This window comes from Mustela nigripes, chromosome 7 (genome assembly GCF_022355385.1).
Source record: "Mustela nigripes isolate SB6536 chromosome 7, MUSNIG.SB6536, whole genome shotgun sequence".
NCBI lineage: Eukaryota > Metazoa > Chordata > Mammalia > Carnivora > Mustelidae > Mustela > Mustela nigripes.
The window spans coordinates 119,065,096-119,135,893 of record NC_081563.1 but is presented as its reverse complement, the minus strand read 5'-3'; the positions used below and the strand labels follow the sequence as shown (position 1 = coordinate 119,135,893).

Below are 70,798 nucleotides of genomic sequence, written 5' to 3'. Positions count from 1 at the left end.
GTACCAGGTGGCAGCAGGGGGCCTTGGACCACACGTGCAGAGCACTGGCCATCCTCTTGACTGGGAGAAGCCGGGTAAGGCTTGCTGGGAGAGGCAGCATTTGAGAAGGACTTCAAGAATGAGAAGGAGTTCCAGAAGCAGAGATGACTGGGAACAATGCTCCTGGGCCAAGGGAGCCGTGCACTCGAAGACCTGGAGATAGGAAAGCCCTGGGTATCCACTCAATTGCACTTTCGTTGGTTCCTTCCACTAAGCTTAGCTGAGCATCTGCTAGACACCGACCACTGTGGTGAGAAAGACAAGACAAAAGCGAAGGGGCTAAACCTTCCAAGGGAGGAGTTATAGTGATGGGGACATGGAGGGACTGGGGCAGAACCGCACATCCTACTGCTCAAAGAGCAGACCAGGAAAAGGAGGCTCAGAGAGGGACAGGGGTAGCCTAAGATCACACAGCAGGATCTCAACTTCTGAAAAGACCTCCACCCTCTCCCTCACCCCGCAGGCCTGGAGAAGAAAATGCCCGCAGGGGGTCCTCCTGATGTGCACCCCTCAGAAGGTGGACAGATACCATCTAAACTGGAGGGCCCACGAAAGGAGAGACAGTTGGTTCTCGGATGACAACAACGGCCAGTTGATGAGCAGAGAGACTCCTGTGTGTCAGACATCATACTAAGAACGGCATTTCGAGCATGAAGCCTGATGAGCCCACAGCAGCCCTGTGTGGCCAGACCTGTTTGGCAGATGAGAAAACTGAAGTATATGGAGGTCATGGTGCTTGCCGAAGGTCACAGAGCCCATAAGACACAGCAGCCACAAGTGGACTTGAACCGTCTGAGTTCTGTGACCTCATGTCTCAAGGACCCACCTCCAAGGGAGCCAACAACAGGACCAGTATCAGTGGTCACAACCCCTCTCAGAAGCACCCAAGCTGGGAGCTCTTCAGCCACTCCAGGAATGTCTCCTGATAACAGCGACCCAAGCAGGGGTGGGGAAGAATGGGCGGTGGAGGTTGTATCAGGAATGTGTTGGGGTGGAGGGGGAGGAGGTGGTGGGGAAGTGAACAGCCCATCGGCAGCCATCAGTCCTGTCTCTAGAGAGAGGGACTGGAAAGACACTATCAGGCACCTACCCGAGCCAGGCGGGCTACCACATAGGGTAAAGGGGGCCCTCCACCACAGCCCACAGGCAGACCCTGGATAAATTAACCAAAGCCTCCTTTGGTACCACGGAGATGCCCATGGTCATCCCCAGGCAGCTGCAAAGGCAAATGAGCTAACCGACGCAGAGCCCGGAGCGCACAGGCCACGCTTCATAAAAGGGGATGTCACTGTTGAGAACGTGATCACTTCCATTATTGCTTAGTTCCCTGGGTCTCATCAGGACCCAGCTACGCAGGGGCAATCAGCCCTGTCTTGCAGGGGAGGGGACAGATGGAGGCTCAGAGAAGCCAAGTCAGGTGCCCCGGCCACCATCCGAGATAGAAGTGGGTCCTCGGGATCCTGGGTCTCCGGGCCCTAGGCCGCCATCAGCCCTTCTGTCCAAGGCCACTGGTCCCAGCTGGCCTCCGGCAGGGAGTCCATGCACTGGGGACTAAGCAGGGCTCCACGGCCAGTCCACTGTCCATACAGGGAAATGGGAGGCCAGGACAGGGGGAGTGGCTGATGTATGGAGTGGCCACATATGGAATGAACACGGGACCCTTCTGAACCTCTGAGGCCGGGTCCCCACCTGACCCCCCACCCCGTCCCTCCTCACAACAGCCCTGCGGGGAAGGTGCCACCAGCACCGCCCTGTCCACAGAGGAGGCCGGAGGGACGTGGCGAGGGTGTCAGTCCAACGCTCGCATTTCACGAATGGGGGCTGCCTCCCGTTCCAGGCTCCCCTCCGTCCTCCCACACCTGAACGGAAGCTCCCCGCGGGCAGGGGTCTTCACCTGAGTCCTTCTTTCCTTTCATACTCGCGAAAGAATCACCTATCAAACACGGGTGTGTTCCCACAGGTGGTTTGGAATATGGAAAGGGTTCTGGCTGCAGACTAGGGGGATACGAACAATGACAGTAGGAAAAGCTAGTACTTATTTAGGATCTACTGGGTACCGTTCTCATTATCCCATTTATAAATGAGAAAACGGACACACACCAATTAAACAATGGGACGAAAATCTCTTAGCAGCTCACTGACAAGTCCCTCCATCTCGGAGCTTCTGCCTACAGGGAAGGCCCTGAGGAAGGAGCCTTGACTGGGCTCTTCTTGGTAGGATCTAGGGCCCCCTTGGCTCCCTCAGCAGAACTCAGTGCCATCAACTGATCCAGTGCAGGCTGGAGGGGTGGAATGGGGCATGCTGATGGCCACGTTCCCCTCCCCCATCCTCCCACCCAAGGTTCACACTATCCCTTCAAATGTTCCCAAAAGCCCTGAACTGAGCCACGACCACACTCATGTTACACGTGAGGATGTCAAGTCTCCAGGAAGCTGCCAAGCCAGGAAGTGGAAACCCAGATGCCAACACAGATCCAGGCGATACCAAAGACCATCCTGCCTCCACAGAACCTATAAGGAAGCATGGGAAGGGCAGTCTAGGCGGGTTGGCACAACATGTGCCAAGATCCTGAGGCAGGAAGGCCAGATGTACAGGGGGTCATTGCGTGAGAGGTCTGGACTGCGTGGGTCCCGGCTTAACTGGGTCACTGCTGGTGTCTGGGCCGGGCCTGAAGAGGTCTGAAGCAGGCCCTGAGAGAGATAAGTCTGGCAATTTAGATCAGAAAGGTCTGAAAAACTGAGAGGGGAGACCATCAAAGTTTTCTCAGGCCCCTGAGGGTATGTGATGGGGCAGGTAAGGTTAGTGAGTTTTCATCACACAGTGATCCTATCAGACCACAGTAACCTCCAGTTCCAGCAGGCTGGAGGGACAAGAAGGATCCTAAACCATGGTGGACTTCCCTGAGGAAGGGACATCACAGCTGAGGTCCAAAGGCTGGGCAGTGTGTGAAAAGAGGCAGAGGAAGGATGATCCAGGCAGAAGGGCCTGCTTGGGCAAAGGCCTAAAGGTGGGGTCATTAAAAGAAAGGAAGGGAGCCAGTCAGTGTTCAGTAGGTAGCTTCAGTCTCCCTAGCAGCAAAATGGGCAAAAAGACAGGCACACAGTGGGTGGCTCCAGTGTTCCCATGTCCACTTCCCACCATCCCCCATATCAAAGGCCTAAGAGATCAGTCACTGGAAAGCTGCTGCTGGGTCCTCCTGCCCATGGGAGCATCTTGGGGCTGGTAAGGTTCCCCTTCAACCCTACTCTGGCTTCTACCCTAGAGGGTAGAAGCAAGGCCAGCGGGTGAGCAGAGGAGGCCACAGTCCCCATGCTAGGGAGCCTCTGTGAGACGTCCCCCTGGGGACGCAAGGGGCGCCCAGACCGGCGTCACAGAGCCAAGCGAGTGTGGCCCCTGACCGAGGGTGTGGGCACGGGGAGGGTGAAAGTCTTCAGTCAGAATCGCTGTGTGATCTCAGATAAGTCACACCCCATCTTGAGGCCCGGTGTCTGGACCTGGACAGACGCCCTGGCGTGCCAAGGCTTCCTTAGCAGATACCACTCCCGACCCCACCGTCACCCCGTGCCATTGAGACTTCAAGTTTTGTTCTCTCCGGGCTTCTCCAAGGTCAACCCCTCCGGGCTGCCAACTGCCCCACCCCGACTGGCGGACGGGCCTTAGGGGGACAACTGCCAGCCGGCAGCCTCTGCCCACTGCACTCAGGGGCTCACAGTGTTCATGAATCCCTGCCAGCAGCTCTGCTTCTCTGCTCTGGGAACACAGAGTGCCCCCTCCTCGCTGCCCACACCCAGGCAAGAACTCCGCGAGGGACACGAGTGGGCAGGAGCACCTGGTGGCCTGGTCCCCTCCACACAGTCAGCTCTGAGCTCCATCCCCTCCCCCAACCGTGAGGCCCACACACAGGTGCCCCCCCACCACCAGATGCGTGGCTTTGGGACGTCCAGCTCTCCCTTTACTTAACCCATAAAATGATGCCTCTGTCAGACCCGAGCGGGGGAGCCTCGGAGCCTGAGGCTGATGATGGGCAAGATGGGCCTTAAAGCTTCTCCCTGCAGCTCGCAGGATGGAGGCTCACTGCTTTCTCCCTCCTCCCTACCCCTCGGCCCTACCCTCAACTCGCAACCATGTAACCCCTCCCCCAGGGCTTCCCGACCTGCCCCCCTTGACCCTCACAAACTCTAGTACAAGGAGGGAGGGATGAAGGGAAGGGGAGAGGAAGAGCCAGGGGGAGGGAGGGAAGGATGGATGGGTCCCACCCGGGGCCTGGGACAATGGAGAGGTACAGGCCTCAGTCCTGGGTCTGTCCTGCCCCACAGCCTACACCCCAACCAGCCCCATCTCCTGCCACCACCTGAAGGGTCCCTGTGGCTGGGCTTCTGACCTCCCTGACCTACACAGGGCAGTGGGCAAGCCAGAGACAACTCCAGGCCCCCAGCCCCACTCAGCACGGGCCCAGGCATAGTACGGGGTCCAGGCACAGAACAGGGACCAGGGGATGTTTGCTGAGTGAGCAAGGAGCGAAGGAAGGGGAAGCCAGGCCATCCATGGGCCAGGACTGCCGCAACATGTCTGGTCCCGTGCTCGTGGAACAGACACGCTCGGGGCTGGCAAGCCTCAAACCGGCTCCGCCAGTGCAGCCGGGGCGGAGCGGGGGCTGCAGGCTCGGGCTGGCACCAGCCGAGGGGTGCAGGGATGCTGCTGGGGGCAGGACCCGCAGCCCAGGGAAGGCAAAGGCTAAGTGGACCCTGGAGCTCCCACTAACCCCAGCCCCACAGAGACAGAACCATTCCAGCCCCTGCCGCTCTCGGGTTTCTTCCTGGGCAGGAAGGGGCCCTCTTTCCCGACTCCAGGCCCTGCCCCGCCCTGCAGAGGGCAGGATCCCTTCCCGCTAGGACCTGCCTCCACCTGCCCACAGCCTAGAAGCCCTACAGGGAAGGGCAAGACCAGGAAATGAGTGGTGCAGGAGAGGGCCGAGGCAGCAGGCCACCTGGTATAAAACCCCACTCTGTTCCCAGCTGCTTCATGGCCAGCTTCCCTAGGGACCAGGGGAACCCTCAATCCTCTGGTGTGGAGTCACCTAGAAGACTACCTGCTGATTACTTCATGTTTACTCTATGCCTACCACCAGGCCTGGTACTTGACACGCCTCGCTTTATCTGGTCCTCCCAGCACCGCTAGGAGCTAGGGACCCCCAGCAGAGGAAACCGAGGTCCAGGTCACATGGCCAGGGAGAGCCCAGGCCCCTGACCCCACGCCGGAGGTCACTGAGCAGCCTCCCTCTCCCCAAGGTAGTTCAGGGCAGGAAAGAAATCTCGGTACCCCCAGAAATCTGGAGCTGGAACTGGGGAGGCAGGATCCATAGTCCTCAGATCCACAGATCCATGGAGTCCCAAGAGGGCAAGCGCCAACCCTGCCTGGCTGTGTAACTCAGGCAGTGGGTATACCACTTTGAGCCTCAGTTTTCTTATCTGTAAAATGGGCAGGGTCTTGACCATTTCACCTCATGTGTAGGAACTGGACGGCTCAGTCCAGCCCTCAGGACACGGTGAAGGAGGCACTGGGAATTTGTGCCTCCAGATGGGCTGGGGAGAGGAAACGATCATAAACCAGAAACCACAGTTGTCTGTGACAGGGACTCAGGCCCTCATCACCAGCAGCCCAAGAAAGGAGAGACAACGGCCCCTGCCCCCATGCAACCCAGTTCCGAGTCCTGTTGGTCCACCCCCAAACACATCCTGAAGCCACTTCCTCTCACCATGGCCACCCCCCTAGTCCCGGCCCAGTCTCCTCCTCCAAGCTGGCCAACTGGGGGCAGAGAGCCTTTCTGGAATGTCAGTCTTAACCACCGCTCCCGCTTCACAGCCCCAACAACACAAAGGACAAAGTCCTCCCAGGGACCTCCCATGGCCTACAGAGGACTCTCCCAGGCCCACCCCCTTCTGATCTGCTCACACTGTCCACTGTTTCCCCTTTCCCTGAGAACCCAGGGCACACGCTCACTCGGGCCTTTGCCCCCGCTGCTCCCTCTGCCCAGAGCACGCGGTCTCCAGACCCGTCCATACCTCCCTCCTTCACTTGCTTCAGGTGCTTTACTCAGACGTCACAGGCTCACAGGGCCTTTCCTGGCCACCTGCTTAAATGGCAACACACCCAACCAGCTCTGCCCTCTCTTTGAGTCTCATTTCAAAAGCTACCTCCTCACACAAGACCTCTCTTGACCTCCCCCAGTCCAGGCGAAGACCTTCAACTTCTCCTTCCTAGCACAGCCCACAGTTCTGATGACACAGCTCACGGCCAGAACGCCCAGCTGAGGGGAACAGGGACCACTCCTGTCTCACAGCTGAATGTCTACAGCACGTGGAACGGGCGAAACAGTCACCAGCTGGGATGCGTGGCTACCACCTGGCCAGAGTGGACACTAGCCGAAAGCACAGGACCTAGCATGGGGTGGATATCTGGTAATTACTGAACGGGTGGATGGATGGACAAATGGATGGACGGATGGATGGATGGATGGATGGATGGATGGATGGATGGGTGGATGGGTGGATGGATGGACAGAGAGATGGCTGGACGGACAGATGGATGGATGGGTGGACGGATGGATAGACAGATGGATAGGTGGATGGATGGATAAGTGAACAGGGCACACACAGGGGGCTTGGGACTTGCCAAGGATGCCCAGGCCCCTGAGAAGGTGGCCCAGAGAAGGGACAGATCCGCCCGAGCTCACCAGCCAGGCTCTGGCCTCTGCAGCTGCAGCCAGCCCAGCCTTTCCTCCTGCACAGCGCGACTTTCATTTCCCATCTTCTCTGTCTGAGGAAGCTCCTTCCCCCGGGGGAACTGGATGAGGAGGAGGGGCGGGTGGCCCCAAGAGGGGGGGCTCCCAGGCTCCATCTGTCCCACCACAAAGGGTCTTTGTCTTCAGTGCCTCTGCTGAGCCCAGGCAGACCAGAAACCACCCCTCAGCCGCCCAGCAGGTCCCACCACCCTGGTCAGCCAGACCAGGGGCGAAAGCCAGACCCCAGGGGCAGGCACGGTGCTGGGCGCAGCCCTCTGAAATCTCATTCAGCCCTAGAAGACTCTAGGGTGACCCCCATTTTGCGGATGGGGAAACTGAGGCTCAGAATGGCAAAGATACTTTGCCAAGGTCTCCTGGCCCACAGAGAACAAAGCTGGGTTTCAAACCCATGCCCATCTGGCACCAGAATCTTCAACCACGGTTCTCAACCCACCTCATCTAGAGTACAGACACTCTGGGTTCAAGAGGGGGGAGGGGCCTTTCTGGAGGCAGAAATGGACAACGATGCCTAGCCCTGCACCCAAGTGGGGAGACCTTTGCCCTGGCAAGGTTTACCAACAAGGCAGGGAGGCTGGGCCCTGAACCCAGAGCCCTTGCCCCATGCCCCACCCATGTCTCAGGCACCTTCAGAATCGGCCAGCCAGGCCCCAACACGTCTCCACCACTTCCGGCCAGGCGGGCTTCTGCAGGGAAAGGATGTCCAGGCAGGCAGAGCAGGGGCTGAGGACCCCACCCCTCACCTTGCTGCTCCCCCATCAATCCCAGACCTGCCATTTGTCTGGCCGGTGCTCACCTTCTCTCCAGGGCCACCTCACCAAAGCCACAACGCCAAATGAATCAGTTGTGCCCAGCAGCCTCTCCTCAGGCCCAGGGACAGCACGGAGACTCCCCAAGCAGGTGCTCAGGGCTCTCCATGGACGGGCACCAACACCTCTCAAGTCAAAACCCCACCACTTTGTGGGGTCCAACAAGAGGAGCTGTTCATCCCACACCTTCAGGCCTTGGTTCAAGGTCCATCTCCCCACAGAGAACTATCCCATCCTTTCAGGTATGTTATACACTGCTTCCTCCAGGAAGTCCTCCCTGGTCTGCTCCCTCCAAGGCCCCAAACCAGCCTCTACCTTCTGCCCCAGATCAGGGTTCTTGATCCCTATCTGGAACCCCAGCCTCCCTGGACTACCTTCACTTGGCAACAGTAACTGAGCACTGAAGAGCCGGATCTGACCCTCTCTATGTCTTCCCTTCACACCTTCAGCAGGAGGCCTCAGCAAAGCCTGGCAAGGTACTGAGGTCTTGCCTGGTTAGTCTAGTCACCCTCTAACTACCTTGTACATGAGCTGACACTCCCCACCTTCCCAAGCTATGCCTGCACCCACCAGAGGAGTTCCTACCTCCAGATCTTCACCCAGGCTCTCCCTTCTTTCTGGCATGCCCTCACCACTTTTTCCCTTGTGAGCTCCTGCTCATCCTTTAAGACTAAAGGTGGCACCTCCTCTAGGAAGCCCTCCTGGCCTTGTAATGGGCTGCCACAGTTCCTACAGTGCCCACCCTGTGGTACGGCAATGACCCTGATCATTGTACGGGCTGGTCCCAGGGTGCAACCCTTGGGGTCTCCAGACCCCAGCACAAGGCCCAGACACCAGCAGTGGGTCATCAAGAGTCCAGCTGCCAATCCCTACCCAGAGAACCCAGGGACAGAGGCCAGGAACAACTCCCAGAGGCGGTAATGAGGCCTATTTTGCCATGCTTTCCACAGATCTAAGGTATGGGCGGAGTGGTGGTGGGGGGTGCCTTCTGCAAATGGCCAACTGGTAACCAAGCCCACGTCGTTTCTAAAACTAGGGCACAGGAGAGAAACGGGAACAGCAGAATTGTCCCCAAATAGAACTGTGGCTCATCTGGTTCCAGGGCCTTCGGGAACACCTGGCAGGGAGGGGGGTGGGGAGAACAAGTGGCTGCTCCCAAGGCTCTGAAAGGAAATCTGAAGTTTGGAGGGCAGGAAGGTCAAGGTCACTACAGTCATTGCTGACACCCTGCCCCCTCCCCTCGGAGTCAGTCCAGTTCCTGGAAGATGGCAGTCCAGTCCCACTTACCCTCCCCTAACTGCAGGGTGTTCCCTAAACTGTCCTAACTCTGAGCCTTTGTTCACTTGGGTCCTCTGCCTGGAATGCTGTTCCCCCTTCTTACCAGAGTCCTGCCCATGGCCATAACCATAACCACTAGCTGAGGCCTTTCTCTAAGCCTGGCGTGGGCAGAAATCTGGAAGAAAATGAGCTTATCCAGTCTTCCCAGGAGCCCAGTGAAGAAAGACGTCTGCCCCCATGTCACCAATGAAAAACTGAGGCTCAGTAAGAGAAGCCACTTGTCCAGGGCACACAACAGAGGCGGCAGGTGGACCAGCTGACATGGTAGGACCCGGGTGCTGGTAGCCACAGGGCCCCCGAAAGGCCTGGCCGAGCCTGGTTCAGCCTCCTAGGCAGGCCCAGCCTTGAGAATTCTGCATAATTCAGGGACAGAGTGCACAGGGAACAGCCCCCACCAGACTAGACCAGAGCCCTCACGTCCCCCAACCCCCACCCTAGGGTGGCTGCTGACTAAGAAACCACACTGGTTTGACGTGACAAAACTATCTCCCCCCACGATAGGCACAAACCCACTGTACAGATGAGAAAACTGAGTCCTGGGAGGGAAGAGTTTCCCCATCTGGAAAGTGGAATCTGCCCCCAGGAACCTGACATCTCTCTGTGGCCTGGTGGATGCTATTTCCTTTCTCTCAATCTCAGTTTTCCTATCTGGAGCATCTGACTGTCAACCCTTTCCTCTTCAAGTTGATACAAATGATAAGAAAACAGCAGCTAAACTTTGTTGAGGGCGTACGACGCCCTGGCTTTGCTAACAGCATGCACACCTCACTTGATCCCTGGAACAAGCCCACGACTTACATCCTTAGGCCCATTTTTCAGGTAGGGAAGCTGACACGCAGAAAGGTAAACTGACTCACTACAGTCACACAGCTTGTGGGTGACAGCAGTCAGAGGTAGAGGAGAAGCCCTGGGGTTGGGGGCTGGTAGCTTCCCAGAGCAGTCTCCTGGCCTCGCCACCCTGAGAGGAATGCCAGGGCGGGGCTGTAGGAGAGTCAGGGGTCAGACAGGAGGCAGAGGAGGGCTTGGCCTGGATGAGGCGGGGCTGGCCTGTAGAGTTCACAGGGTCCTGAGTGCAAATTTGTGAACTGCGTGACCCTGAGCAAGTCTCTTTGCTTGTCCGAGCCTCAGTCAGGTGAGAGGGGTCCAGAACGGCGGCCCTGCGGGATGCTGGGAGGACCAGATGCAGGCACTCTCGGGAACAGACCCAGGGCCCAACCATGCGCTGAGGGCGCCAGTGACTTCTGAAGGAACCCCAGGGGCCGGTCACCATTCTCTCAGGATCACAGCTGCATCTCGTTCTCCACTCAGAAGGGGTGGGACCGTGGGCACAACCTGTCCCTGAGTCCTAGAAGGAACCCTCCCCTCTCTGCATCCCTGCAAGCCATGTGACCTTGGGCAAGTCACTTAACCTCTCTGCACCTCCAAATCCTTTCATGGGGCTCTGAGACAGGGGCTCCCACCTCGGCAGATGGTGGGTTCATGGAGTGGGCGAGGGGTTAGTCCCATCCATGCAAACAGAGAGACCAGCCGGGGTGACCTCAGTTGGGGCCTCAGTTTCCTCATCTGCCAAATGAAGAGGATTACGATGGTTCTGCCTCCCTCCTGGCCCTGCCGGGGATGCTCAAAGGGGGCTGTGGCAAGCGCTTAGTAAACTGTCAAGGGCGGTACCAGAGCGATGGTTCCTGCTGAGGCAAAAGAACCCCATGACTTGCCATCTAGGGCAGAATGTGTCAGCGCCGTGAGGGAAGGCAGAGAAGAGACAGCAGAGCACAGAGCAGGAACGAATGGACTCAGGTTGGGGCACAGAGGGTGGTCACTAAGAACTTTCCGGAAGCAGAGGTATCTTAGCCACTTAGACAAGTATTGAGAGGGACGGCCACTGGGCAGTGAGCCCACAGAGGCCAGGCACAGAGGCTGGACAGACACACAGGGAGAGAGCCAAGCACTCTGAAAGGCTAAAGTGCCTCCTGAGTACAAGGGAAAAGGGGGTGCAGCCGCAGGTGGGTGAGTCACAGGTGGGCAGAGGCAGGAGCCAGGCTCGGGAGGCTGGGTGATGCTGGTCACTTCCAATCCACCCAGTCACAAAAAAAAGTCTGTTTCTCGTTAACCTTCCCCTCGGCCACGTCCCATGGGACAAGCCTGCCACAGGCACAAGCAACCAGTGGGAGCCCCGGGGATTCCCCCAATCAATTGGCCCACAATTCCCATCCAGAATTCCCACCTTGTCAGGAAATTGCCTGACAGACGTTCAGAACCGTGAAGCACTCGCCGTGTGCAGACTCAGCCACAGCAGCCATACATTAGCCCAGCTGACCCTCACACCACCTTGTTGAAGCTGGCCCTGGCACTGTCATCCCCGTGTCACAGACAGGGACACTAAAGCCCCAAGCAGTTGTTTTCCAACAATCCTACCCAGCAAACGCAGAGTCAATATTTGAACCCAGAACCAATGGGCTCCCAAAGCCTTTTGCTACGTCTACTCCCTTTATGCCATGAGTACCTAATGAGTACCCATGAGATCAATCCATGGACCTGGGAGCTCCTACAAGATCCAGTACTCCAGATCTGAATGGAGATCCATCAGCCAGAACCAGAAGCCCAGAAAGTCAGGACCACCTGCTCCCAGCAACACACCAACCCTATACGTGGGAAAGACTTCAGGCAAGCTGGGTGCCCACTCAGTGGGAATCAGATGTTACAAATCACCCAGAAGCCAGAAGTCTGGGCTGTGCTGGGAGATGGTGGCCCCAGCCCTTGTCCCCTCTGAGCCTCAGTTTCCTTTCCTGTGTAATGGGAACAAAAGTTGTGCCCACCCCACGCTGGGGCAAAGGATGGAATGGGCCACCCTGCTGTGACCTGGCTGGACAGGGCATGACATGAGGACACCCACATCAGATGGAGTAAAAGGCAGTCCAAGGGAAGGTAATCAGGCCTGAACAGGCGGGCTGAGTTTCCAGACACCATCACCACCCCGACCTCCACCCCCAGCACCAGGAGTCAGCCTGTGCCGGCCTTGCAGCCCAGCGGGTCTGGGAACCCAAAGTACTCATTCCCACAGTCTCTAACAGCCCCACATGGGCTCAAAGAGGACTCCATCAGGCTTGCCCTGGAGGACTCCCCCACCCCGGCCACCTAGGATCCCCACCGCAGAGCCTCAGTGAGGGAAAAGTCCTCCCCACACAGAGCAGGAAACTGAGGACCAGGGTAGGAGACACTCCTCGTTTTATTTTGGAAACCCCTGTGTGGTTCTGCTGGGAGGAGAGGGACTGAGGCCCAGGTTAGAAGGATGTCACTTGCTCAAGGTCCTATAGCAGGGAGGTTTGGCTTCTGGCCGTGGTCTCTGGAATCCTTCCCATTCATCTACCCCTTGACTCGGCCCCACCCAGGCTGTCCCGTGGGAAGGGGCTGAGTCCGGAGAGGCCTGGATCAAAAGATAGGAGACGGGCCTTTTTCTCCCAGCTTGGATAATATGTCCTGGGTCTTTCTGGCCTCGATTCCCCCATCTGTGAAAAGAGAAGGTCAGAACAGACCAGGCATGACAAACCCATGGCGTGTGTACAACATGCTCAAATCATCTGCCAACAGCAGACATTACAAATCCCTTACAGCACTCCTTCCCGGGAAGCCAAGACTGGGCCTCAGAAGCCTTCTCAACACAGCAGCGCAGGCGTGGGCCATCCTAAGACTGAATACTAGCTGAGCCCCCACGAGGGAGGAGAGGGAGAAAGATGTCCCATTTACAGAGCATCCAGTAGATTTGAGACACCGGGAGAAATGAGCAGATTCCATCTTCACAGGGGAGGTGTGCCAAGGCCGAGGCTCCTCTGGACATACAGTGGGAACGGGGCCTTGACCACCAGGGAAGGAAGCATGCACTGGGCCTGCTTTTCACTGAATTGTAAAACAGGGCCAGCCCCCCGGTAAAGGCAGATATGATCTCATCCCACTCTCCCTTTGGCCTTATCAAAGGTAAGCCCCAGGCCCACTTTGTAGCTTCAGAAACTGAGTCACAGGAAGGCGTTGTCCACTGCCAGAGGAGGAAGGACTTGAGTCAGGTCTGGGTCTTCCCCACCCCTATTCATCTAGTCAATGTGGGCTAAATGCCTTATTTCAGTCCCCTTGGGGCATCCTAGGAGCCATGACTCATATTATCCCACTTCACAGATGAGGAAACTGAGGCGCCCCAGAGGAAGTACCCACACCCGCACCCCTACCCCTGCCCTGCCCAGTGGCTTGAGTGGAAACCAGGGTGGTCGGCTGTGGAGATAAGAGGGTAAGAGCGGTAGGGGGTGCAGGAGCAAAGGGTTATAGGGATCCAAGGGGAGAGAGAGGTGTGGGAGCCACACGACCCAGGCAGAAAGTGGCTTCTCCACTCTGGGTCTTAGTATTTATATCTAGAAAATGGATCGATCTCACCTAAGGCAGGCTTTTCAAGAAGCTGGGCAGTGGGTGCCTGGGTGGCTCAGTGGGTTAAGCCGCTGCCTTCGGCTCAGGTCATGATCTCAGGGTCCTGGGATCGAGTCCCGCATCGGGCTCTCTGCTCAGCAGGGAGCCTGCTTCCTCCTCTCTCTCTGCCTGCTTCTCTGCCTACTTGTGATCTCTCTCTGTCAAAAAAAAGAAAAAAATCTTTAAAAAAAAAAAAAAAAAAAAAAAAAAAGAAGCTGGGCAGAGGTAGACCAGTAGTGCTCTCCCCAGCTGAGCCTCCTTGCACAGAAAGGAGTGAGCAGGACTCAAATCTCCCACACACGGGAGGCTTTCCCAGGCCATTCCCGCCCAGACCAGCACCCTCAGACTCCACGAGCTCATCTGCTTAAAGCCTTCACCACAGAGACCACGAGGCCAGAGCCACTGGGCCCACTGAGCCACCCAGTAGAATACCATTCAAGGCAGGTCCCCCTCCCTAAGCACCTGCTGGCCCCATGCACTGGGGCCGTACAGCCCTCGTTTAACTGTCAGCTGATAGGGAGATATTTATTGTCTCCATTTTCAAGATGAAGAAAGTTAAGTCTCAGAAAGTTACAGCGAATGACCCAAAGATATATGACAAGCACAGACAGTCAGAATTCAAACACAGACCCGTTTGACTCCTGAGCCCTTATAATACCTCTGGTCTCCAGCTGCCTGCTTCCCACCTCACTGCTAGCCTCCGGCCGCCCTGCATGCACCGCCCCAACAGCTGGCTGCCCCCCTCTCCTGCCTTCCTGCCAGTAAACTCCTACTCCACTTTCAAAGCCCAGCCTCAAATGCCTCCTCCTCTTGACTCCTGATCTAGGCCCCCACAGAATGCTTGGGAGTCCAGCCCACAGATCTATTCCTACCAGGTGCCTTGAACAGCTCCGTTCCCACTGCTTCCAGCATGGCTCTGTTCACACAGGGGACACCAATTAGCCCCTTGTGTGAAGATGAAGGTCAAACTCCTCCCCAAGGCCCACACAGCCCCATATCATCCAGGCCTGCTGATAACAACCCCCATAACACCCCCCACTTCACCTTTCACCCACTTTCCTTAATTCTCCACACTCTTAGATTCAGAGGCCTTCCCATTGTTTCTCAATAACAAGACACACTCCCCCACCTCAGGGCCTTTGCACATGCAGTTCCCTCTGGTTAGCAAGCCCTTCCCCCTAGCTCCATGCCTGGCCAGCTCCTACATACTTCCTTCTAGATTCCCTGCACCCCACGCCTCTCTCTCCATGCCCTTATCGCATCTGTGATTATATATTAATTTATTTGGCAACTTGTTTGCTACTTGGCTCACGCACTAGACTCAAATATCTGAGAGGCCAGGGACCTGTTCACAACTCCGCGGCAAGGACCTACCCAGACTGACCACACTCCACAACCCCAGAGGCCCTGGGAAGTGTCTGAAGAGACACTTTGCTCACTTTGTGGAGCAAACTTCTTGCTCTCCCTGAGCACCACCTCCTGGAAGCCTCCTGACTGATGCCTCCTACAACTCCCACTACTAACCCCATCACCACACTGCTCAGCCTGAGTTAGAAGCTCCTAGTATACAGCAGAAGCTCATACAGGGTCATGGATATTTGCATATAAGCACGTTTGGGAAAATGGGGTCAACTGAGGACTAGGGGTTTGGGGTGGGGGGTAGTGGGTAGTTGTCAGAAGGTCACTGAACCATCTACTCCCTGGCTCCTGGGGCTTAGGGGAGCCAGACATCCCCCCACCTACCCACCAGGTCACAATCAGGGAAGAAGCCAAAGCAGGCACAGTGCTGTGAGCTGGAGAGAGTTCGTGCTCCAGGAAGAGGCTGGGGAGAGGAGGCAAAGCCAGGGAGCCTTCCTGGAAGAGAAGGGCCTGAAATTTAGCTTTCAAGAGCAAGAACAGATAAGCAGCTCAGAGAGGAGAGGGCAACGCTGGCAGGGACACCTTCAGGATAAAAGCCCAGGGGCCACCCAGGAGGGTCTAAGCAGGCAGTCAGCTGAGAGAGGTGACACATTGTAAATCACTTCCCTGTGTGGAAAGACCACATCACCAAGGCACACCATATCACCACTCCACCAAAAGGGCCTCACGGCTTCCATGCAATCACTCATCCATCAGGACAGTCTTTTCCAATACTATTGAGGGCCCAGCCCCAGACTGGGAAAGCCCTGCTCGCCGGACACTGGAGAGGGGTACAAGGGCAGCCAGACTGGGGTCTCTGAAGCTCTGGGGTCAAATTGCATGAGCTTGGTCAACTCACCTCTCCTCTCTGAGCCTCAGTTTCTCCATTCGGCCTATTTTATACTTAATAAGACTGAGGCCTGAGGAAGCAGTGAGCGGCTTGAGGCTACACAGCTGCTGGCCGGCAGGACTGTGCTGGAACTGTCTCCTTCTCAAGGGGTGATGAGATGGCTTCCCGGACACCAATGCATCCTCTACTGGACACGAGTCCCACAGGACCTGCACCCTCGGCCTCACCCACTTTAAGCAATTCATCCAGTGAAGTGCTCATTTATTGAGCATCTACTACATACCAGGTTCCCACGTGTAGATTCCTCCATTCCACATGTGGGGCTCAGAGGGGTCATCCCTTGGCCCAGGTCACCCAGTGAGACAAGAAGTCTCGGTGTCTTGTCTGCCTGGCCAGGGGGCTGAGAAGAGGGTCAGGAACAGGACCAGCCTGGCCTCTTCTTGAAACCAAGTCTGATGTCAGCGGCACTGTGGCTGGGCCTGGACTCCCCGCAGGTAACCCAGGGACCACTGCCCCCACTGTGGAGGTCCCGAAGCTTGGGGACCCCACCTGGCCAAGCCTCACTTGTTCTGCCCACTGTCCGCTCAGCCTGAAGGCCCCAGAGGCAGACCTAATACCCCACAGGTGAGCCTCTTCTGTCCACACCCATCCTTCCCCAGGAGTCGCAGCCCTGGGGACTGATCCAGACCTGCCACTGATCCAGACCCCGAGATCAGAGAGGGTAGGCAGTCCTCTGACCACACAGAGCTGGGCAAGTGGTTGGCCCCGTTGGCACTCAAACTCACCCCCAGCCAAAGCCCAGGCAGAGAGATGGACCCCGCCTGGTGGAGAAAACCCAAAACTTTTGCCAACTTCTGATCAGGCAAGAGGCTGGGCCTGCCAGGGGCGAGGCTGGGGGGCTGGGGGCAGCAGGGACCAACAGTGTGGCCCAGTCCCTTGCAGACCGGCGGCACCAGGCCCTACCCTAAGCCCCAGTAGGATAGGGAGGTCGTGGTGCCCCGGCCCCGCGCCCCTGGCTCGGCGCCCCGAGGCCCACCCTACCCGCCCCCTCTCCACCTCCCATCCCCGGCCGGGGGCGCCAGGCCCGGGAGCCGCGGCCAGAGGCGGCGCCGACAGGCTCAGATTTCAGATTTGGCCTAGACCTGGCCCGGGGGCTCGGCCTGCCTCCTGCTCTCAGGGGGCTCGCAGGAGCAGGGTGAGCTGGTGGTGGTCCCCGCGCCGACAGGACCCCCGAGCCCCCCGCCCCAGCCCCCTCCCCCCGCGGCATCACAACAAAAGGCCGCGCCGGGCAGGTCCCCGTGCGCCAGCCCAGCGCTCCGGGATCGCGGCTCGGACCCGGGGGTGGAGGTTGGAGGGGTGGACAGGAGCCCCCCGCGGCCCGGCGATCCGCCACCACGGTGGTCCCTGGCGGAGGCTCCCCCATGCCGGCCAGGACCGGGGGTCCGCGGAGGGGCGGGGGGTGGGGGGGCTCACCTGGGCCGGTCGGTAGGCGGGCGCACCGGCAGACAGACGCACGGGGTGGCGGGGGCAGACAGCCGGACAGCCAGGGGTCGGGCAGACGGCGGCCTGGCCGCTCCGGCTCCCAGGCCGGAATGGATTCCGGGCCGGGAGAGACAGATCGAGAGAGAAAGGGAGGAGGAGGAGGAGGAGGAGGCGGCCCGGGGAGGGGAAGAGGAGGGAGGGAGCGCGCGAGCAGGGAGGAGGGGCCCGGCAGGCCGCCGGGAGGAGGAGGAACGAGGAAGCGTGCGGGGACGTATTCCCCGCCGGTGACCTAGGAAAGACCCACATGGGGACCCCCTACCCCACCGGAGCCGGGGGTCCGGGAGGGGCAGGGCCGGGGGCGGAGGCACAGAAACCCTGCCCCCACCCTGCCCCGTGAGAGCGCCCCACCCTGTGGGACCCCAAAAGACCCTCAAGCCAAAATGCCCTCCCTAACAGCCCCCCCCCCCCCCCCCCCTTTTTCCCCCAAAACCCCTCGCAATTACCAATAATAATAATAATAATAATAATAATAATAATAATAATGTCAGCGCTAATGAAGCCCTCACTCCTTGCCAGGCACCAGGCTAATGGCTCAGGTCGACTCTAGGATCTATTCCTAACAACACCTAGGCTGGGCAGACTGATGATTATCCCCATTTTACAGATGAAGAAACTGAGGCACAGAAAAGTAAGTTGAGAATCAAGCATTGGACCCTGGCCTTGACCTGTTTCCCAAAGTAAGGATTGAGGATTGGGGAAGGAAGAACAGAGTGGGGAGGAGGAACATTTATTTTAACAGATATGTGTTTATTTTCATTTTCTTTTTCTTTTTCTTTTTTTTTTTTTTTTAGATTTTATTATTTGAGAGAGAGGGAGAGAGCATGAGCAGAGAGAGGGGGAGGAGCAGAGGGAGAGGGACAAGCAGACTCACCATTGAGTGGGAAGCCAGATTCGGGGCTCAATCCCAGGACCCTGAGGTCATGACTGGAGTCAGATGCTTAGCCAGCTGAACCACCCAGGTGTCCCCACATGTGTTCGTTTTAATGTGTATTTATAAAACGAAACAGTAACTAAGGCGGCTCATCAGAAGTCATTGAGTTCTAGATATTCCTGCTTATGAGGGGGCTGAAGCCAGTACGTAGTGACAATCGCACTTCCAAGGAAATAAGGAGGCACATTACATCTGGATGCAGGGGGCCAAGAGTTCAGCAGAGAAAGGGGACATAAGGAAGTGCTGCTTTATGCCACAAAGACTCCCCCAAATGCTATGCCAACAATGTTTCCCCCACCACCTCCCAGCCCGTGCTCCAGAACGGCACCCCACATTTGGCTCTTCACTTGTCCCCTGGGAATCATGGCACAGGGAGGGTGGGTCTGAATCCAGCTTTAAGCACCTCCACCTGCTTCCTCTCTCGTTCCCTGAAAGTCCTCCCATTTCACAGATAGGAAACTAAGGCCCAGCCAGGTCCAACAGCACCAGGCCTAGGCTTCTCCTCCTCAGAAAGGCTGGGAGGTGAACCCTAGAATATAGGAGGCAAAGGCCTCAGAGCACAATAGAGCCTCCAAGAGACCAGGAACGAGCAAGGCCTAGAGCCAGCCTGATCTGGGTTCAAATCTAGACTAGTTGCCCACCTGGGGCATGTTGTACAAGCCCACTGACTTCCCCAGCCCCATCCCCTTGCCTGCAAAACAGAAGTAAACGTGGCCACAGAGGACTCCTCTGAAGGTCAGAATGGACAGGGGTGAGGGTGGCCAAGCTTGCACTCAGCTAATGGTATCAGCTATGATAGTTCTTATGGTTGGTAAACTGAGGCCAGAGGTGGAAGCAGCTGCTGGAAGTCAGAGCCAGCACCTGAAGCCAGCCTGGCCTGGGAGAACAGGTATTCCTGTTTGCAAGGCTGACTTAAAGATAAACCGCGGGCCCCAGGGCTGGAGGAGCCAGTTTCTTGGTTCCTCTTATTCACTCCTGAAGGGCTTCACTGGCCACACAGGCCAGATGGGGATGGATAGTCACCAGGTGGGTGTTGCAACTGACTCTTAGCACTTGAATCAGCTAATTGTGCTCATCTCTCCAATTCCAAGGTCCATGACGTCTCATGGGTAGCTCGGTATTACCCACCATTGATGGGAATAGTTCCGCCTTGGAAACAAGGGGAGGGGGGAGGCTTTTTTTCCTTCCAGTGAGCTAAATGTTAAATATTTACAATCACAGAACACTCATCCCAAGGGGTTCAACCGAAAGCTCTGGGCTTCTTCTGGACCTGGGAGGACAGAGAGCTTTAAAAGCACAGACTTTGGATCCACAGACTTGGGTTTGAGTCCCAACTCTGCCACTTCTTGTATGCGGAATGGTTAGCGTGCTGTTTTTCTAAGCCTCAGTGTGCCAATCTGCAATGTGGGCTAAAGATCATGCTTCTCTCAGAAGGCTCTCCTGAAGATGAAACATGATCTACACTTAGTATGTGTGAGCCCTCAGGATTCATACCCCTACACACTCTCTTGAAGGAGGCAGGGGCTACTGGGACACGTTTTGGGTCTGTAAGCACAGGGGCGGCCTTTTGCCTGGAGCCACCACTGGCTTTGAGGGTGGGCTCAGAGGCTGAGGTTCTTAGGAGGCCCTTCAGGAGGATATGGTCAATACGATGGTTTCAGTATTGAGTGGTGGAATTGTTTGTAATTTTCATACCCCCTACCCCTGGGCCTTTGCTCAGGCTGTAAGCCAACCAGGAATGCTTACCCCATTCTAGCTTCCCAACGCCCCCTGCTCATTAAGGTCCTGAATAAATGTCACCTCTTCCATGACGTGCTTCCTGACAGAGCCCTGATGGAGGCACACTGCAGATCTGTCCCCACCCTGAGGGCAGGGACTATGGTCTGACCCATGCCCAGCACAGAGCAGATACCGCCCAGCTGTCTGGAGAGATCAGACTAGGAACGTCCACATACAAAAGTTCAAATTCCAACTCTTCTATTCTTGACTGTATGGTCCTGTCCTCTCTTGAGCCTCAATTTACTCATCAGTATAGTGGGGGCAACAACTGTACCAGCTTCTCTGATTATACAGATACAAGAGTCTCTGGTTTTGTGGATAAGTAACTCTTCATGCATTATTCTGTTTAAACCCTTGTTAGTAAAACAGCGACTCATTGCTTAATATCTGCAAGCTATTCATCATCATTAATGGGCAGCAAACAGTTATGGACCACCAATGGTAAACAAAGCCTTGGGCCTGGCCTGGAATGCCACAGGACAATCTCCCAAACCAAAGCACCCAGCAAATGAGAGATATTAGTGATGTCAACACATTATATCTCCGGAAACCTCCTCTTCCCTCTAATATCCAGCCTGGGTCAAAGCTACCTGGAGGACAAGGTAGAAGGGGTCAGGGAGGCCTGGACACATACAACTGGCAGCAGTTCCCTGGGTGACAGCTTTCCTGTGACATGGGATATGAGGCCCCCTCTGTACTTTACCCAAGGCCCTGGTGGCTCTGGTTCAATGGTTTCCTAGTGGCCACACCCACCCCAGGCCCAGGTCACCCTTGAAGCAGCGACTGGGAAGCCAACCCATCACAGACTCTCAGCGGGAAATTCCAGACCAGCCCTGTCATTCTCCAGAAGGTGGAGGGCAAGTTGCCTGTTCAAAGCCACAGGGCTCGCGGTGGAAGAACAGGGTGAAAGCGAGGGCAGGCTCTGGCTTGAGGCTGTGGAAGGGGCGTGGCCCCTTCCGTGGCACTGCACTTGACAGGTGACACAGAGATGCCCAGTTCTTCAGCGCCTCAGCTGGATCTGTCCCTTTCGAACTGCTTAGGCCTCCCACACGAGCCCTGCTCACCTTCCCTCCTTGGCCAGCCGGCCTCCCTGCAGTTACCCATCACAGCAGATCATTCCACCTGGAGGATTTGCAGCTGCTGGTCCCTCTGCCGGCAAGGCTAAGCTCTACTCTTTCCTCCTCTGGTCAGTCCATATTTACTGAGCATCTACTAGGTGCTAGGGTCCGTGCTAGGGGCTAGGAATGCAGCAGTGAAGAAACCAAGTCGGGGGCACCTGGGTGGCTCCGTTGGTTAAGGCACTGCCTTCGGCTCAGGTCAGGATCCCGGAGTTCCGGGATCGAGTTCCACATCAGGCACCAGCTCCACGGGGAGTCTGCTTCTCCCTCTGACCTTCTCCTCTCTCATGCTCTCTCTCACTGTCCCTCTCTCTCAAATAAATAAATAAAATCTTAAAAAAAAAAAAAAAGAAAGAAAAGAAAAAAGAAAGGAAAGAAAAGAAAAGAAACAAAGTTGGACCTCTGCCTTAGAGTTGCTCATATCCTCAAGGAAAGAGAAGTTCGACCAGTGCACCAGGCACGGTGATGGGGCAAGCATTGGGGGGTGGGGGGGGTGGGGGGGCATGGGTAGCAGTGCTCAGAGGAGGAACCTCCCCAACCCCCGTCCAGAGTGTGTAGTGGAGTAGGAGGCTGGTGAAGAATGAAGGTCCACTACGGAGAGTGTAGAAGCCTAAGGAGAGCACTGCTGATGAAAATCAGATGGAGGGGCGCCTGGGTGGCTCAGTGGGTTAAGCCGCTGCCTTCGGCTCAGGTCATGATCTCAGGGTCCTGGGATCGAGTCCCACATTGGGCTCTCTGCTCAGCGGGGAGCCTGCTTCTCTCTCTCTCTCTCTCTCTCTCTCTCTCTCTGCCAGCCTCTCTACCTACCTGTGATCTCTCTCTGTCAAATAAATAAATAAAATCTTAAGAAAAAAAAAAAAAAGAAAATCAGATGGAGATAATGTTCCAGGCAAGGGGAACAGCATGAGCAAAGACACAGAGGCCCAAACCACTGCTGTGTTTCAACCATGATCAGGGCAGGTCGGATGGAGCACAGCATGATGGGCAGGCTGGAGTGGGGGAGGGGAGGGGAGATGGGCAGCTGGGGTGAGCTCTGAGGATCCCTGAATGCCAGGCTGCTTGGCTTCTGTCCCGGAAGCCTTGGGGAGCCATGGAGGGTTGTGAGCAGAAGAGGGCCTGGGGAGATGTGTTTTCGCTGAATGGAAGACAAGCTGGGGGGCAGGGAAGAAACAACAGTCTGGAGGCCTCTGATGGCGGCCACAGCTGAGGACCAGCTGAAGCCAAGCCCTGGGCCTACCTAGTGTGTATGAACACAGGAGTTCCAGGGAGTGAGTCCAAACCAGCCCGAGGACAGTAGAGATGCATCCCAAGCCCCATGAGAGTCAGAAGGCACTTGGGTCAGGTGAGCGGCATGTTCTCCCTCAGAGGCCAGCTGCCAGCAGGGTGGCCAGCCTCCAGCAGGTTCTTCCAGTAGCCACCCGCCTTCCAGGGAAGGGACAGAGACAGCGGACACCTTGAGCAAATCATGACATTAACCATCAAAATCCTCACAGCCCCACCTTCAGGGTATGCATGGCCAATTCGCAGATGGGAAGCCTGAGGTTCAAATGCTTCTCTGTCCAGCCCAGAGTCTGGTGACAAAACGGGGAATGTCATAGGCAGAAAAGACCTCCCTGTGTGAAGAGAAGGGAGACACTGCCCCCCACCCAGGTTCCTGTGAAGGGCAGGAGCCAAGAAACTCGGGCATTCATCATCCCCCCACTCCCCTCAGGCCACAGTAGAGGCCCAGAGAAGGACAGACAATATCCCAAGGTCATGGGGAAGGGGGGAGTCCTCCGGCAGGCAGAACCAGCCCCCCTCCAGGCCCGGCCTCCTTCCACCATGTCTCTGAATGTTTGTGAGGAAAGATGAAAGATCCGCCTGGCCTGGCGGGAGGGCAGAGGGCAGGGCGGAAATCTGCAGCCAGAGTGGTGACCCCCAAGATCAGAGGGGGTAGAAACCCCTGCTGCGCAGACAGGAGACAGCCTGCAACAGGAGGGCTTCAAAGAATACTTGTAAAAATAATCATCAGAGCACCAGCTCCCCGTCGCTGTGCACACTGCTTCCTGGCCAGTGCCCTGTCCTGGGGCTCTGTGTGTAGCATCTCGTGTGTTCCTTCCAGCTCTGTGAGGTAGGAGCTACCGTTATCCCCATGGGACAGAGGAGGAGACTGAGGCTCAGGGAGGCCACATGCCACAGCGGCGGAGTGCAGGACCTCGAATCCAAACCCAGGCAGAATTCAAGTCCCCCTGAGAATGATGCTCCAGTGTTTCTACCCAGCCCAGAACTTCTGTGAGCCTCGGCCTCCAGGGCCTTCACCTATTTCACGTCCAAGGGGGAGAGGCGGGGCCCACAGAGCCTGACCCAACAGTTGACCCCACCCCAGCCCCTCCCGGAGCCTCCACTTCCCCCTTATGGAATGTTGCCATCTCCACCGGTTCCCAGGCTTGTTGGAAAGATGGACTGTAGCAATGTTTTGTGGGAGTGCCTCGAAAAGCAGATACTCAAGAAGAAAAAATGCTAGTACTCGACTCTGCCTTCGCGGAAGGAGCATAACTCTGCATTCCTTAGTGACCTCCTTCCTTCCAAGGAGAACAGCGCAGAAGCAGGGGCAGGAAGGTCTATTGAAATGGAGAAACCTGACAAACTCTGCCTCAGCCAGGTAGTCAAGGTCAACATCAACAGGGATAAGTCATGGTAATGATATGTGTACTTGATACGATGTGATGAGAGCAACACTCACCTCTATGGTCTTCCTCTCCAGAACCCGTAATCCCCATGTAATCATGAGGAAAACGTCAGACAAATTCCAATAAAGAGATATGCTACAAATATTAGTTGACCAGTTCTCCTTAAAGGTCAAGGCAGCTGCGTGGCTCAGTCGGTTAAGTGTCTGCCTTTGGCTTGGGCCATGATCTCTGGGTCCTGGGATCCAGCCCCATGTTGGTATCCCTGCCCAGTGGGGAGTCTGCTTCTCCCTCTCCCTTTGCCCCTCCCCACCTCTTGTGCTCGCTCTCTCTGCCAAATAAATAAATAAAATCTAAAAAAAAAAAAAAATGTCAAGGTCATAAAAACCAAGGGAAGTCTGAGAAATTGTCACAGCCAAGAAGAGCCTAAGGAGACACGATGATGAAATGTAATGTGGCATCCTGGATGGCAATGGCATCCTGGACCAAAAAAGGGACATTAGGGGAAAACCAAGGATCTCTGAGTAAAGCGTGGACATTAGCTAATAATATATATCAATATTGTCTCATTAGTTGTCATGAATGTATCATGCTAAAGCAAGATGTTACTAACAGAGGAAATATATATGCCACATTAGGTTCTAGAGCAAAGGGAAGGATTTTAGGACTGGCAGGAAGCCAAGAGAGCTGTCTCTAAACATTTCCTTCTAACCCTGGAGAAACTGAGGACAGAGGAATTGAAGTGATTACCCAAGGTCATACCACCAGTTGAGGACAGCCTAGACTAGAATCAAAGCTTCTTAATGTCACAAGAATGTGTTAAATGCCTGTCGTATACAAGGCAACAGCCTATGTCCTCGTCATGTTGAAGTCAGGTTAAGAAGTTCAAAGATTTGTCCATGGCTCAGCACCTCCTTTGGGCCAGGTATCCCAGGACACAGAACCTGACCCTTGGGGGCTCTCAAGCCAGAAGGGGAAACAGATGCTGACGCATCCCAAGTTGGAGGGCCAGGAGCCATGAACTCCCCCGTCCAAAAGGTACTGCCCCGGAGCGCCTGGGTGGCTCAGTGGGTTAAGCCTCTGCTCAGATCATGATCTCAGGGTCCTGGGATCAAAACCCTCGTGGGGGGGGGGGGGCCTCTGCTCAGCGGGGGGCCTGCTTCCCCGCCCCCCCCCCCGCCTGCCTGCCTCTCTGCCTACTTGTGATCTCTGTCAAATAAATAAATAAAATCTTTTAAAAAAATCCCACCCCGCATGTGCAGCCCGTGTGACCTCACCGAGCCTCACTCTGCCAGTGACATCAAGCACTTGGTGATTGTACAAAGTACCAGTGATGCTGAGAGAGGATCCAATCAGGTGTCAAGGCCAAGAGGGAGCTAGCGTGGGGCCCTGGGCACTCTGCACATGTTCCATGAACAGTGATTCTTTCCATCGATTTCTTAGGGCAATCTGAGGGCTGGAAGAGCCAGAAGAGGTAGCCACTTCTCAGTTTGCCTCAGTTTCTCCAGGAGCTGCCCCAGTGAGGAACATTTAGGTTGGGTCTGGAAGGACAGGAAAGGGTTTGCCAGGCAAGGAGGAAGTGGAAGGCTCCAGAGTTCACTGTCTGGTCTGGCAGAGAACAAGGCATCAGGCTACTCTCTCGGGGCACTTCCATGTGACAGGACTTCCCCGTTTCCTGGCCTTGCTGCCTCCTTCCTGGCCTCCCTGGGCCATGGGTTCACCACCGCCTGAGTCAAGGGCAGAGGCAGCAGGGGCTGGGCCAGGGTGGGGGTGGGCACCAGAGCCACACGACTCCAGGCCTCTGTCTGGAAATGAAACCAAGCCGTGCCTCCCACTCACCAGCTGAGTGTCGCTTATACAACTTCCTCCTTCTGTTCCCGTTCAGGAATTACCCGGGGCAGGCTCTGCGGTGGTGAGGGGATTGCCCCAAAGGCTGGGCCGGGGGCCTCTGGGTCTTCTCTGGCCCCTGAAAGACTCCCAGACCCCTCATCTGGTCAGTCTTCATGTCCCGTCCCTGCCTCTACACATCTGTCCGTGTAGTGTGGTCCACCGTCTCCCCTCTCCCAGCTTGTCCGAACTCTGCTCGCCCCCAGACCCCTCCTGGAAGCCTTCTGCAGACACCCCTCCCAGTCCTGGCCTCGTTAACTGTTCACAGGTCTCCTATATTGCAGGTCTTGTGCCAGGGTTGGGGACCGATGCCACAGGGATGGTCCCCTGCAGCTTGGGCCTCTAACTCCTATGTCCCTGTGCACCCCACATGCCTTATCCACTCTCAGGGAGAGTGTTGGAAACCAGCACCCCAGTCCAGTGAAGTCTCTGCACGGTGTGGTCTTAGGAAAGCCCCTTCCACTCTCAGTCAGCGTTGTTTCCATAGCTGCTGAAGGAAGAGATTCAGTGACATGTTCTGGGGGCCTTAAGAGAACGGGACGGTGAGGACTGCCGGACCCCACCCTACCAAACCCAATGTAGAGATTCCCTCCAAGGGGAACTGGTAAAATGCATACAGCAGGACTTCAATTCATCCAAATTTCTAGGTGGAAACAAATATGGGGACCCAAGGAAGGGGACCCATCAGCCAGCCAGACATCCTTGCTACGAGCAGCTATGGAAGGGCGCCTGGGTAACTCAGTCCGTTGAGCCTCCAGCTCTTGGGTTTGGCTCAGGTCATGATCTCATGGGTTGTGGGATCAAGTTCCGCATGGGGCTCCTTGCTCAGTGGGGAGTCTGCTTGAAGGTCTCTCCTTCTTCCCCTCCCCTCCACTCTCTCTCTCTCTAAAATAAATAAAAGTTAATCTTGAAGAAAAAAAAAGAGCAGCTACAGAGACCTCGCTTTCAATTCTGCCTCAATAGCCCTGTGACCTTGGACCAGTCACTTGATCCCTCTCGCCCTCACTTCTCTCATCTGGAAACTGGAGATAACAGTATGTACTTCACATGGCTCTTAAGTGATTGGCAAGACACATGCGGATATACTGCTGTTGTTACTGTTATTGCTGGTGCAGTTGCCCTAAGATTCCATGAATAGAGTGGACAATGAGGGCAGCCTTAAAAAATTCACAGTGGGCGCCTGTGTGGCTCAGTGGGTTGAGCCTCTGCCTTCGGCTCAGGTCATGATCTCAGGGTCCTGGGATCGAGCCCCGCATCGGGCTCTCTGCTCAGCAGGGAGCCTGCTCCCTCCTCTCTCTCTGCCTGCCTCTCTGCCTACTTGTGATCCCTGTCTGTCAAATAAATAAATAAAATCGTTTAAAAAATTAACAATGTAGATCTATATATTTTGCTATAGAATTCACGCTTAATTAGTAAATTAAAATGTTACAGTATTACTGATATAATTCTGGGGCGCCTGGGTGGCTCAGTCAGTTAAGGGTCCAACTCTTGATCCCAGCCAGGTTGTGATCTCAGGGTCATGAGATCAAGCCCCAGGTTGGTCTCCATGCCCCATGGGGAGTCTACTTGGGATTCTCTCTCCCTCTCCCTCTGCCCCCACCCAGTCACACTCTCTCTCAAATAAATAAATAAAACCTTTAAATTATTTTTTTCTTATTTTTTTTATTTGACAGAGAGAAATCACAAGTAGATGGAGAGGCAGGCAGAGAGAGAGAGAGGGAAGCAGGCTCCCTGCTGAGCAGAGAGCCCGATGCGGGACTCGATCCCAGGACCCTGAGATCATGACCTGAGCCGAAGGCAGCGGCTTAACCCACTGAGCCACCCAGGCGCCCCAAAACCTTTAAAAATAATAAGAAGAAATACTATAATCTCATCTCTGTTAAAAAAAAAAAAATGGGCATGAGAAAAAGAAATAAACACTAGCATGTTTCTAGCAGCTGTCCCAGGGATGGAGGAGCAGAGATGAGCTGAATTATTTTTTTTCCTCTGTGCTTGTCTTTTCTTTTGTAGTTTTCTATCATAAGCTCATGTTACTGGAGCAATAGGAGGTAATATAGGTTGCTGGTGACTGATCACAGTCTTTGCTCCCCAACTGATCTGAACACCCAATACAAGGCCTGGTCCCAGAGCTCCACAGCTCAGGGCTCCTGGGAGCCAAAGTCCTTAAGGGTGAGCTGGTCATGCACTTGACCTCTCTCTACCTGATCTGGGCTGACCCCTGGAGGTGCATCTGCCTGGGATCCTGGTGCTCATTTTGCTCCTGGCCCCATCTGATGAGGAAGACAGAAACTCCCAGAGGGAAGTGCCCAGTTCTCTCCTGACGTCCCAGGACCCTGCTTCCCTTCCCTTCAGCCTTGGCTCACCCTGTTTACTTCCACAAACCCTCTGCAGAGGCGAAAATGGGGTGGGGGGCGCTCTTGGGCCCTGGGCCTGGGTTCAAGGTCAAGGACGCACGCAGCCGGTGCTCCCCTAAGAGGAGCCCATGGTCTCATGGCTTCAACCAGACTTTCTCTTTGGCCCTTCCAAAGCTGACCCTGACACAAGAGCTCACTTGGGAAGGGATCCGAGAAGCTGCAGAGGCAGGGAAGGAGGAAGGAGCAAAGCCAACAGAAGAAATGTTATCCAGGTCACTGCCATAGGCAACAGGAGTCCCAGTCCCCACAGTCCTCCAAGAAACGTTTCCCCCCACTCTTCCTAACCAAGCCTGCTCCCTGCCTCCAAGGAGCCAGAGGGAGAAGATCTGAGCATCTCCACCTGCCCGGCTCCCCACAGAGCTCTGCATACCTCCATCCATCATCTCACAGACCCTTCCCCAGGACAGTCCCCCAGTGCCCACTCTCGGCTCCAGGATATCCCTCTTCTCCTAAGCAGAACACATCCTCTCCGTTCCCTGAAACTGGCCTCCTCCTGGGTCCCCCACTTAGGGATAGTTGCCCCCTCCTCTCAGGCCCTTCAGCCCAAAACCAGGCATTCCAGCCTCCCACCACCCACCCCCAAGACCTAGGTGGGGCCTAGCTCACCCAGACACCATCTTGTCGTCTGATCCCCCATCCCCGACTCATTCTGTAACAGCCCTCGAGTTCCTCATTCCAAACCAGAGCTCTGGTCCTTCACTGACTCCCTGTGGTCTCCAGCCAGAGCCCACACTTAGGAGGTCACACGGGGCCCTGCCAGCCTTTCCAGCCCCACCTTCATCTTGGTCACCCCCCCCCCCCCAACACTGTCTCACCTCCAGGCTTTTGCTCTTGTTTTCCCGACGGGGATGTCCTTCTCCCTGCCTCTCCTCCCTGGTTAATCCTGCTCCTTCTTTGGTCCCTTTTCTGACCCTCCAGCCTAGGCCAAAGCTTCACAGACCCCATCTGTACTTCCCACAAGGAAGGCTCATTTGAACCCTTCCAGTCCCCACCCTCTACTCCCACCCACAGACCAAAGAGCTCCAGGGGTTAGAGGTTGGACCTGGGTTATGCCCAGACCAGCGCTTGACCCTGAATAGGCCCCATGCTTGTTGGGACAGGAACCTCAGGCCTGGGCTGCCCAGGTCCACTGGAGCAGTGCCAGGCCTAGTCCAGCCCCTGCCTGAGGCTAGCAAGTTAGCTCAGGCTTCTAGACCAGGAACCGAGCCAGGTGCCCTGCCCCAAGTCACGCCCTGAGTCTGGCCTTACCTTCTCCCCATGCCCGTGCCAACTCGGGGGGTGGGGATCTCACAAGGAGCCAGGAAGGATCCCAGCCCGCACCTTGGCTCAGGTCTTAGCAAACTGGGGCCACTGTCCCTGGCTGATGGTTGGATAGGGGAGGCCCAGAGTTGGCAGGGAGGTCTCTCCCCACAACACGAACTTGAGCCAGGCCTCTTGCCACTTGTGGTCTGTGCTCAACTTCCCACCGCAGCTACCTCCCAATAATTAAATATATTTAATCATCTAATAGTTAAATTAGCTTCCTGGGCCTTGAACTAGCTCCCCTAAAGCCTTCCTATTCCTAGAGATGCCAGTATATGTGTTTCCAGGACCTTGGGATGGGGCTACTTGATCTGATTCAGCTCCGCAAACACGAAGTGCTTTCTGTGTCAACAGGAGGAAACGTGCCCCGGGAAATATACAGCGGGTCTAAGGGCCAACCTGGGCGGCATCCCCTCCCTGCGGCACCTTGCGCCATCACCAGCCAAGCCTCTCTATCTGCCTGGCATTGGAAACTCAGGGCCCAGAGGGGGTGAGTAACTTGCCCAAGGTCACAGAGGCCAGGCCTGGAGATCTGGCAGAGGCCTACAGAGTTGAGGAAACATTTCCTGTCTGGTGTTTGCACGCTGGTTGATGAAACACATACAGCCCCAGCCTTCAAGATCCCAGGGCGAGATCTCGAGAGAAATGAGAGGTGGTCAAAAGCCAGAGAACAAACCTATTGACACAGAAATCCAGGCTGTGCTAGAGTGGGAGTCGATGGGGGGCAGGGGGCAGGATGGGGAGCAGGCGGGGAGCAGGAGGACGGGGGACATGGAGGGCTTCTCAGAGGAGGTGAATTTTACTAAAGCTTGAAGGATGAAAGGAATGGCGATATAAAGATTTGGCGGGGGGGGGGGGGGGAGGGCTCGGGCAAGGGTCCCGGGGGGAGAAGTGGGGCAAATCGGTCTGTGGGAAGCCATGGGGGGCAGGAGGGGGGCAATGGGAGATGAAGCTGGAGCCCAGAGCCTCATGAGCCCTGCGAGGGCCCAGGAGGGGAATCACAACAGCGTATGTTTCTGAAAGATCCTGCTGGCAGCTGTATGGAGGGGGGTTGAGGGGGGCAGAGAGAGGCGGGCAGCTCTCTGGGAGGGGCGAGGTGGCTCAGCCCTGGCAGGGAGGCAGCCAGAAGCGCCCGGCCCGAGGGCATGGGGGAAGCGGTCAGGGTCCTCACTTGGATGGGGAGTGTGGGCTCACAGAGAGGCCAAGATCGAGACTGATCCTCAGGCTTTTGGTGAATGGAGTTGCCTTTTACTGAGATGGGGAAGCCTGGGTAGGAGCCCGCTGAGGGGAAAATGTCAAGAGTTCAGTTTTGGCCGAATTATGTTGGAGAAACCCTCTCTAGGTATCCATGGAGATGGTGAAAAATCAGTAATTCTTCAGCCAACACTTACCAAACACACTGCATCAGGCTCTAACTGCCTTCTTCGTGTTAACTCATCGAATCCCTTCACCAAGCCCTTGGAAAAGGTGCTTTTGTTCTGCCCGTTTCTTGGACAGGGAAACTGAGGCTCGGAGTAGGTTGCTGTGCAGAGGAGGAGAAGAAGGCAGGCAGCATCCCAGGGAGCCCCCATGTCTAGAAGGCCTCCGAAAGGGCTCTGGCTTCCTGGAAGGGGCTTCTCCTGGGTCAGACATTGCCGGGAGGCCAAACGAATGAAGACAGGAGCACAGGGTGCCCCGGGGACCGAGGCACAGGGCAGTGTAGCCCGCAGCGTGCAGGGACAGGGGAGTGCGGAGGCCAGGGGGAAAGGGAAGAGGGGTGTTGAGCAAGAGGGCCTCACACTTCCCGGAAGCTCAGCCTGGCAGGGGTGAGATGGAGCCACTGGTGGGACTGTGGACAGCAGGACGCTGCCCAGCCCACCTAAGGCCAGCGACTTCAGCAGTTTGCCAGAGGGACGGACACTTCTGAGTAATAATTTCCCTTTTGATATCATCCGAGGCTCTGTGCACCTAAGCCCTTCGTCAGCCTTGAGATCTCTCCCCCTCCTGCCCTGTGCCAATTCTCCAGTGGCCTGAGGGGCAGGGTGCCGGGTCAGGGGAGGGAAGGGTGACTCATTCCTACCTCTCTCAGCTCAGGCTATTCCCACACAAACTGGGACTTGGTCAGAGCTGAGAGGGTGGAAGGCGTCCCTGTGCTCTCTGAGGACTGTGGGCCTAGGAACTGAGGAGGGCCAGGCCTTGAATGCCAGGATAAGGCCAGCATCTGCTGGCTGCTGGACCAGGAGCCCTCCAAGCTCAACAGTGAACAACGACACTTTCCCCACCCGAGCCATCCAGAGAGGGGAGACACCGGCCATCCACTGGCCACTGGGGCCATCTTCCACGAGTGTATTCTAGGGAGACTTAGGCCCCAAGTGGGGAAGGGGCTTGTCCAAGGTCTCATTCCATCCCCTCCTTTCATCTGTGTCACCCGATGCTTTAATCCTCCGACTGTCACCTCCCCCTGGAAACTTTCCCGGACTCTCCTCCAGGCTGAGTCAGGGCCTTCTTCTGCATTCCCAGAGCCCCTCAGGAACAACATCAGCAGGCTTGTCACAGTCTCTTGTACTTGTCTGTGTGTCACCTGGCCTCACAAATGGAAGGCAGGGGCCACTGAGCAGGACTGATCCACTTTGGTGTCCCTGGTGCCCAGCTCAGGGTCTGGAGAGACCTGGGGCTGGCGTGTGTTTGTTGAACCAAGCTCCGCTGAACTGAACCCCTTTGTGCCTTGTGAGGGGCCACAGGCCTTGATCTTTCTCTGGCTTAGGAGACGGGCACCATATTTCAGGTTCAGTGCTTCCGTCAAGCGGCCGTGCAGACGCGGAGGGCCCCTGGATGACAGAAAACTAAAAGGGCTGTCAGCTTCCTGGCCTCATTTTCCAGAGGAGGAAGTTGAAACTCAAAGCTATGAAGTCCACAGCCCCGCGATCAGCAGGGATGAATCACACAGACGGCCGGGGCCCTGCTCCGAGGCTCCCCTTCCGTCAACGCGGAAGCCCAGGGATCCATGCCTCCAAAAGCTCAGCTTCCTTGGGTCCTGTGAGCTCATAGGCCTCAGGCCCTGCAGTGAGGGGAGGAGACATCATTCAAGAGGCTGTTTATCATCGTGTTGTACCCCCCTGCGCTCTTGAAGCAAAACAGTCCCAAGAAAGAGGGTGATTCATTCACAGGACCCTTTGCCAGTTCCAGAGAAAAGGCAGACCAGAAATACATTCCGCAACTTTTGAAGAGGAGACAAAGAAATCTCCAGACGAAGTTTCTCTTTAGCGGACACAGGCTGGGGGAACATATATATTTTACATATTTATGTATTATAAATATTTATATATTTCTATTACATGGTTTTTCTCTCAGAGAGCCGAGCTCTGGGGGAAAGAAGTTGTCATGGTTTCAGCCAAATTCCCCCCCAAAACACAAGGTAGTGGCCTCTAAGAAAAGACTGCACTGCTTTTAGAACAACTTGACGACAGACGCCTGGGTGGCTCAGTTGTTACACGTCTGCCTTCAGCTCAAGTCATGATCCCAGGAGCCTGGGATCGAGCCCTGCGTCCTCGCCTAGCAGGAGTCTGCTTCTCGCTCTGCCTGCCCTTCCCCCTGCATGTGCACTCGGTGCGTTCTCTCTGAGAACAGAGAGCTGTTCTCTCTGACAAATAAATAAGTAAATTCTTAAAAAAAAAAAAAAAAAAAAAGGAGAAGAACAACTTGATGGGCTCAACCTGACAACCACTCCTAAGGTTAACTGATTGGATGTGAGTTAAAACCAGATTAGATGGGCTGTTTTAGTTGTTCTTGATGTTAATCCCTCTCGAACTCTGTCAAGGAGAGGGTGAGAAATTCATGTGTGTTCCTCTTAAGTAGAGGGAAGCTTGGGGCACCCGCGTGGCTCAGTGGTTAAGCCTCTGCCTTCGGCCCAGGTCATGATCTCAGGGTCCTGGGATCAAGCCTCGAATCAGGCTCTCTGCTCAGCGGGGAGCCTGCTTCTCCCTCTCTCTCTGCCTGCCTCTCCGCCTACTTGTGATTTCTCTCTGTCAAATAAATAAATAAAGTCTTAAAATAAATAAAGTATTAAAAAAAAAAAAAAGTAGAGGGAAGCTTGCTGAATGTGTTGGAGGCTTTGGACATCTTGCAAACAGGAAGCCATGGAGGGAAGTAACAGGTGAGTCTGGTGGGGGACTGGTAGGGGAGGAAGATGCTGGGGGGTAGCATGACTTAATTGCCAGCAGAGTGAATGGCAAACCTCCACGACTCACAGAAAACCTCTGGAACTACTGTAGCAGTACAAAGACAGATGGAAAATTCAGTCTCTTTTTGAAGTCTCATTATCTATGCTCTAGGTTTGGGTCTCCTATAATATGAATGTCATACTCAACTCTTTAAAAATTGTACTTTTGGCTCCCAGTCCTGAGCTGGGTAGAAGTAGGAGCGAGCTTGACCTCTTTGCCCATGTGAAGTTGTGTTCAGTTCTGACTCCAATGCCACTCCCCCAGGTGGCATTGGTCATGTCTCTGGTGCTATTTGAGATACGTTTCCCCCATCTGTAAAATCTTAGAGAAGAAAATGGGTTGAGGAAGAAGAGGGAACTTTGAGGCATGGGTTTTGGAGTCGTACTGCCTGAGTTCTAATTTTTCTAGCTGTGTGTCCTGAGGGAAGTTGCTTAACCTTTCTGAGCCTTGCTTTTCTCATTTGTAAAGCAGAGATAATAATATCTACCTCATGGGATTTGCTGAGAAGTTAAACTATGTAATGTTTACAAAGCACATAGCTTAGTGCCTGGCCCCCAAGAAGGTGTTTTATTAAGGTTTAATAGATAATGCTCTGATCTTAAGCATTCAATTTTGGCAACCGTGTATCAAGATACAGAACATTTCCATCACCCCAGAACATTTTTCTTGTGCCCCTTCCTAGTCAGTCCTCCTGGGAACAACCACTGATCTGATTTCTATCACCACAATTTAGTTTATTTTAGAATTCCACATGAATAGAGTTAGACAGTGTTTATTGTATTTGGTTTTGGGTATATTTGGCTTCTTTCATTCAATGTAATTCTGAGAGTCATTCATATTATTGCCTGTATAGTAGATCATTTATTTATGGTGTAGTATTTTGCTGTATAATATGCTACGGTTTATACATTCTACAGAAGATGAGCATCTGGGCTATTTCCAGTGTTTGCCTTTTAGGAATAACGCAGCTATGAATATTTTTGCCAGGATTTAGTGCAAGACTTTCATGGACAAATATTTTCTTTTCTCTTGGGTAAACACCAAGGAATGGAGTGCTGGGTCATAGAGTAGATGTATGTTGAACTTCTTAAAGACACTAACTTCTTAAAGACACTCTCTGATTGTCTTCTAAAGTGGTTGTACTGTTTGACATGTCCATCAGTGAAGTGTGAGAGTTCCAGTCCCTCCGTGGTCTCCCCAACATTCGGTGTGGTCAGTCTTTTCCGTTTTAGTCATTCGGGCATCACCCTGTGGTCTTCATTTGCATTCCCCTGATGACTAATGAACTCATTCTGTGTGCTTATTTAGAATATCTTTAAAGGTAGCTCCTCCCCCCTTTCACTGCCCTGTGGCTTTCAACCTCCAGTATTTGAAAAACTGTGGAATAAATGTGCAAGGGAAAGACTGATAGAAAAATCTAGAAATATAAAGAGCTCTACAAGTACAAAGGGAAGCCTGCACTCAGCCTCAGAACCCCTCCCTTAATTTGCATTTCCCAGGACTGAGCGGCTAAGGACACACTTGTCTTCTGAAGACATTAAGATCATGGCTGACCTGGGATCCGTGTTTGAAGGCCGGGAGAGAGAGAAGGGATGTTTGTTTGTTTGTTTGTTTGTTTGTTTAAAGTAGGCTCCATGCCTGATGTGGGACTCAAACTCAACAACCCTGAGATCAAGAGTCTGAGCCAGCCAGGCATTCCAAGGTCAGAATGTTTTAATGAAAAATTTATCTGGTTGAATAATCATTTTCACTGCTACAGTTTATAAACTACCCACTATGCTCCAGGCACCTCATACACATAAAGCATTGTCATTTTTTTAAAGACTTTAATTTTTAAGTAATCTCTACACCCAGTGTGGAGCTCGAACTTACAACCCTGAGATCAAGAGTCATACGCTTCACTGACTGAGGCTGCCAGTTTCCCCCAGCATGTCTAATTTTTTAAAAGTTTTTCAGGTTTTTGTTTGTTTGTTTTGGGGTTTTTTAGTTTTTTGTTTTTGTTTTTGAGAGAGACAGAGAGACAGAGAGAGGTAGCACAAGTGGGGGATGGGGCAGAGGCAGAAACAGACTCCCCACCGAGCAGGGAGCCAAATGTGGAGCTGGATGCCAGGACCCTGGGATCATGACCTGAGCCAAAGGCAGATGTTTAACTGACTGAGCCACCCACGCGCCCAACATGTCTAACTTTTACAGCTACCCTGCAAGGTTATTATATGATCTCCATTTGATGGACTCTGAAAATCAGACATGTAAATTCCTTTGATAACACCACACAACTACACCTCTACACGCATGCACACAATGGGGTAGCATTTAGCCCTAAAGTGAAATGAATGCTACACTTTCCTACAATGTGGATGAACCTCAGAAACTCATGCTGAAAGAAAGCAACCAGACATAAAAGGTCACACACTGTGTGATTCCATTTGTATGAAATATCCAGAATAGGTAAATCTATACCTATAGACAGACAGCAGACTGGTGGTTGCCAGGGGCTGGTGGAAAGGTGAATGGGAAGTACCTGTTAAATGAGTTATTCTTTTGGGGTAACAAAAATGGTTTGGAACTAGATGGAAGTGGTAGTTGCACATCATAAATTAATTTTTTTAAGAATTTTTTAAACATTTTTATTCATTTATTTGAGAGAGAGCATGTGTGTATGAGCTCAAGCTGGGGGAAGGGCAGAGGAGAGGGAGAGGAACAAGCAGACTCCACACTGAGCCTGGAGCCTGACACTGGGCTTGATGTCATGACCTTGAGATCATGACCTGAGCCAAAACCAAGAGTCAGAGGCTTAACTGACTAAGCCACCCAGCCACCCCCGTCGTAAATTTAACCAATGCTACCGAGTTGTACACTTTACAATGGCTAATTTTATGTTATGTGAATTTTACCTCAGTATGATTAAAGCAGCAACAATTCTACCCCACAGTCTCTCCCTCATTGATGAGCGTAATTTTGCCATTACTGATTTAGTTCTTTGGATAGCGAAGCCTCCAGCACCTGCACCCAATCTTTTCTCCCCCAGAAAATCCCCCATGAGAATTCCAGTGCAGAAATGGAGGAATCAGCAACATGGCTCAGAGGGCAGGCACTGGAGTCAGGCTGCCTGAGTTCAATTCCAGGCACCTCCATAACCCCATCTGTAAAATGGGGATGATAATGTTACCAACTTCATGGAGTTGCTCTGAGGACAGAATGAAATCATTCATGTAAAGTATCTGCACAGGTGTCATGTTTATGCACTAAGCTGTATTGTTAGGGTGGAGGCCACCTTTCCCTACCATCAACCATACCATAAATATTTATTGAGCACCGACTACACGCCCAGCACTCTTCTAGGCCCTAGGGATTCAACTAGGAGCAAGAATAACAATAAAGTTCCTTCTTGGAGTGTAAGACAGTAGACAAAGGAAGTAAAATACACAGTATGTTAGCTGATGGTATAAGCTGAGGAGAGAAAAAAGTGATAAGGAACAGGAAGTTTGGGGGAGAATTTGAAACCGGCTGGCTACAGGCGGCTTCCCTCCGTAATGACCAGAAAGAAGTGAGGTATATTCACTTCTAACAAACCTCATGACTTACACAACACAAATGTCATCCTTTACAGTTCTTGAGGTCAGGAATCCAAAATGGGTCTCACGGGGCTGACATCAAGGTGTTAGCAGACCCGTGTTCTTTCTTAAGGCTCCAGGGCAGAATCTATCCTCTTGCCTTTTCTGGCTTCTAGAGGCCCCACCTTCCTTGGATTGTGATCCCACATTATTCTACCTTCTCCTTCTGTCATCACATAGCCTTCTCTTTGACTTTCCTCCTCCCTCTTGTCCTCATAAGGATGTTAGTGATGACACAGGGCCCACCTCAGTCACCCAGAATAATCTTCCCATCTAAGATCCTTAAATTAATCACATCTATGAAGTCCCTTTGTCACAGAAGGTAACAAGGTCCCAGGTTCGGGGACTGGGATATGGACATCTTTGGGCGGCCCATTATTCTGTCTACCATATGAGACATAGTACCTCGAAGAAGTGAGAAGGGAAGTTCAAAGGTCCTGAGGCAGGGCTCTTCTGGCATGCCCGAGGAAGCTGGAGACCAGTGAGGATACAGTGGAGTGGGCAAGGGCAGCATGACCTCTCACAAGAGCAGAAAGGTGAAGGACGTTGGAGTGGCTCTTGCAGGCCTTTGTGGGTCCCAGTGGGGACTCTGACCTTTCCATGCATGAGGTGGGAGAAGGTGAGGGACATGGTCCTACAGGTTTTACCAGGATCGCTTGGGCTGCAGTATGGACAAAGGACTACCTGTGAGGAGGCTGCTGCAGCCTTCAGGTGAGAGGCTGGGGGCTGAGGCCGCAGAGGCAAGCAGTGAAACAGGTCTCCTTCTGGATTTTGAAGGTCGAGTCACAAGGAACCACTTAAGGGTCAGAAGTGGAGAGGTGCTATAAGAGGGAAGTCAGGCATGAGTCCAAGGTTTTTGGCCTGAGCAACTGGAAGAATGAAGATGCCCTTTAAGATGGGGATGACCGGGGCGCCTGGGTGGCTCAATGGGTTAGGGCCTCTGCCTTCAGCTCGGGTCATGATCTCAGGGTCTTGGGATCGAGCCCCGCGCTGGCTCTCTGCTCGGCGGGGAGCCTGTTTCCTCCTCTCTCTCTGCCTGCCTCTCTGCCTACTTGTGATCTCTGTCTGTCAAATAAACAAAATCTAAAAATAAAAAAAAAAAAAAAGATGGGGATGACCACAAAAAGCTCAGACTTGGGACTGCTGCTGAGAAATCTGGAATTTGCTTTGAGATGTGTTGGGAACCCAGAAGGAGAGAGGAGAAGTCAGATATGGGAGTCTGGAGTTCAGGACCAGGATCTGGAGGGATTTGCTTGGGGGACACCAGCAGGTATGCAGGTGAGATTTAAAGTCAAGAGCCTGGATGAGATCTCTAAGGGCTGTGTGCAGAGATGAGAAGACCAAGGATGGAGACCTGGTGCCCCTCTGATGAGGAGGAGCCAGTGATGCGGGAGGGAAACGACGTGAAGGTGGGGTCCTGGCAGTCAGGAGAGCCGAAGGCTGCAAACTCTGTCCACATGAGGGGCTGGTGGAGCAGAGGATGACCCTCTTGCTTCCAAGGACTGTTCTCTGGCAAACAGCCTCTACGGGAGTTGGACCTACTGAAGAAGACTTATTCTTATGAGCCGGAAGCTGTCTCCCCTGCTGGAGGCTGGAGTAGGTCCACCCTCCCAGCATGATTTCCCTCTGGTCTCACCTCCAGCCAGGCTTTAAGACTCCATTCAGTCACTTTCCCTCTGCCAGGTGGCTGTGCTGATCACCCAGATGGAGCTGGGTGTCCCTCTGCTCAGCTTCCACAGGATCTGCTGCTCCCCTGTTGGACAACTCCTCACCCCTAGCCTCCTTCCATGTCTGAGTCCCCCACTGGGCTAGGCACACTGGGCTAGGCAAGCTTCCTCCTTTCCGCATCCCCGGGAGCCTCGCTGGTGCTCTCATTAAACATCTGGCCACGCCTGGTCCTGCTTTGCCGAAGCTCCAGTTCCTAGACTTCCCAGACCTCAGTGGGGCCCCTTACACACTGCGCCTACAGACACTCACTGAGTGTTTGTTAAATATCAAGGAAAGGGCCGTGGACTTGGACCCAAGCCCGAATTCTGGCACTTCCAAGTACTTTGGACTTCAGTCTCCCATCTCTAAAATGGAAGTCCTACAGGCTCCTCACTGGTTGTGACGACATTTGGGAAAGTGTTTGGCAAACTGGAAAGCAGCCCAGCAAATCAGTTACTAGAGCTCGAAGCTTTTCCTTGGCAGCTGATTCAGGACACGTGACCGGACCTGCGTGACCCACCCCACGCCATGTGAGGCCTTCTAGCTAGAATTTTTTTCAAGCTGCTCGGAGGACAAGCAGCGTCTTCCTCTGGCAATGGGAACTGGAGAGTGAGTGGGGCCCAGCCCTGGTGGAAACTCTCACACACGCACGGACATTCACGAGTGTTTCCAATGACTAAGGGCCACATGAAACCGTTGGCTGGACCCTTCCTGAAACCTGTCCCAGAATGGTTCGGCCTGCAGCGCTGCTCTGACCATCCTTAGCCCTACTCTCCCACTTCTCTGGGGGTGAGTCCCTTGCCTGCACCCAGGGAAAGACCCCGAGCTCCCCCTCTCCCTCAGCAGCAGGTAACACACAGGGCGTTCAGCACATGAGGCAGTTTATTGACGTTTACTTGCCCAAATGACTTTTCCTCACTGTTCTGGGGTTGAAAGAACTGGGGGAGGGGAGGTATACAGATGGAAGCCAAAAGGCACATACTGAATGCGCCAAGGTGGGCTGAAAAGGGGTTGGTCTGAGATGGACAAGGCCATTTCAGAGGCTAAGAGACTTTGGGCCCAAGCACATGTACTCACATAGCCAAATCCCTTCCATCTGCCAGAGAAGAACAAGGCACCACCCTGGCCAGCTTCGGACCCAGCTGTTGCACTGAAGGGACCTCCTACATTACAGCAGCCATGGCATCTGGACCTGAACACACAGGGCAGGGCTGGCCTGGCTCCATCTGTACAGCAGGGACGAAGGTGGCTGACGAGCAGATCTGTGGTGCCCGCGTCACCGGGGGAGGGTGGTGCTTGTCGGCATGAGATCACGACTCTGAAATGCAGCGTGAATCCACAAGTGGGGGGCTGAAAGCTGGGCACAGTGATTAAGTATGGAGCTGACCCAACGCTGAACAAACAGACTCCTTACATAGCCTCTGCTCACAGGGTGTTCTAGTCCCCTTAGCTCTACACTGTCACAGAAGCAGAAGGAAGAGGAAGTGGTGGGCTGCCCAGCTGGGACCCCTAGGGACTGTCACGATTGTCCAAATCTCTGTGGTCAGAGAGCGGCCCAGCCACTTCAGCCCTGACTCTGGGACTGAGGGAACAGGACGCTGAGTCCCAGGAGAACTGGCCCCAAAGGCCCCTGCCCCGCCCGCGGCTCTGCAGGCCTCCTCTTCTACCGCTTCTTCTTGGCCTCCTTCTTGGGCCTTTTGCTGGCAGAAAGAACAGCGGCCTTGGGTTTCCTTGTCACCTCCGCACTTCTGGGCTCAGAGGGCTCTGCCTCCTGTGTGGCGATAGAAAGGAGAGTCCTGTTTAGACGAGTCAGCCCGACACCAGCAAAAACGAGACTATTGTCTGAAAGGGGCTTTGCAAACTAAAGCACAGGGCCCCAGAAACACCAGGAATGGGAACCGTCATTGCTGGGACGAGGAGCTTCAGGTGGAGGGGGCTGGGGCTGCTGGGCAGGGGGGTGGTGGGAGAGGACCCCCTCCCATGAGCAGGGCAATTCCAAATGAAGAATAAAGAAAGAGGCCCCAAAGGAGGCGGCAACCTTTGGAGCCTTGGAGACCAGAGGCAGGGGCGGGGGCCGGGGGGGATTGAGGCACCTCCAAAGCCAGCCAAGTGACCTGTGGGCAACTCACTTCCCCTTCCTGCATCTTGGTCTACCCAGCTGTGAAATGGAAACCGTGATGCGTGCTATCAGACAGTGCCCAGCAGCCCAGGCGGCACCTAGTGTGCAAGTACCAGTCAGGGCACAGGTGAGGAGCCGGCCAGGCCCAGATCCACCGAGGCTCGCTCTCCCTCCAGCCCTACTGTCCTCTCCTCCCATTCAAGCCACAGCACACCAGGGCTGGAAGGGGTGGGGAGCACTGGCCTGCAGCTAGGCAACCACTACACAGTGTTCTGTGGGGCCCAGCAGAGGCGCCCCGGGGGGGAGGGCAGAGAGCAGCCTGGGGGCAGAACTCCAGACTCTCCCTACAACCTGGGCAGCCCTGATTTTTCTGTCTGTCCCATTCCATGTAAGATTTGGTTTGTGCAGAGGCTTTGCTGCTTTAAAAACAGATGCAAAAGCACAGACCTAGCCCTGGCCTTCACGGCACAGTAAAGACCATGGACTCCGGGAAAGAGACTCAGCCTGCCACAGTCACAAAGGCTCATGTCAGAGAATAATCTGGACAGGACTCAGTCCTGTCAAGTGTTCCCTGCCCTCCGGGGGTAAGTGCCACTGTGCCTTGGTCAGGCAGGATATTAGTGTGGCGCGTCTGGCCTGGAGAACACTGACCACAGCCCCCGGGCCTCCTCTGGCCCCCAAGTGGACTTCACTTGGCCTACAGTGTTTATATTTAAAAACTTGAGCCAACTGGTAGATTTCCCATTCAATCCAGACTCCTAGCTTTTCTTGAAAATGTTAAAGGCCTGGCAATGGCAGCCCCTTTATTCAGGCGCCCACACTACACCCCCACCCCATGGCCTCAGCGCTAGGATAAGGAAATGCTTCTCGGCACCTGTGTTCTTTTATTAAACATGGTAAAATAAAAAGCAGACAAAGAATACTAAGAAGGAGCACACTTCTGGAAGAGAACAGTATTTCCTCAGTTAAAGTGGCCGACTCCCAGCCTGCAGCTTGCTTCGCTCCCTGTCCTTCCCAGGGCTGGCTCCTCAAGCCCGCAGGCTGACAGCATAGACACGATCGTGGCTGAGGAGGGGCAGCCCACACCTCTGGGGGGCCTACTCCCGAGATGTGACAGCCCCCCTTGTCAGCCATCACTGCCTCCATTCCACCCTGCCAGCCTGCCCACTGAAACCTCAGAATGTAAAGGCCCAGCCCAGCCCCAGGTACCCACAGGTGATCTTCCCAAGATAACAAGGGGGCCAGCCCTCCCCAGCCAGGTCTCTGATGGCAGCACTGGGCTCCGTGGCCTGTAAACCTGGGCCGATACTTTAATGTAACTTGGCCAAAAAAAAAAAAAAGGTAATAAAGAAAAAAAAAAAGAAAAAGAAAAGAAGAAAGCTAGCCCATTAGAAAGCTAAACAAACAGAACCTCAGAGGAGCCAGCGTGTCAAGTGCACAGGCTGAGCACACCCCCTCACCCCCCCACCGCAGAGCACAGCAATAAGGCTACTGTTTAAGGCAAACCCCACAGGGTGCAGTCTTGGGAGACCTTGGGAACTGGAAACTGTCCCCAGGGCAGTGCCCATGAGGCCAGTGCAAACCAGCCAGTCCCTGAGTGCCGGAGACAAACAGGCCCCGAGGAGATGAATGGTTTCCGCGCAGGAACTTGCCAAGCATCTCCAGAGCTCCTGGCCCTCTAAATTCAAAGCTGAGTGCCCCTCCGGTTTCAGTGGGACTCAGTTTAGAAACCACAGGGACCGTGACACTAGCCTGCCAGCCCCAGGGCTTCCCTCATTCCACAGTCCCTCTCTTAGGTGCCTTATCCATTCTGACACCTCCCCACCCTCTCTCCTGAGCACAGGTTTTCCTGACCCAGCTATCTGTCAGACAACTGGAGTGGCACCCCCCCCCCCCCCCCCCAGGCCCCCCCACCCCCACTGTCCCAGACCATCCGAAACCCCTTCTCCTCCTCCCCACCAGTCTCTCCTCCCAATGGTCCAATCAGTCACCACGTCCTGGTGTTCAACCCCCTCTACCTCTTGACTTGGTCACACTCTCCAGCACCGAAGTCCCTACATCAATTCCTCCACAGCTAACGGACCTCCCTGCTCTGTGCCATGCCTCGTGCAGATCCCCCCCAACATTAAACCTTCCAGGGGTTTTCCATCTCCCACAGCCTCATGCCCGACACAAGGAATGGCATCTGAGCCCACATCTCCAGCATCTTCTGGCTCTTCTCCAGACCCCACACTGAGTCAGCTGCCAGGGTTTCTGCTGGTCACCTCTAACAAGAGAAGCACCCTTCTTAGCCACCCAGCAAACCCCTCCCTGTGGTTTGGCCCTGCTAAGAACGTACTCCTACTCACTGTCTAGCCTTCCTTCTCTGGTCTCCACCTCCAGCAGGGGGCATATCCTTTTCCCCACCCCTACCCCTACCCCTGGTACCAAGTAACCACCCATGCCACATTACACATTACCAGTGACACATTCTCCTGCTGGTCTCCCCTACCAGCTTGTGAGCTCCCTGAGACAGCTTCAACTGTGAATGAATGAATGAATGAATATGGAAGATCAGGCAAGAAGATCTCCCACAACCACGGGAACTTCACTCTGGTTTATCATCATGAAAATAGAACACTTAAGGGTGCCTGGCTGCTTCAGTCAATGGATACTGCAACTTGGGATCTCAGGGTCATGAGTTCGAGCCCCGTGCTGAGTGTAGAGATGACTTAAATAAAGAAATATTTACATACACACACACACACACACACACACACACACATACTTGGGACTAGGTCTCACTTTTCCCATGGGCACAGAGGACACTAGGAGATGTCAAACCCAATACATATTCCCTAAAGTATGGCACAGCCTCAAGTAACAAGAGCCACACCAGCTGTATTTACAACATGCCAGGCCCCAGGCGATGTGCTATGGACCCATTTTATTTTAGCCTCGCAAAGTGCTGTGCTGAGTCCCACCGGACAGACAAAAGAAGAAACACTTGGACAGATGATGTGACTTGCCAACACACAGGTGTCCGTCAGTGAGCGGCAGCGCCAGGACATGAACCTCTTAATGGTTATAGGGTAGAATAGAGTGTGTCCCAGGTATCCTAGGGAACTTAGGGCTGGAGACCAAGACCCCAAGTTCACTGAGCAATCCACCCTCTCTTTAGCAGCACCTGGAACCACAGGCCGTACAGATGACAGGAGAACAAGAACGGCCCATTCTAGATTCTGCCAATGGGTCCTTCAGACTGCTTGTTTGTGACCGCGGTTTCCACAGGAGTCAGGAGAGTGGGTTAGTGCTCCCCGCGCAGGGCTCTGTTTTTCACAGCTAAAGGCAGCTTTCCGTGGGTGTGTGTACATATTACAGTCATCGAGTCATCTGAGCGTATTATCTGTCTCCTCCTCACCCCAGACCTCCTCCTCTCTTCCCCACCTCAGTTTTTGGCATCATCACTCACCCAGCTACCCAAGCTAGAAACCTCCAAGTCGTTTCTGAGTTCTCACCATTCCCTCATGCCCCCACACCCAATGTGCCCCAGGTCCTGCGCATTCTACCCTCCAAGGGGTTCTCGACTCCACCCGGCCCCTCTGGATACACACTACTACGCCAGGCAAGACCCCATGGTTCCCTGCCTGCCCCCTTGCTGTGTCAGCCTCCCCAACATTCTCCTCACCATCTGTCCCACTGCTTTCAGTCTATTCTAAAACAAAGTCTTGACTGTGTCTATCTGCTGCTTTAAATGTGCTTCTGGATCCCCCTTTGTAGGAGACCAATTTCTACAAGCTTCCCTGTGGCCTCCAGTCTCCTGGCTCGCACCCCTTATGCAGCCCACCCTGTCCCACCAGGCTACCGGCCCGCTGGTATTGCCCATGTGCTTTGTTCCCTGTCCTGCTCTGCCGGGGTCCCCAGCCCTCCCACCTCTGTATGTGTACCCAGTGGAGGCAGTTTTGTGCCAGGCGCTACGGGGTAATGAAGACAACGCATGCTGAGTGATGTGCACCCAACATCCACTCACCAAGCGTCCATGACCCTAATAAGCCAGCCACTGTGAGCCCATTTTACAAGAAAGGAAACAGAGGCTCACTGAGTCTCAGTGACTGGTCCCTCAGGGCATAGCCGAGCTCCCCCCAAGCTACAGGGAAGCAAAAGTCGCCCTTATGCACATGATTCCGATGCAGGGGTCCTAGGCACGAAGGGCTACAGCTCCAAATCCTTAGCCAGCAAGAACGACTCTGAACAAGTGGCTGACTTTAATTTCGCCTCAGATACATGCTGCCGGGAAGGCTAGGCGGACTCCCAAGCACTACAGCCCCACCTTCAAATCTGGGAACTCCGTGCCTCCTCTGAAGCAAGTTTTAAGCTTCCTCAGCAATCATGCCATCTTCGGGAGTAAAAGAAACCCTCCCCCACCAGGGGGTCGCTAGCTCTGCGGAGGCCCCAGTCCTCTGCGGACACAGGCTTCATCAATAATGAAGCAGATCCACAGCTGCTTACGAGGCCAGGAAATTGCTGCTGTTCATCAAATTCAAATAATCAAATCTGTGCCACAGTGCATCTGATCTCTTCCAGCAGGGTAAGCACTCGGAACTCTATGCCTTCCACTACACAGTCCAGCGTGGACTCAGTCTGATAAATCAGAACAAAGCAGCACTCCATACAGACCAAAACCATTCTTTCCTCTCAAGCAGTCCAGGGAAAGAAACCCCGTGTGCTACGTGCGCGTATCCTCATGCACCTTCTCTCACTTGATCCCCAGGGACTCTGGGCTGGGAAAGCATGCCATCCCTCCATGGCTCAGGACACAGGCTTACGGATGTGAAGGGAGGGCGGTGCTCAGACCATGTGTCCCCAGCGCTGATGCTTCCACTCGTCCGACTGCGCACTCTTGCCCCAGGCCCTAGGCATGGTGGGGGCTGTGAAGACCTTGCAGCGGTCAGCCAGCAACCCTTGAGAGGAGGCTAGGACTAGCTGGAACTGGGGGCGGGCGAGAAGCCATCGTCGTGGGCTCAGCAAGGCGAACGAAGACACGAAGACACGGTGTCCAGAATGCGCGTGCCAGGCCAGGAGAACCGTGATTACAGAGAACGGCCTTGGGGCTTATTCCAGACACAATTCAGCATGACTGCAGGCCCTTCCCACTGGCTGGTCTGTGGCTCTTTGTGTGCCTGGCCATCTCTCCAAAGAGACGGTATACATCCCGAAACCATGTTTATACCGTCACCCTGCCCACCACACAGCAATCTCTCCAGAAGGGCTCATTAAGTAAAAAACACCCTGCTGCCCAGCTCAGCAGCAAACTGCTCCCAAGCTGAAAAATATACAGGGCAGAAAAAGCAAAGTTAGTTCTCAGAGCCTGTCTCCTAAGGTGTTGAGAGGAGGTATAATATACACTTGCCCGAGTTAATTATTTCCTCTGGCAGCCTCAGACAGAACTTTCCAACAGGGTCCTGAAATTCTAGGCCGCTGCTGGGAAGGCTCCATCTTTTTCAAGGCTCTAAAACGTGCAGAGCTTTCTAGCTGACAGTGAAGCCTATGTGGGCACCACACTGAAAGCTACCACTCTTGCTATTCTGGTGAGTTCTCCACTGGATCACAACGCTGGGCATCAGTTGTCTCTGTCTGCCCAACCCCCTTTCCATGGTGGCTTGGCTCCTTCTTGATCCCATGTGGTTCTAGGGAGGACTCTCAGTCCCTGTGGTTACAGGCGTGGCCAGTTAAATGTGGCCTGGCCAGAAATGGTACCCACTGCCCCTTCCCACCTCTGGGGCAAGGTACAAGCATGTGGCCAAGCCAGAGCCGAGTAGAGACCTTCCATGAAACCTGGAAAGTGAGCATCGGCAGAGAGATGGCTTCTCTTGCTTGTAATCACAAGCAGTAAGGATGTAGACAGAGGCTGCTGCAGCCACCTTCTGGACACATGGCAAAGGCCTCCGAATGAAGCTGACACTCGCAGGAAAGCCAGGAGACAGAGACAGAGCCCTGAAGACCTTTTACGCCTCAGAGCTCAGCTGCGCCTTGAAATTCCCAGTTCTAAGAACCAATAGTTTCCAGAGAAACTGCTGGAGGTGTTTTGCAACTTTCAACCGAGTCCCGGTTGCTGCAAGAAGAGACTGCGGCAGGCCAAACAGAGACAACAGAGTGCAAGCGAAGGTACCAGCCTCGGGGCTGGCAGCGAGGGAGACGGGCCACACTCACGTGAAGAGATGGAAACTATCAGCACCCAAACTCCGCCAGGTGAACCACTGCTACCTGTGTCCTGAGGCGCTGAACTAGAAGTCAACACCCACTTGCGTCATCTCTGTGGGAACAGGGACAGACGTGAGCTCTCCTCGAACGATGGTCGTTTTCTGGGAGACCGAAGGCCCCTCTGCCAACTGCTCTGCCTGTCTTCAGACAGAGCCACCAGAAAGGAGACCCCAGCTTTGTCTGCACAACACTCCTGCTCCTTTGGGACACAGCCTGCCCCCTCCCACCACACAAGCCCTAGCTTCCCCAAGCTGGGTCTGCTACAGTTCCTTCCCTGGGGATTGTGGAACTGAGACCAAGCAAGAAGGCAGCCTCCAGATGCTGCAGCTGAAGGACATACACTCTAGAAGCTGTTAGCGGCCACGTTTCATGCCACTGCAGGGATGGCGAGCAGAGGAAGCCGAGCCCTGGTGAGAGAAGTGAAAGGGACGGTCGGGACGGGGAGACCGAGGGGCTGCAGATGGTGAGTGACAGGGTCCTGGTTCCCACCCCTTCCAGACGCCCAGCTGCATCCCCGCTCTGGGACAGCACCTGCATCTTTTGGGTATAGCCACACTGCACAGAAACTGCTTCAAGCAGGTCAGGAAGGCCCCAAGTTCAGGCCTTTCCTGAATCTTCATTTCCCTTGAAAAGCCCAGCAACCCACTCTTAGGATTTCAAATAGTAAAGCCATGTGGATGAAATACTCCCCAGGTCTCTATGCCTAACTTCTCACTGGCTTTCTCTCCCACTTGGGTGTCTTGCTATTATTTCAAACCTAACACATGTAGAACTGACTGTCTCCTACCTTCCCAAAATTTGTCGGTGCTTCAGGGAAATAGTATAAAGACTAGACCAGTGGCTGCGTAATAGAACCCCCTGGGCACTTCAAGTAAATACTAATGTGAGCTACAGTGAACAACAGAATCAGAATCTCTATGGGTACAGCCCAGGCCTTTGAAAACCCCCCAGGCAGGTGCGGACAGATGGAGAATGGTGGACCAGCCCAAGAATTCCCCAGGCCCTCACTCACAGCAGACATCAGTAATCAATTACTTCACCTGGGGCCTAGAAGCAGGCCCAGAATCCATGCACTATGGCTACCACACAATCCATCAGACTTGGCATGAGAGAGGACATCTGTGTGCCCTCCTGGACTGGACAGAAATGGTGTAAGGATCTATTACATTTTAGAATCCAGCCTATGAGAAAATGCCTGGATTAAGTAAGGCCCAAGCCTCAATCAGGCTCACACAAATGTTTGTTTTCTCAGGTCTTGGTTTAATTAGGTGTCGATGAGAACACGTTCTCATTTGGCTTAGGGCTGGAAGGACTTCAGTTCTGATTTTGCAAATTGGTTCTTGCTCCCACTAGGAAAAGAAGGGGGTGGGGTGGGAAGCATTTGTATGTGTTCCTTTTTTCTTCTCTGATTACCCCCAAAAGAGCTTTCAAATAATCTGCTAAGTATTGAAGTACTGAAGTCATAAACGAGTTGCAAAAAAATCAGCTTACTGGAACAACAGGAAAGACATTCTTCTGCTTTTCAAAGGCTTTCCCATCATCTAGAGCCAAAAATATTATCTTCTGACCCAAAAAGCCACTAATAAACCTTGTTTCTATAGGCCAAACAAGAGGGATGATTTTGCCCTAAGCAAAACGACAAAGAGACTAAGACTGTTCTCCGGGTCCTCCCACCCCGACCTCTACCCTCCCCCCCCCTCCTGGCACCCTCCACTTTCCTCCTACGATTGGGCTGCCAGGATCCCCACCACCTATGACCACAGGCACCCTTCCTCCTTACGAGCTCCCTGGCCCCAAGAAAAATCCCCTTCTTTTCTCCATCCCCATCCAAATTCCAAATCCCAGCTAGCAGCAGGCTCAACCTCGGAGCACAGTCTCGGCATTCACCCGCTCTTTGAAAGACTGTGCACAGAATACTGTGTTCCTTTCCATCTAGTTGGGAGTGTGGGGAGTAAGAGAAGGCTGCCTTCTGGGGGCACACCAAGGAAAGCTGGCAGCAGAACCCTGGTATAATAAATAGAATCCATTTGTTGGCCTGATGCACCAATAAAAAATTGAATTACCAGTACTGTATTTTTTTTGTTACTGATCCATTGAAAAGCTTAAAAAAAAAAAAAAAGCTAAAAACAGTAAGCTTTAGTCATGAAGACAATTCACTTATGTGAGACTTATTCCCCTAAACTGCGAGATAAATTAAAATGAGATGGTATGTACTCTATTTATATTTCAAAAGACAAGGCTGTTGTCCCAAATTAAGCTCTAAATGGCAGAGTGGGGAGTCGGGGGAGCAGGCATACGGCTGAGCCCTTTGTCAACTCCCTGCCTCCACAGGCCTCAACCCACTCTGCCACTAAGAACGTCAAACAGATGAGTAAAATGCACCCTCCTTTCCTTGTTTGCTAAACTGACCCCAGTCTCTGTGGCCAGCCTGGAAGGGTTAAGAACACTACAGGAGGTAAGGAGCAGCTCTCCAAAAGGCCACACACCTCTGACTCCACATCCCTGCCTAGAAAATAAAAACATTCATCACCTCTGTCCCTCAGGACTCTTAGCAGGCTTCATCAGTGGCCAATGACAGTAAAAATGTTTGTTATTTATAATACCCAATAGCATGCCGTGTCTGTGAGGACAGAGCCCCAGAGCGCGGGGATTACGTTTTTAGAGCATGATACAATTGTGAGTGGAAAAACTCCAATCGTGACCTCCTTCTCAAAATACCAGAGTAAGAAACAGAGATGGACAGAACCCTCGGAGGCCATGAGTCCATCCAAGTTCACCAAGACTTCCCGTACCCTCAGTGGCTGTGCCTTCCCCACCCACTGCCCCCTAAATGCTGGAGGTCCTCAGGGCCGCAGTCCGGGTCCTCTGCTCATCTCAGCCCATGTTCTCACCCCCAGAGACCTCGTCCTCATCTGGCTTCAACATCTCAGCGCCCACATGTTGATCAGCATTCAGCCAGACCCTTCTCCTGCTAGAGACCTGTGGATCCAACTGCTTACTTGCCAGAGCTGCCTGGATACCTTAAAGGCACCTGTTTGAACCTGAACTCAGCACATTTCTTCCCCAACCCCACCCCCAAGCTGCTCCTTCACCAGGGCTCCCTTCTGCAACAGTAATAGCCATGATCCTCCCAGCTACACGAGCAGATCTCTGGGACGCAGTCATCTCCATGAAAAATGGATCTCCAGAAGATACTATATGTTTTTAAGTGAAAAAAGAAACAATGTGAAACTGTATTTAGTGGGTGCCATCTTTTATGTATCAAAGAGAATATTTATATATACATACACACACACACACACATATATATGTATGTATAGCTATACCTCACACACATATGGATTTGCTTATGTTTTTTGTTTTTGTTTAGTTTATTTACTTGACACAGAGAGAGACAGTACAAGGAGGGGGAGAAGCAGATGGACAGGGAGAAGCAGGCTCTCCGCAAAGCAGGGAGACCGATGTGGGGCTCAATCCCAGGACCCTGGGATCATGACCTGAGCCGAAGGCAGATGCTTAACCCACCGAGCCACCCAGGTGCCTCTGCTTGTGTTTTCAAAAGGAAACAAAAGAAGAATAAATCAAAATAATAAAAATTATTACCTATGGAGGAGGAAAGGGAAGAGAGTGGAGAATACCTAGGTGAAAGGAGACCTCTGGTTCTGAAGACGACCATATCTTGTGTCATTTTGACTTCGGGAGAAATATTGTACATAAACATTTTACATTATGTTTAAATTAAATTAAAACGGGGGAAAACAGTCCCTAAAATTTCAAAACAAGTTAAAGCAAACTAGCCTAACTGCGTATCACAATGGGAGTATAACTAAAAGAAGAGGAGAATTACTAAACTCAGTACTCTGACCATACGTCCCTACTGGGATATATTCTAAAGCCAGAAAGAACCACAAAGAAATCCTATATTTCATTCTGAGTCTTACTGTTAGTAGTAAAAAAAACAATGTAGTTATTTTTAAATTATAAAAAATACATTATAAGTGTGCAGAATAGAGTCAACATCCAAAAAATCCTGCTTTCTTTAGAAAAGCCTATTTGCAAGGCCAGCCCCTGGCTGGCACCTGGGAAATCAGATTTTGGGTGGTTCCCACAATTCCCAGAACTGATTAAGAGTGACTCACTGTACCTAAACCAAACAATATGCTTTATGCCGAATACCTGCTTTCCTTCGGGAAGTCTCGAATTCTGGTCCATGAGCAGAGGGTGCTTATGTGACCCATTCCCAAGAGAAGTCCTAGGCAATGAGTTTCAAATGAAACTCATCTCAGTGGCTCAGTTGGTTAAGCATCTTCCTCTTGGTTTCAGCTCTGGTCACAATCTCAGGGGGGTGAGATGGAGCCCTGCATCATGCTCTGTGTTCACCATGGATTCTGCTTAAGACTCTTTCTCCCTCTCCCCCTCCCTCTCATCTCTCTCTCAAATAAACAAATCTTAAATAAAAAAAAAAAAAAGAAAGAAAGAAAAAAAGAAAGAAAAAGAAAAAAAGACGTAAATATAAATATAATGTTCAAAATGATGTGAAAAATCAAAGCTTCATTGGCCGAGACTGGAGGGTGCTAAAGTCCAAACTTGTTGTTCTGAAAATTAATAAAAGGAAAGAACCAAGCACTTATCTAGATTTTACTACAAAGCGCATTTCAGAATAACTACATAGGCAATGAGGAAAAGGTCTTCTCCATGGAAGAATTCCAGCTAATAAATGCAGAAGGAAATAATGGAGCTCAGCAATGGATACTGCAAACACTTTAGGTGCAAGACTGGTGGGGATTTTTTTTTTTTTTAAAGATTTTATTTATTTGTCAGAGAGAGAGAGCACAGGCAGACAGAATGGCAGACAGAGGCAGAGGGAGAAGCAGGCTCCCTGCCGAGCAAGGAGCCCGATGTGGGACTCGATCCCAGGATGCTGGGATCATGACCTGAGCCGAAGGCAGCTGCTTAACCAACTGAGCCACCCAGGCGTCCCGGGGAATTTTTTAATAGAGGGATCAGCTACCACCACCTGAACCCACAGACCAATCCCGGAATCTCTAAGTGTGTGACAAGCAGACACCATATGCTCATTGATGACACATATCAGGAGTCCACAGTGCCAGCTAGGAGGTGTTCTCACCAAATAGCCTGATCTGAGTTGACTCGAGCGTCTAGATTGAACTTCCTATTAATAGGAAATACAGGGAACAGAGAAACAAGTTAAATGACACCACACAGAGGCAATCAGCTAAATCCTGGACGCGGATACTATAGATGACAATGACCTGCTTTCTCCAACAAATCAGTGTCATGAGAAAAGGGAGTGTGGAGGAGAAAGGGTGCTGGAAGGAGGGAGTATGCTACAGAATAAAGAAACCTACAGAATAAAGTCAATACAACAAAAAGCCAATCTGATCCTGTCAGTGTCTTACCTAAAACCCTCTGGGCCCCGCCCGCACCTCTCACTCATGTCCCTCTGTGCTCTGGCCACAGTCATCCTCATTCAGTGACTTGAACTAGAGTCCTTGCAAAGGTAGTTCCTCTGTCCCAGAGTAAGACCAGATCCTACCCCTTGACAGGTACCATCACAGTGCCCTGGGCTTCTCACGGAAACATGCATATTTCTTTCCTATCTGCCCTTCTCTCAAGGACTAGAAGCTGCATGAGGAAAGACTCTACGTCTTGCTACAGACGGACACGTAATAGGCAGTAAATAAAAATCTGCTTAACATGTGAGAACCAACAAAGTACTGGTCACGTGCTTCAATGCCACTAGGCGGGAATCTGGCATAGTCCCAACTGGTTTTCTTTGCCACGGAATCTGTTTTTAGCACCTAGAACCTAGTATGATGGTAGAGGCTCGCAGGGAAGGACTCACCGTCTCGTGGGACTTGGGAACAGGTATGATGATGGCCAGCACACAGATGAGCTGGAAGATGGCCCCCAGGAACAGTCCGTACCGTAGCAGGTTCTCCAGGAAAGTGGGCTCAGGCACCTCAGGAGGTGAGAAGTCCAGGTCGGAGGCCATGGCCCGGGCCACCTGCTGCCTGTGGTCTCCTCTGACTCCACACTCTCCAGAGCCAACTTCTAAACACAAAGGTTAAGTGTCATGTTTCTACAACTGACTTTTAAATGGTTCCACTTGCCCAAACACACCCATACTTCCAAGGATATATAAAGCGATCACAGTGAGACGTTAACAGTACTTATCTAAGTGGAAGACGTATAAACAGTCATTGGACTATACTCTCAACTTTTCTGAATATTTGAAATTTCTCCAAATACAGAGTTGGGAAAATGAGTAAAGGCAAACACTTCGACAAAAATCTCTAATCAACATACACTTGAAGGCCTGCTACAGGTCAGATTTGGCTCATTTATTCACTTATTCATCCAGCTATTCATTCAGCAAATACCTGCTGAATACCGAGCACATAAGAAAGAGAAAAAGAGACCAAGCTCTGCTCTCCTGGGGCCTACATCTCAGGGCAGAGGCCAACAACATATCCAGACGTGCTGTGCCAGCTGGTGACAACGGTTCTGAACAAAACTGACAAAGGGCACTGTTTTACTTTGTGCAGGGTGACAGACAGGAGGGGCTCTCTGCAGAGATGGGGACTGACGGCAGAGATATGAAGTGTGAGAATGAGCCACTGGAACATCTGAGAGAGGCACATCAAGGCAGAGAGAAAAGCAAGTGTAGAGGCCCCGGGGCAGGGCAATGAGGTCAAAGTGGCCAGAGAAGCGCGCTCAAGAAGGCGAGAAGATCAGGGAGAAGTATGGGCTGGCCCACTAGGACCGTGACATTTCTGGATTGACTGAAGCCACCACGGGTTTAGGGCAGAGAAGTGACATTATCTGACTTACATTTTAAATGGGGGGGACAGGGAGTGCAGAGTAGACACAAGGAGGCCGGTAAGGAGGCCACTGCCAGTAAACCCAAAGAAGCAATGCTAGGGACATGAATGACAGGGGCAGTGGTGGCCAGTGGTGGCAGGTCCAGCTTCACCCAGCCTCTCCTTTCACCAGGGCTCCCACTCCTAGTACTCTGATTGAGCCCAAACAGCTGCCTAAAGTTCTCCAAAAGCACGGGCTCTTTTGAAATCCTGGGCCTCTGCCCAGGCTCACACTCTGCCAAGAATGTCCTTTTCCATTCTGACTGCTTGGTGAAGCCCCCACTCTACCTCCAAGGCTGAGCTCAAGCGTCACCTCCCCAGCACACCTTCCTTATTGCTGTCTCCCACCCTGGTATGACTGAACCGCCTCCCCTCTACCACGGCACCCACAAGTGACTTTCTTCTGCCCACCGCCACGAGAAAGGGGCAAACTGATTTTTGGAACCAGGCCCACCTGACTCCAAAGCCCTCTGTGTTTTCAGAGGTCTGTGCCACACTGCAGTTTCCTGCTAAATCTGAGCTGTCCAATATGGCAGCCATGAGCCACCTGTGGTTATCGAGAGTTGCAATACAGCTGGTCCGAACTGAGAGGGCTGTCCAGTTAAATACATACTCAAGTTAGGAAATGGCAGGAACATCAAAATGTAAAAGATCTCATTAAGGGTGTTTTTATATCGATTACATGTTGAAATGATATACTGGATTAAGCTGTTATTAATTTCACCTGATCTTTAAAAAAATAACAAAACTGGAGGATTTACTTTCTGATTTCAAAACTTACTAGGAAACCTACAGTAATCAAAACAGTGTGGTACTGGGATAAGGATATAGACTAATGGAATAGAGAGCTCAGAAATAAATCCTCACATATGTAGTGGACTGATTTTCAAACAAGAGTGCCCGCATCATTCAATGGGGAAGAACAGGTTTTCAGCACATGCTGCTGGGAAAACTGCACATCTACCTGCAAAATAATGCCGCTGGAATCTTATACCATATACAAAAGTGAACTCAAAAGTGAATCAAAGATCTAAACTTAAGAGCCCAACTATAAAACTCCTAGAAGACAACATCGGGGAAAATCTTCATGAGATTGGATTTGGCAATGATTTCTGAGATGTGACACCAAAAGCAAAGGCCACAAAATAAGAAATAAGTTGGACATCATCATGATGAATTTAAAAACTGGTACATCAAAAGACATTATCAAGAGGGAAAAAAAAACAAACTGGAAAACAGTGGTTGTTTCTCAAGAAGTTAAACATAGAATTACCATATGATCTGGCAACTGCACTCCTAAGTATGTACCCCAAATAACTAAAAGCAAAGGCTTGAACAGATACTTGTACTCCAGTGTTCACAGGAGCACTTACAACAGCCAAAAGATGGCAACAACCAAGAACCCATCAACAGATGAACAGATCAACAAAATGGGGTGCACACGTACAAAGAAATACTATTCAGCTATTAAAAGGAGTGAAATTCTGACACCTGCTACAACATGGATAGATCTCGAAGACATGATGCTAGAAATAAGCCAGACACAGAGGGGCAAACGTTGTATGCTACCACTTGTAAGCAGTACCTAGAATAGGCAAACTCTCAGAGCCAGAAACCAGAGGCTGGTGGGGAGGGGAACGGGGACTTAGTGTTCAATGGGGACAGAGTTTCCGTTGGGGATGCTGAAAGACTTCCGGAGCTAGAGAGTACTGATGGTTAGACAACACTGTGAATGCCACTGAACTATACACTTAAAGAATGGTTAAAATGAAAGGGGAAAAAAATGGTTACAATGGTAAATTTTATGTTATGTATATTTTACAATTTTAAAAATTTACCTTTTTCATTTTACTTCTGAAATGCAGCTACTAGAAAAGAGAAGATTACACACATGGCCTGCATTGTATTCCTATGGCATAGCCTTGGGCTAAAGAGAAAGTTCTAAGACCTTCCTCCACCGTAGAAGTTTCACTGCTTTGCACCGTCAGGGAAGTGACTAAAGGGTAACAAAACTGCCTTCCCGGTAAACAGAGTGGGACTTTTGCAAAGGGTACTGTGTCCCTTTTGACCTGGACACTTGGGAAGATTACAAGCCCGTGCCAACAGGGTGGCCACTTTCACACTACTTCAGCTTTCTCTGGGAGCCACCTTCAAAGCCTGCGGCCCCTTTTGGAAAAAAAAAAAAAAAGGCCTCAGAGCTGGCAGATCTTTACCCTCCCAGGAAGGATCTGACTTCTGGAAAGAACCCAACATCCTCTGAATCCAAGTATGGTGAATCAGGTGGGGCCTCGAGCTCAGGAATACCATTTTTGGTCAAATACAAGGTATGACGAGGCTCAGACCCAGGCAGATTGTTTGGGGTGGCTCATGAACTGGCCCCGAAGTGAATTCCAGGGCGGCTACAGGAACAGCTTCTCCAGAGGACACACGCTGTCCTGCCAGGGCACCAGCATGTGAACACAAAGGTAGAAGCAAGCGCTCTCATTTCTTCACTGGGGCGGCTCACAAAGAATACATCGTTATTTATTTTTTAATTTTTGCTAAAGATTTTATTCATTTATTTGAGAGAGAGAGAGCGTGAGCAGGGGAAGGAGCAGAGGGGGAGGGACAAGCAGACTCCATGCTGAGTGCTGAGCCAACACAGGGCTCGACTCACACCCCCGAGATCACTACCTGAGCCGAAATCAAGAATCAGAGGCTTAACCAACTGAGCCACCCGGGTGCCCCTAAATTATACATCTTTAAAAATGCCCTTGGGGAGGGTATGTGATTTGGTGAGTGCTGTGAAGTGTGTAAACCTGGTGATTCACAGACCTGTACCCCTGGGGATAAAAATATATGTTTATAAAAAATAAAAAATTAAAAAAAAAAATGCCCTTGGGGACACCTGGGTGGCTCAGTCCGTTAAGCGTCTGCCGTTGGCTCTGCTCATGATCCCAGAGTCCTGGGATGGAGTCCTACATCAGGCTCCTTGCTCAGCGGGGAGCCTGCTTCTCCCTCTGCCTGCTGTTCCCCCACTTGTGCTCTCTCTCTGACAAATAAATAAATAAATAAATAAAATCTTTTAAAAAAAAAAAAATGCCCTCAGTCCCAAGCTTTATGCTTAAGGCTGTGACAAGCCTACTAAATTTATCAGTACTTAGATTAACTAATATTACCAACAGCAACACTGTTATGAATGCTTGGAATACGACAAAAAGAAGGGGCCTGAGGGTAGGGGCAAAACGCCTGACTCTATCAGCCATAAGCTATACTTTGAGCGCATCTCTTGACCTCCTGGAGACTTGATGCTCTCATGAGCCAAACAATAACATTTATTCAAAGCTATAATGCATATAGGCTTTTTTTTTTTAATGGCAATAAGACCATATATAACAAGAGCCATAAAAGTGATTATATCCTTTGACTGAATAACTCACTTCCTAGAATTTACAGTAAGGAAACAATTCAAAGCAAGAAAAAAGGCTTCAGGTACAAAAAAGTTCACGGCAGGGCTATTCACGACACTGAAAAACAGGAAGCAACTAAAGTATCCAACAATAAAGAGGCAGTTAACCCAATTATGGCCCCTCATGGCATATTGCCCCTTCACTAAGATGGCAAATACAAACAACGCACGCACATCAGGTCAGCAGAAAGTCTGTGCAAAATAACATTCGCTGAAAAGAGGCAGCAATTATACGAGCACTGTGACTGCAAACACATATAAACTGATTTCATTGGCCAAAGAGCCAAACAGGCTATGAAGATGTGAATCGTCACCGTTCAAGCAAGGACTCCCATATTGGATGGCCCAGGTGTAACAGGATAGTTGTGAGAAGGTTCTGGAAAACACAAAATGCTCTGCACAGATTGTGTATGCCTTACAACTCTTACCTACTTTTCTCTGCACCCCTGAGCTTGACTTCCCAGCCCTCCTGCCAGTGTTTCTGGGTCTTCAGCTTCTGAGTACAGAAGTCACAGGAGTCCTAGTCATCCTTCAGATCTTAGGTGGGAGGCGGCTGCCCTCAAGACTCCCTGGGCCAGGCTGTCTCCCCTCATGCCTTGCCATGGCTGCAGCAGTTGAACAAGCGAATCGTTTGCCAGATGCGCACCACACCCCACAGTGAGCATCTCATTCACTTCACAACCACCTGGGGAGGCGGGTGTTGCTAATGAGGACGAGGACACGGAGGCTTGGAGAGGTTACCTGGCCTGCCCAGGGACCACGTGGCTGATGAGTGGTAAAGACAGGCTTCAAACTAGTGGGCTCCTCCAGAGCCTGAGCTCTTCCCCACTTGGTCTGTGGTTTTCAAATAGCAGGCTGTGACCCATCAGTGAGCCACTGAAACCACTTGGGGGCTGCAAGAGGCTCTTTTTTCCTTTTAACTTCATTAGCCAGCACTTGATTTAATTAAATAAATGACAATAGAAAATAGGACATTAGTGGGGCGCCTGGGTGGCTCAGTCAGTTGAGTTTCCGACTCTTGATTTCAGCTCAGGTTGTGAGCTCAGGGAAAAGAGATGGAGCCCCTCGATGGGCTCTGGGCTCCCTCTTTCTGCCCCTGCCCTCCCCTCCAACATTTGTTCATGCTGACTCTCTGCGTCTCTCTCTGTCTCTCTCTTAAAAAAGAGGGAAGGGAAGGGAAAAGGAAGGGAAGAAAAACATCACATTAGTAAGGGTCAGTATTGTATTCGGAAGCCTTTTTTCAGTTACATCCATTTACATCCAAATATATGTGTTCTGGGCCAAAATTCAAAACATATTCCCTATTATTTGAGAAATCAGGAGTCTGGAGTCTAATGTTTTTTACTTGCTTCAATACTAAGGTCCTGGACAGCAGAGCTCCTGGGCCCACCCTGAGTTTGTTCCAGGGCCTGACTCAAATATTTGGTGAATGATGAAGCCTACGCCTGTTTCCCACCTGCAAAGCAAGAGCAGATGCATCAACCAACTGCCTTGTTTAACAATGAGGGGTAGAAGTGGAGAAGCACAGGGCTTGCTTAGGCTTTCCCTGTGTGTCAGGGCAGAGCTGACTATCCCGATGTCTCTAGCCCTGCGGGGAGCCAGACTTGCTTTAAAAGCAGAGGTTTTTATACGTTGGGGAAACCTCATACCCTTACCAGAATTTAATAAAAAAAAAAAACACTTACTCATCTATTACCAAACATGACAAATAATTTCATAAGGTTACTAAGACCCTAGGCTCATCCCTGAAATGCCAGCCACTAGTGGTCCGAGACACTCATTCATCAGACAGAGTAACTGAGCACCAACTGTGTGTCAAGCATCCCTCTAACTGCCCCCCCAATCTTCATTCAAATGGAGGCACTCACACACACATATGCACGGAAGATAATATCTGAGCTGAGTATTATGAGGAACTATAAAGAGGGAGTGTGATTTTATGTGAGGAAGTGAGGGGAGGGCCTCTCTGAGAAGGTGACCCAGGGAGACAAAGTGAAAGCACAGGAACATCATTTAAGTATCAGCTGGAGTACCCCAGCTTGGAGGAGCAGCGGGGAGGCAGGAATGAGCCTTATGATCAAGAAGAACAAGAAGAGTGAGCCAGCTGGGTAAGGCCGGTAGGCCATTATAAGGCCTCTGGCTTCTCCCCTGAGTAAAAGGGAGCCAATGCAGGGCACTTATCAAAGAAGATGGCAGGATCTGACTCATTTTAAAACGGTCCCTTTGGGACACGTGGGTGGCTCAGTCGTTAAGGGTCTGCCTTAGGCTCAACTCATGATCCCAGGGTCTTCCAATCGAGTCCCACATCCAGCTTCTTGCTCAATGGGCACTCTTCTTCTCCCTGTCCCTGCTGCTCCCCGCTTGTGCTAGCTCGCTCACGCTCTCTCTAATAAATGAATAAAATCTTTAAAAAAATAAAACAGCCCCTCTGGCTGCCCCTGTGTTGAGAACAGACTGCAGGGGGCAAGACTGGGAACGCAGAGACCAGTCAGGAGGGTGCTGAAACAGGCAAAAAGACATGCCGGCACCAGGGTGGCAGCAGTGAGGATGATAAGTTCTGGGGTTATGGATATATTTTGCAGAGAAGGCCAATGGCATCACTGAGATGAAATCTGAAAGAAAGAAGTTAAAAATAGGGGAGCCTGAGTGGCTCAGTGGGTTAAAGCCTCTGCCTTCAGCTCAGGTCGTGGTCCCAGGGTCCTGAGATCAAGCCCCATATCAGGCTCTCGGCTCAGTGGGGAGCCTGCTTCCCCCTCTCTCTCTCTGCCTACTTGTGATCTCTGTCAAATAAATAAATAAATAAAATCTTAATAAAAAAAAAAGTTCAAAATAATCCCTGAAGTGCAACTACCTGTATGATACTGTAGTGGTGAATAACAAGACATTAAGGATTTGTCAAAACCCACAGAACTGGGCGCCTGGGTGGCTCAGTGGTTTAAGCCGCTGCCTTCGGCTCGGGTCACGATCTCAGGGTCCTGGGATCGAGTCTCATATCGGGCTCTCTGCTCAGCAGGGAGCCTGCTTCCCTCTCTCTCTCTCTGCCTGCCTCTCTCTCCATCTACTTGTCATCTCTCTCTGTCAAATAAATAAATAAATAAATAAATAAATAAAACCCACAGAACTTTACAGCACAAGAGTAAACTTTAATGTATGCAAATATTTTTTAAAAGATCATTTAGGAGGTCAGGGTATCCCAGGATACAGGGATCCCAGGTAACACAGAATGTGACATTCTTTTTTTTTTTTTTTTTAAACATATAATATATTATTAGCCCCAGGTGTACAGGTCAGAATGTGACATTCTGAATCTAAATATATTACAAATGTATTAAACAACTTCACTGAAAGGGCAGGGGGAATCAGGTACAGACCTCAGTAATTTTGGCAATGAGGGGAGTCTGTAGGACTAAAGGTAAAAGGAACTACCACGTGTATTCTCTAGTTGATAAAGTTACTTCCCACAGGCAGCAGAGGTCAACAATTCTGAAACTACTATATATGTATACTGAAACTGAACAACTGAGTAAATGGATGGTGGATGGTGGGAGCTAGATTAGTCACAGATGGAGTGGGAGGTTACAGATCAGCCAGAGGCAGCGAGAATGGTCCATGTGGAATGATGAGAGTTGCAAATATGAACTCATATTTAGCTTAATATAGATACAGGTGGCTACACAAAGAAATATTTATAGATACGCATATAAATACAGGTTAGTATACACACATCTGTAGCTTGTACTGAGGGTCTAGAAGCATGGGCATCCCAGTAGCAACGATTGCATCTAACAACCAAGTCTTGGCATTTATTCTCCAATAAAAGGAAGCAAGGCTGCTTGGAGAAGGTTTTTTTTTTTCTTCTTTTAAAGATTTTATTTATTTATTTGACGGACAGAGATCACAAGTAGACAGAGAAGCAGGCAGAGAGAGAGGGGGAAGCTCGCTCCCCGCCGAGCAGAGAGCCCGCCACAGGGCTCGATCCCAGAACCCCGGGATCATGACCTGAGCGGAAGGCAGAGGCTTTAACCTGCTGAGCCACCCAGGCGCCCCTGGAGAAATGTTTAACTCTAGGACTGAGGCACGAAACATACAAGATGAGCCTGGAACATAAAGTTAAAAAAAAAAAAAAAATGGGACACCTGGGTGGCTTAGTGGGTAAGTCGCTGCCTTCAGCTCAGGTCATGATCTCAGGGTGGCTCAGGTCATGTCAGGATCCTGGCATTGAGCCCCACGTCAGGCTCTCTGCTCAGCAGGGAGCCTGCTTCCCTCTCTCATGTTCTGTCTGTGCTCTCCCTCTCTTTCTCTCAAATAAATAAAATCTAAAAAAAAAAAAAAAAAAAAAACCACCACCACATTCTCTGGGGCATGCCAAAGGAACAGAGGAATGCCCAATGGCCAAAGCTGGCACATTTTGAGCAGTAATATATAGTATTACTGGATTATAACCAAAGTATAAAGATAAATATCTGAGCCATACTGATATAAATAACTGAATAGGTAAATAAATAAACAGGGGTGCGTTGACAAATCTCTCCATAATTTATGTAGATACTCTGCCTTTAAATGTGAAGCATGATTCCACACTCTTAAGTGTGGGCTGTAATGACTCTATTCCATGACTACAATATGGAAAAGGGGAGTAAGGGAAGTAATTTTACAGTGGAAAAACTTGACTACTTCAAGCTAGTGATCCAACAAGTTAACATCAAGTGACAACTTATATTGATAGTATGTACCCTGGATGCGATGTGATGAGAATGGACCTTACTCTGTGGTTTTCCTCCCCAAAACCCCTCTTACCTAATCAGGCGAAGAAAAAAAATTAGACAAATCTCAACTGAGGATCATTTTACAAAGTTATCTGATCAGTAATACTCAAAACTGTCAAGCTGCTCTAACAAGGAAAGTCTAGGAAACTCTCAGGGCCAAAGAGGAACCTAAGGAGACATAAGGACTAAAAGTAATACAGTATCCAGGATAGGATACTGGAACACAAAAATGACACTGGGGGAAACTGAACCAAATGCGAATAAATCATGGACTTTAGCTAACATTAACTTAGCAATATTGGTTCACTATGCTAAACACGCATTGTGCACCTAACTAGGCGCTTCGCATTCACCATCTCATTCAATCTCAGATTAAATGGCCTATGCACCCATTTTACAGAGGAGGAAACTGAGAACCGGGCAGGCAACCAGAGATGGCCCACGGCTACCCAGCACTATGAGACCCACTCTGGAGTCCCAACTCCAACCAGAATGACCTAACGCTCCGCGGGTGGAGGAAAGGCCAGGTCCGGGCAGGGTTCAGGCCCAAGCTCCAAACGAACGCACGAGGCGGCACCCGGCGAGGCCCTCCACGTCCAAGGGCCTCAAATTCCCTCTGCCAGTAACTTCCTGACAAGCGCCCCGGGAAGTTACTGTCGTCCGGTGCAGGGCGTCCCGGGGGCCAGCGGGCAGCGCCGCCGGAACGAGTCCGGCCGGCGCCGGAGCCCAACCCCCTCTCCGTTCCCACAGCCCGGACCACTCCGCTCCGCCCCGAAGCCCGAGCCCGGCCGCCGCGCCGCGGCACTCACCTCCCGCGCCGCCGGGCCGCTCCCCCGGAAGTGGTTCCCTGCCGCGGATCCCGGAAGTGACGCACTAAGCAGCCCGCGGGCTCCGCTCCTCCCGCGTTGCCAGGGTTCCGGCCTTTGTCCCAACTCTGTGGGTTTGAGCAGGAGGGGGAGCCCTGGAGAAGCGGGATACAGACCTCCCCGGATTCCTCAAGCCCTTTTGTCTCAACACATTTCAGCAGTGGTTCATAGACCTCTATAGGCGCTTTAATTCTATGCTAGACGCTGAGCTAGGAACTTACAAAGAGGGGAGAGGAACAAGAATTCTTAGCATTCAAACAAGAGCCCATTATTAGAATTCGTTTAAACCTTTCACGGGCTTGTGAGCTGGAGCCCCACGACAGGCATAGAACCTACTTCAAAAAAAAAAAAAATCACTGAGTGCATCCTCTATCCCCTGTGCTGGTTAGTGAAGAGACAACGAAATTGTGAAATAATAAATGTTACTGCTTTAAGCTCCTACTTTCGGGGTTATTTGTTATATAGCATATATAGGTAACTAATACACAGAAGATCAAAGAGGAGTTGAATGGTAGAGATCAAAAAAAGAATTGAGACCTAATCTTACCCTCAAAGAGCTCACTCTTAGAAGACACTAAAATAATTGTAATTGAGGCACACCTGGCTGGCCCAGTGGGTTCAGCGTTGGCCTTTGGCTCCCAGGGTGGTCCTGGGGTCCTGGGATAGGCCACTTTCTGCAAGGTCTTACGCTCCCTGCTCAGCAGGGAGTCAGCTTCTCGAGCAGGGAGCCAGCTTCTCCCGCTGCTCCTCCTCTTGCTGGTGATCTCCATCTCTCTCTCTCTCAAATGAATAAATGAATAAGATCTTAAATAAATAAATAAGGGGCACCTGGATGGTTCAGTCAGTTAGGCATCTGCCTTCTGCTGAGGTAGTGATCTTGAGGTCCTGGGATCAATCCTCCAACCACCTCCAGTCCTGCTTCCTGCTCTGTGGGGAGTCTACTTCTCCCTCTGCCCCTGCTCTCTCTAATAAAATCTTTTTTTAATTAATTAATTTAATAATTATAATTCAGACAACACCCACTAACTACATACTATGTGAGGTGGAATGGAGGATACAAGAATGTAATAATGTATTTATTCAACAGATATTTATGGAGTCTCTGCCCTAGATTTCCACCTACTATGGAACTGGGAGGACAATAGCAGGTAGGTGGGTCCCTATCCCCACTGTGCTTACAGAGTAACAGTTACTATCTGACACCTCCATTAATCAATCACACAGAGAAATGTATATGAATCAGAAGATGTGTTGGGAAGAAGGAGAAACCATGAGAGAATAAATAACATGGGAGATACAATCAAGACAGGGTGATCAGGCAAGGCCTCTCTGTAGAGGTAATATTTAAGCTAAGAAATAATGAGTAGGATTTTGCCAGGCAAAGAAAAGGAGGAAAGAGCACGGTAGGATGTGAAAAGGCTGTGGGAAAGGCGTGGAGCATAAGAAGCGGGGAGAAGCTGAAGCCTAAAGGGTACAGATATGTAGGACAAGAGTTGGTACTTACCCTTAAAGGGGCTCACTGTGGGGGCGCCTGGGTGGCTCAGTGGGTTAAACCTCTGCCTTTGGCTCAGGTCAGGATCTCAAGGTTCTGGGATTGAGCCCCATGCCAAAGGTTCGGTAGGGAGCCTGCTTCACCCTCTTTCTCTGCCTGCCTCTCTGCCTACTTGTGATCTCTCTCTCTCTCTCTCTGTCAAATAAATAAATAAGGTCTGTTTTTAAAAAGGGGGGGGGGACTCACTGTGGGTTATGGATGAGGAGGGTCATAGGAGACAGAGATATTTTATGTGTTGAACTGTGTCCCTCCCCCAAAAAGCTATGTTGGAGTCCCAAACCCCAGTACCTCAAAATATCATCATACATGGAGACCATATAGGGTATTTACAAAGGTAATCACATTAAAATGAAATGATTAAGACATGCACTAATCTGACCAGTGTCCTTATTTAAAGGGGAAATTTGCACACAGATCTACACCCAGGAAGCACACCAAGTGAAGATAGAGATCAGAATGATGCTTCTACAAGCCAAGGAATGACAAAGATTGCCAGCAAGCACTGGAAGCTTGGGGAACGTCATGAGACTGATTCTCCCTTGCAGCCCTCAGCTTTAAAGATTTTATTTATTTATTTATTTATTTGACAGAGATCACAAGTAGGCAGAGAGGCAGGCAGAGAGAGAGAGAAGAGGAAGCAGGCTCCCCACAGAGCCGAGAGCCCGATGTGGGGCTCGATCCCAGGACCCTGGGATCATGACCTGAGCTGAAGGCAGAGGCTTTAACCCACTGAGCCACCCAAGCACCCGCAGCCCTCAGCTTTGATTTCAGATTCCTAGCCACCCAAATTTGTGGTGTATTTTTCGGCAGCTCTAGCCAACTAATACAGATGTACAGGTGCTTTGAAACCTGTTACTCTGTATCCAAGGGTAAAAAATTTCCAGTGCAGCTGCTGCAGGCATAACTGCTTTCTCACTCTCTGGAAGCTCCTGGAAGGTACCAGTTGAGTCTTGCTCATCTTTGTGTCCTGCAGGGCTCCATTAGTACCACAGCAAGGGGAGGAGCTCTGTGCCATGCTTGCTCCTATCCATAATATCTATGCAAGGCACACTGCTTGCACCATGAAAGAAAACGTTGAAAACGATATGGTTTCTGCTCTGAAAAAAAAATTTCTAAACTGGATGAACACAGGACAGTGTAAACTGCTTCGTAATTATTATTTACAGCTGCCATTGATTGCGTATTCACTAAGTAACAAACCCTTGACATATATCAATATTCTCCTGCCAACCATTTTATAAGGCAGCTGTAATTACTCTCATTTACAAGTGAAGAAACCTAGGGCTGGAGAAGTTAGGCAACTTCCCAAAGCCTCACAGAGACTATGTGCATAACCAGTGGATAACTATGTGCATAAATATGTGCACTCTCAGCCAACCTGGGCAAGCCAGATGAGCTCCCCAGGAAGAGAGGAAGCATCCGAAGGGACTGAAGTATCTGAGAAGATTTCCTTAGGGAAGCAGTTCAATGTGCATCCCAGATAAGGGGCTGGGTTGAATATAGGAAAAGGAAAGTTGAGGTGCAAGACGTGCTTTTCTACCTCTAAGCCTTTGCTTTGTTGGTCTCTTTGCCTGGAATGCTCGCCTCTCCTGGCTTTGCACAAACCAGACTCATTTTCATCCCTCAGGGCTCAGCCCAAATACCATCTTTTCAGAAAGGGCTTCCCTGACCACCCTTTCAAGCTGGTTGTTTTTCCTAAAGATGGCTCCTGCGGGGCCCATACGATAGGCTTTTCTGCCCATGACCACTTTAACCAAGCACGTACTGTGGGAGAGACTGTGTCAGCCTCAGGCACGGCACTTACCTGGCCTGAAAGTCAGCCATGAAAGAAGGGTGACTAGTAGGAGAGGTGTCTCAGTGGCTCAGTTGGTTAAGCACCTGCCTTCAACTCAGGTCATGATCCCGGGATCCTGGGATCAAACCCCATAGCAGGCCCCCTGTTCAGCGGGGAGACTGCTTCTCCCTCTTCCTCCTTGTGCTTGCACTCTCTCTCTCTCTCAATAAATAAAATCTTTTAAAAGAAGGAGGACGAACAGGAGGGGGAAGAGGGGGAGAGGAAAGGGGAGAGGCGGGGAGGGGAAGGGAAGGGACAGAGGGAGAGGAATGGGGAGAGGAAAGAGGGAGAGAAGGGGAGGGGAGAACGGGAAGGAGGAGGAAGAGGAGGGAGAGGAGGAGTGGGGGAGGAAGAGGAGGAGGAGTTGGGGGGAGGAGGAGTAGGAAGACTAGCCCAAGATCAGTGAACTGTGAGAAGTGCAAGCCACGTGGGAGGAAGAGAATCAAGGAGCATCAGTCACCGGATGAGGGAGTGAAGAAGCCATCTGGGAGAGGTGGAGAGATGGGTAGATATAAGATAAAGCCATGATGGTAAAATGTTAAGTGTACAATCTAGGTGGTTAGTATAATGTTTGCCACACAATCCTTTTGACTTCGTGTATTTGAATTATTCACTACAAAGTTTTGGGCAAAAGAGAAACAGCCTTGGAAGTGGATTCTCCAACCCCGAACACTTCCACTCACATCGCATGGAGCAGAGAAGAAGCTCCCAGCCCAGCCTTTTCCAAATTCCTGGCCCCCAAAATCATGAGCTAAATAGATGAGTACTTTAAGCCACTAATTTTGGAGGTATAGATAACAGAAATTCTCTAAGGAGACGTCTCTTACTTTCTCGCACAGCTGCCTGCCCGTTTCTTGTATAGCATTACCACAGTCTGCTTATTCCTCATCAGTCTCTCCCCCAGTAGAGTGTAACTTCTGTTTCCTCTGCTCCTTCCTCCCAGCACCGCTGCCTGACCCATGGAGGTACATAAGTGAATGTTTGTTGAGTGACAACTAAGCCCACAAAAGGGGGCCCTTCTGAAAAGTAACGGGAGAGAATACAGAATTCATGGAGTTGGCGGTGGGGGTGGGGACTAACATTTGTCAGTTGGACTACCCATCTTCCATTTGTCAGAATCTCAGGAAACAGGAAAAGGGAGCCCCTTCTCCACTATGGCAGATGGAAGAGGTAAACACACCCTCACCTCTGTTCTTGCTGGAGCATAGATGCTGGATATACTCATGACCTGTCAGAATCCCCCACCCCAGACTGAAGCCAGAGCAGAAATTCCAGCTGTAAAGGTCAGTCAGAGACAGTGGCAAGAATAGAGTAGGGGTCCTTATTCAGAGCAGGTGGTTTTAGGGGGAGGGTGCTAGCCACCTGGCTTTGTTGAGGGGTGGGGGTCCCTGCCTGAGCGCAGTTCTGCAATGTCCCATCCTTTCCTTCTGCCTTTGGTTCAGCACAGGTGTGAAACCAAGGAGCTAAATAAATGAATCCTGAGTGTGGCAGAGCCTGATACATCCAGGACACAGGATCGAAACAAGGGTGGTCTTTCCTCCAGGTGATCTGAACATCTTCTGTGTTCCAGAAAGGTCAGGGACACATTTCTCTCAGAGGCGGCAGGGTCCAAACAGCAGTGGAGACTCATCGCATCCCGAACTCCTTCTCTGGGCCTCCAGGAGCATTATAGCTGGTAACCAACTTTGATTGACAAGACCTGATTGAACAAGACCTGTTCTTCTCTTGCTTTTTACAAGGTATGAACGAACTCAGGACAGGAGTCCACTCTCAGGTGTCTGAGTCCTATTCCTGTGTTCTAGGATCTCCCAGGAGCAGGTCTGCTGCAAGGAGGAGATGTTCACATTCCAATGCTGGGCTCATTAGAGAGGTCAGCAAAGAGAATTTTCATCAGAAGATGGATTACATGTCAACGTCAAGTTGCCCTTCCCAGGAAAACCCAAACACTCTCACCTGTTCTGGAGACCTAAGATCTTCCAAGTCTTGAAACCTGAAAAGCTATATTCAGCAGACATTCATTGAGGGCCATTTGTATGTCAGGGACAAGATCTTGGGCTCTGGTGGTGGAGAGACATAGAAACAAACGAATACAATAGGATATTTTGAGTTCTATACAAGAAGAATGACCCTACGAGAAGCATCAGACTCTGCCTTTGGCAATCACGGAAGGTGCCCAGGAGTAGGTGACATTCACTCTCCAGGAGGAGATTACAGCAGAAGCAAAAGTCCAAGCCAGGGCTCGTACGTGCAGTTCCCCCCAAGGAGTGAGTCCAGAACTTCATCTCTCTGAAATGCCTCAGTCATAGAAGCAGCACAAACTTCACAGGCATCTAGCATCTGGATGATATTAATTACCTCCGTGTTTATTAAGAGCCCCATTAAACTTGACTCTAACCAACAGCACAGTTGGCTCCCTGGGTTAAATCCACACTAAATATTCAATTACACACAGCATAGGCAGAATCGTATTTGGCAGGGATTAGTTCCCTTGTCCTGTGAAAGCACTTTTCCAGCTGAATAATAATGGTGTCTTTTAATTGTGTGATATCTTCCTCTTGAGAGACTTTAAGCCAGAACATCTCCTCAAAGGGAGACAGAAACTGGGTGTCATCATCTCCATTTTGTAGTTGGATGAACTCAGTAAAGAGGTCTGGCACTCGCCATAGAAGCTGGAATCCTACTTCTCTTTCAGGGCCCAGCTCAAATGCCCTCCTCTTTGAAGAGTTTTCAGTTCCCTCGTCACAATTTTCCTGCAGGACGTGGAATTGAAAGAAGCTGAGAGAAACAACAAAGCTCTCTCTCTGTACAGAGAGCCCTGTGATGGGTGGTTGGCCTGCATTCACTCACTCGATCGCCCCCAGCACCCCGCCCCCCCGACCCAGGGGGAATGTTTCCACGTCACAGTTGAGGAAACAGAGACATAAAGAAGTCAAGAGATGGGTCTTGGGCTGCACAGCTAAGAAGTATCAGGGTCAGGATTCAAAGCCAGGCCTCTGAGCCCATTGTCTTAACCACACACAATCCTGGCCCATTTGATCTTTCATTCAACAAGTATTTATTGAGCCCCTACTGTATACCCACGGCTTGCTGGGGATGCTAAGAGTATAATACTTGCTAGGGATGCAGGAAAATATCGTCCGTCCCTGTCTAGCAGGGAAGACAAATTAAAAATCCTTCCACAAACAATTATCTAATTACACATCGGTCATCAGGCAATGTTAGCAGAATGTAACTCAACTGGATAAGACAATTAGCAGGGTGAAAAAAGAAATCTGGTGCTTGGATGGCTCCTTCTTTTCTGTAATTCAGGGATTAGTCAACTCTTCTCTTTTTTTTTTAGATTCTGTAGCCCAGCAACACCTAAAGATGCCCACAATTGCTTTGGGAATATCCACAGATCACTTCCCTTTCCTAATCACAGCTTCTCCAGCTGTAAAATGGGAATGAAAAATAACAAACGACTGGAAGCAACCCAAATACCCATCAACAGGGGACGGTTTACATAAATGATGGTACATTTACACCATGGAATTCTCAACCATTAAGAAACATGAGACAACCCAGAAATGCTAGAGATGGATCGCTAAGACATCACTGAGTAAAAGAATAAGGCACAGGATGGTGGGTACAGAATGCTGCCAATTGTGTGCATAAAAAAAGGAGATAAAGGAACATGCTTATCTGTGCATGGGTTATCCCAGCAAAGATGCACAACAAACAGGTAATGGGCCACGCCCCCCTGCCCCTCCTGCTCCCCCCTTCACCTACCAGACAGGGGACCCGGACACCAGGGATCATGGGAAGATCTCCTGTTAATGCATGCCATTTTTACCTTTTGAATTTTGCACTCTGCATGTAACTTCTTGAAAGCTAAATTAATCGATTAAAAAAAATTAATACAACACTTTGATGGGCACACAAACACAGTCAAATAGCCCTGCTCACATTCGCCCACCTTGTGATGCTATTGTTGGTTTCAAAGCTGAGGTCAGATTTGGCAGCCCTGGTAAGATCTAAAACAATTAGGACATGTGTTGCTCCTATTGAGACCAGGTAGGAATAAGGGCCAAACAGAGAAGCAAAGAGGAAAATGAAGGAGGAAAAGAGGAGAGAAACAAAGAGGCCATGCACAAAGAGAATGACCCCGGCAGTGAGAAAATCACAATTACTCTAGTACCACCGAGACCACAAGGCAGTTGTGCTACCTGCTTCTTTCTAGCCAGCTGCCAGGTTGCCATGGCAATGTAATG

General features: G+C 51.7%; 2 protein-coding genes across 6 annotated transcripts in view; both read right to left on the bottom strand.

The window, feature by feature from the left end:
* Positions 1 to 17,367, bottom strand: part of SRC (SRC proto-oncogene, non-receptor tyrosine kinase) — a 50,888-nt gene extending 33,521 nt beyond the window's left edge. For 2 of the 4 annotated variants that reach the window (XM_059406975.1, XM_059406977.1), the window contains exon 1: positions 17,154 to 17,366. The gene's annotated coding sequence lies outside the window, so the exon portion shown is untranslated. Of the gene's footprint in view, positions 1 to 17,153 lie in introns of all 4 variants that reach the window. The other 2 variants (XM_059406976.1, XM_059406978.1) reach the window with 2 other exon arrangements.
* A 22,336-nt stretch (positions 17,368 to 39,703) lies between these two features.
* MANBAL (mannosidase beta like) lies at positions 39,704 to 63,212 on the bottom strand. Of its 2 annotated transcripts, none has more exons than XM_059406973.1 (3): positions 63,106 to 63,212; positions 53,065 to 53,273; positions 39,704 to 40,610 (listed from the first exon to the last, which is right to left on the bottom strand). In XM_059406973.1, exons 2-3 carry the CDS (start codon positions 53,212 to 53,214, stop codon positions 40,503 to 40,505), a joined length of 258 nt encoding a protein of 85 aa, XP_059262956.1. In that variant the 5' UTR covers positions 53,215 to 53,273; positions 63,106 to 63,212; the 3' UTR covers positions 39,704 to 40,502. The 2 variants fall into 2 exon arrangements, with proteins under 2 accessions (XP_059262956.1, XP_059262957.1); XM_059406974.1 differs by having other exon boundaries at positions 53,065 to 53,270; positions 63,106 to 63,168.
* Between the last annotated feature and the right edge of the window lie 7,586 nt (positions 63,213 to 70,798).

Excerpts from the sequence above, each read along its gene's own strand:
- MANBAL (XM_059406973.1), bottom strand. The coding sequence starts at position 53,214 with ATGGCCTCCGACCTGGACTTCTCACCTCCTGAGGTGCCTGAGCCCACT. Across the intron at positions 40,611-53,064 it reads TTCCCAAGTCCCACGAGACG|GAGGCAGAGCCCTCTGAGCC; the intron begins GTGAGTCCTTCC and ends ATCGCCACACAG.